Below are 68,191 nucleotides of genomic sequence, written 5' to 3' on the forward strand. Positions count from 1 at the left end.
GATTCACTATGTATATGCATCTATATTTACACTCTACCTCTGTCCTCTGAGAGGGCCTAGCATTAGCAACACCATAGAAGCAATGAGCACTTCTAGTACCTAGATCTTGGTTTCCTAAATGCCATTCTCCGCTAAAAGGAGAAACAAAAAATGGCTGACCCCAGGGCCATGACTGGGAAAGTACAAGATAAGCCTGAAACATTTCAATGTGCTCTAAAGGAAAGATGTACTCAAAAAAATGATGGAGATACGTCAAAAGGACACAGGAACCAACTGGAGGAGACTCCCATAGCCAAATCTAGAACAATTTGAGCATTAAAATAAATAGAGTTCTGTTCAACAAATGGTGCTGGGCAAACTAGATATCTACATGCAAAAGAATGGATTTGGACTCTTACATCACATCATATACAAAAATTAACTCAAAATAGACCAAACATCTAAATATAAAGGCCTTCTTAGAAGAAAGCTTCATGACATTGAGTTTGGTGATGATTTCTTGGATATGGTACCAAAAGCACAGGCAACAAAAGAAAGAATTGGTAAGTTGGCTATATCAAAATTAAAACCTTCTGGGGGGATCCCTGGGTGGCACAGCGGTTTGGCGCCTGCCTTTGGCCCAGGGCGCGATCCTGGAGACCCGGGATCGAATCCCACATCAGTGCATCGGTGCATGGAGCCTGCTTCTCCCTCTGCCTGTGTCTCTGCCTCTCTCTCTCTCTCTCTCTCTCTGTGACTATCATAAATAAATTTTAAAAAATTATAAATAAATAAATAAATAAATAAAACCTTCTGGGGATGGGATGCCTGGGTTGCTCAGTGGTTGGGCGTCTGCCTTCAGCTCAGGGCGTGATCCTAGAGTCTCAGGATCGAGGGCAACATCAGGCTCCCTGCATGGAGCCTGCTTCTCTCTCTACCTATGTTTCTGCCTCCCTGTGTGTGTATCTCTCATAAATAAATAAATAAAATCTTTAAAAAAACCCAAAAACCTCTGAGGTGCCTGGGTGGCACAGTCAGCTGAGCATTCAATTCTTGGTTTTGGCTCAGGTCGTGATCTCAGGATTGTGGAATCAAGCCCTACCTCAGGCTCTGTGCTTGGGATTCTCTCTTTCCCTCTTCCTCTGCCCCTCCCTCTTGTGCTCTCTCTCTCTCTAAAATAAATAAATACAATCTTTTAAAAACTTAAAAATTTCTGTGCATGAAAGGATACAATCAACAGAGAGAAAAGGCAACCCATGGAATGGAAGACAATATTTACAAAATATATATCTGATAAGAAGCTAATGTGCAGAATATATAAAGAACTTCTGCAACTCGACAACAACAAAAAACAAACAACTCCATTTTAAAATGAGCAAAGGACATTTCTCCAAAGAATATATATAAATGGAGCCAATAACCACATGAAAAGATGCTAAACATCACTCATTATTAGGGAAATACCAGTCAAAACCATAGTGAGATACCACCTCACACCCATTAGAATGGCTACTATGAGTAACAAAAAACAAGTGTTGGAGAGGATACCTTTGTTGGAACCCCTGTGAATGGAATGTAGGAATGTAAAATGGTACAGCCACTGTGTAAAACAGTATGGTAGTTCCTCAGAAAGTGAAATATGGAATTACTATAGGATCCAGCAATTCCATTTCTGGATATATACCCAAAAGAATTGAAAGGAAGGACTCAAAGGGGAGCCTGGGCGACTCAGATGGTTGAGCATCTACTTTCGGTTCAATAATCTTAGAGCCCTGGGATCGAGCCCCACTTCAGGCTCCCAGCCCAGTGGGGAGTCTGCTTCTCCCTCCACCTCTCCCTCTGCCTCTCCCTCTGCTTGTGCTCTCTCTGTCTCTCTGTCTCTCTCAAATGAATAAATTAAAAAATCCTTTTAAAAAAATAGGGATTCAGGGATCCCTGGGTGGCGCAGCGGTTTGGCGCCTGCCTTTAGCCCAGGGCGCGATCCTGGAGACTGGGATCGAATCCCACGTCGGGCTCCCGGTGCGTGGAGCCTGCTTCTCCCTCTGCCTGTGTCTCTGACTCTCTCTCTCTCTCTGTGACTATCATAAAAACAAACAAACAAACAAAAAAAAATAAAAATAAAAATAAAAAAATAAAAAAATAGGGATTCAGAGGTATTTGTATACCCATGTTCATAGTAGCATTATTCACAATAGCCAAAAAGTGGAAGCAACCCAAGCGTTTATGGATGGACGAATGAGTAAACAAAATGTGACATATACATACAATGGAATATTATTCAGTCTTTAAAAGGAAGGAAATTCTGACACATGCCTGAACCTGGAGAACATTAGGCTAAGTGAAATAAGCCAGTCACGAAAGGGCAAATACTATATGATCTCATTTATATGAAGTACTTAAAAGAGTTAAATTTTTAGAAACATAAAGTAGAATGGCAGTTGCCAGGGGCTGGAGGAGGAAATCCTGGTATTTAATGCATAGAGAGTTTAAGTTTGGGAGGATGAAAAATGTTCTGCAGATGAATGGTAGCGTCGGTTGTACAAGAATGTAAATATACTTAATATTACCAAACTGTACACTTAAAAATGGCTAAGACGGTAAACTCTATTGGGGCACCTGGCTGTCTCAGTCAGTGGAGCATGTGACTCTTGATCTCGGGGTTGTGGGTTCAAGCCCCACGTTGGGTGAGGGGTTACTTAAAATGTTTTTAAAACGTTAAAAGAGGGGATCCCTGGGTGGCTCAGCATTTGAGCACCTGCCTTCGGCCCAGGGCATGATCCTGGAGTCCCCGGATCAAGTCCCACATCGGGCTCCCTGCATTGAGCCTGCTTCTCCCTCTGCCTGTGTCTCTCTCTGCCTCTCTCTCTCTCTCTCTGTGTCTCTCATGAATAAATAAATAAAATCTTAAAAAAATAAATAAAACGTTAAAAGATAGTAAACTTTATGTGTGTTATATCACAATTTTAAAAACTATGCTCGGTGAGAGAAACAAGACACAAAAGATGATGTATCATATGATTTCATTTATATGAAATGTCCAGAATAAGCAAATCTATAGAGACATGAAGAGGTCAATGACATTGTCTAGGGCTGCCAAGGGCAGATGAGGAGTGACTGCTAATGGGCACAAGGTTTCTTTTTGGGGTGATTGAAATGTCCTAAAAATAGATTGTGGTGATCTTTACACCAGTCTATAAATCTATCTACCATTGCATTGTACAACTAACACAGGTGAGTTTTATAGTACTTAAATTATATCTCAATTAAGCTACTTTCATAAAGATAGGAACTGACGTTAATCTTTAAATTAAAAGAACTCATGAGTCTCATACTTTTTTTTAAGATTTTATTTATTTATTCCTGAGAGCCACAGAGAGAGGCAGAGACATAGGCAGAGGGAGAAGCAGGCTCCCTGCAAGGAGCCCAATATGGGACTCAATCCCAGTATGTCGAGATCACACCCTGAGCCGAAGGCATCCCATGAGTCCCATACTAATACAAATAAACAAATTAATAAATAAAGACATGGGAAGGAAGGGAAAACTCTTCCTTACCATAAAATCCCAGCTATACATGTAAAAGAAAACCATCACTTGGCCACCATCATAGTAGTAATTGCTTTGGGTAAGAATTACCAATGGATGCTACATTATTTTTTTAATATTTTATTTATTTATTCATGAGAGACACACACAGAGAGAGAGAGAGAGAGAGCAGAGACACAGGCAGAGGGAGGAGCAGGCTCCATGCAGGGAACCTGACGTGGGACTCAATCCCGGGTCTCCAGGATCAGGCCCTGGGCTGAAGGCGGCACTAAACCACTGAGCCACTCAGGCTGCCCCTGGATGCTAAATTATTAAGTAGAAATTTGAGGAACAGTAGGAGAGTTACATAATCTCAAAGTATGTCCTTACAAGGTACTCATTTATTTTTTAAATATTCTTTCTTTCTTATTTTTAAAATTCGCATAGCATATTATTAGTTTCAGAGGTAGAGTTCAGTGATTCATCAGTTGCATATAACACTGAGTGCTCCTCACATCACGTGCCTTCCTTAATGCCTGTCACCCAGTTACCCCATCCCCCCCACGCCCTCCCCTCCAGCAACCTTCAGTTTGTTTCCTATAATTAAGAGTCTCTTATGGTTTATCTCCCTCTCTGATTTCATCTTGTTTTATTTTTTTCCTGCCTTTGCCTATGCTCCTCTATTTTGTTTCTTAAATTTCACATATGAGTGAAATCATATAATTGCCTTTCTCTGATTGACTTATTTCACTTACCATAATACCCTCTAGTTCCATCAATGTCATTGTAAATGGCAAGATTTCTTTTTTGATGGTTGAATAATATTCCATTACACACACACACACACACACACACACACATCTTCTTTATCCATTCATTTGTTGATGAACATCTGGACTCTTTCCATAGTTTGGTTATTATAGACATTGCTGTGATAAATATTGGGGTGCAGGTGCCCCTTTCAATTACTACATTTGTATCTTTGGAATAAATATCTAGTAGTGCAATTGATAGGTCATGGGATAGCTCTATTTTAAACTTTTTGAGGAACCTCCATATTGTTTTCCAGAGTGGCTATACCAGCTTGCATTCCCACCAACAGGGTAAGGTTTCTCTGCATCCTCACCAACATCTGTTGTTTTCTGACTTGTTAATTTTAGCTGTTCTGAGAGGTGTGAGGTGGTATCTCATTGTGGTTTTTTAAAAAGATTTTATTTACTTATTTGACAGAGAGAGAGAGAACAAGCAGGGGGAACAGGAGAAGCAGGCTCCCTGCTGAGCAAGGAGCCTATATGGGGCTCGAGCCCAGGGCCAAAGGCAGACACTTAACCAACTGAACCACCCAAGCATCCCTCTTTGAGGTTTTGATTTGTATTTCCCTGATGCCAAGTGATGTTGAGCATTTTTTCATGTATCTGTTGGCCATTTGGGGTCTTTTTGGTTTTTTTAAGATTTTATTTATTCATGAGAGACACAGAGAGAGAGGCAGAGACATAGGCAGAGGGAGAAGCAGGCTCTCTACAAGGAGCCCAATGTGGGACTCTATCAAAGGACCCTTGGATCACAACCTGAGCCAAAGCAGATCCTCAACCACTGAGTCACCCAGGTGTGCCCTGTTGGCCATTTCTAAGTCTTCTTTGGAGAAATGTCTGTTCATATCTTCTGCCCATTTCTTGATTGGATTATTTGTTCTTTGGATGTTGAGTTTGTTAAGTTCTTTATAGATTTTGGATACTAGTCCTTTATCTGATAAGACATTTGCAAATATCTTCTCCCATTCTGTCTGTCGTCTTTTTTTTTTTTTTTTTTTTACTATTTCCTTTGCTGTGCAGAAGCTTTTTATCTTGATGAAGTCCCAGGAGTTCACTTTTGCCTTTGTTTCTCTTGCCTTTGGAGACATGTCTAACTGGAAGTTGCTGTGGCTGAGGTCACAGAGGTTGCTGCCTCTGTTCTCCTCTAGGATTTTGATAGATTCCTGTCTCACATTTAGGTCTATACAAGATACTCATTTAATTACAAAGGGAAAAAAAAAACAAAGGGGAAATAGTACCTTTACAATTGAGAAACCTGGAAGACACCACCTTAATCAAATGATCAAAGCTAACAACAATTTTGCAATTAACCAATACTTTGAGCTTTCAGATATGCTGAGAAGAACGCAGTCACTGCTGTGGAATTCCTGCCAAAAATGCATAATCCAAATCAAATTCTGAGGAAACATCAGATAAACCCAAATTGAAGGACATTCTTCCAAACTGCCCTGTGCTCTTCACAAACATTAAGATCATGCAAGTTAAGAGAAGACCAAGACATTGTTCCAGATTGAAAGAGATTAAAAAGACCTGATAACAGAATGTATCTTGTGACCTAGGATTTCCTTTAACTATAAAAGGACATGAGTGAAATAGGTGAAGGGGAGTAAGAGGTACAAACTTCCAGTTATAAAATAAATAAGTTACAGGAATGAAAGGTACAGCATAGGGAATAGAGTCAATAGTATTGTAATAACATTGCATGGTGACAGATGATAACTACACTTATAGAATAGTCAGATCACTGTGTGTACACCTGAAATTAACCATAACATTGTATATCAACTATGCTTTTTTGTAAAGGACATTATTGACACATTCACTAGGATGGCTATAATCGAAAAGTCAAATAACAGTGACTGCTGGTAAAGATGCGGATAAATTGGAACATTCATACTTTGCTGGTAGGAACGGAAGAAAATGAACTTGTTCTTAGGAAATTCATATTAAAGTATTCAGTTGAAAGTGTTTCATACCCTCAACTACTCCCAAATAGTTCAGAAAAAAATACAGATAGATATAGGGGCACCTGGGTAGCTCAGTTGGTTAAGCATCTGCCTTCAGCTCAGATCATGATCTCAGGGTCTTGGGATGGAGTCCCACATCAGGCTCACTGCTCAGCACGGAGTCTGCTTCTCCCTCTCCCTCTGTGCTCTCCCTCTCTTGCTCTCTAGTAAATAAATAAATCTTAGATAGATAGATAGATAGATAGATATAGATGATAGATATATAGAAGCAGAGACAGAAAGAAACAGAGATAAATGTGTTATTATTATGAGACTTGGTATTTTTTCCCATCTAATAAGTGAAAAATGGGATCTCATTGTCTTAATTTGCATCTCTTTAATTATGGGGAGACCATTTAAAATGCCCCAGAATCCATAATCTGGAATGACCACAAAGGCTAAAAGATTTAACAGATATGCCCACCCTCTATAAAGCTCTAGTGATAAAAATATGAAACACCACATCTAGTAGAGGTGAAATGGTATCTGTCGTTTTAATTTTGCATTTCACTGACAACTAAAGAGATCAGGTTATCTTTTCATATATTATACATTTTGGTCACTTCAAGTGTCCTCTGCTGTGCATTACCTATTTGTGTCCACTATCCATTTTTCTAGCGTGTTGTTTGACTTTTTCTTATTGATTTGTAGGTATCCTTTAGATGTCCTAGAGTCTATATGCTAGTTCTTTGTCACACACATCAAAAGACTAGATGGAAACAATCAAGTCTGTGAAGCTCAGGGTCACCTGTAGTGAGGATCTTCCAGTTTAAATGCTAGGTCTTACAACTAACGGAAATATTTCTGGCCTATGCTGTGGGTCATTCTTGACTCTACTCGAGTATGTTTGAAAACTAAGGAAGAAGGGCATCTGGGTGGCTCAGTGGTTGAGCCTCTGCCTTTGGCTCAGGTTGTGATTCCCCCGTCCTGCCGTAGAGTCCCACATCAGGTTCCCTGTAGAGAGCCTGTTTCTCCCTCTGCCTAAGTCTTTTTCTCTCTGTGTGTCTCTCATAAATCAATCAATCAATCTTACAAAAAACTGAGGAAGAAATTACAATGATAATTCAAAAATGCATGGTCTGTATTAAGGGAGAAGAATTAGTGTTTGTGCATCTGGACTATAATTATTCATCATATATATATATATATATGTTCTTGCTGTGTTAAACATTTTTCACTTGTAATACATGAATATTAATTTTATGAGTTAAATGTCTATTTAACTTTATGTTAACATCTTTTAAAGAGATAAAGCATCCATTTCTCTTCAACTGCTACTGGTATTTCCAAGCAAAGAAGTGATAATCCCCCTCTTCTGTTTAACAGAAAGGCACACTGAAGCCCAGGGAGTGGCTTGCCCAGCTTCATACTGGCAGGTATTAATCTGATTAGATCCTGTTTTCCTTAGCTCCTCAGGTCACGGTGGGGTCCAGCTTGACATGGGCTTCCTTCTCTCTTGCTACTCATGCTAAACATGCAGTATGTGCCCAATAAATGCCCCTTTGTAATAATAAACCTTTATCAGCCTAGGGACAGAGGGGAGTGTCCAGGCACTGCAGGGTAAGGAAGGTAGACAGCAGGTGTTGCATAAATCCTCAGTGTTGGTGCAGATAGAACCCAGGAGAAATCATTGTTGGGGGCACTGGAAGTGCCTTTTAAACATGCTCTCGGGATCCCTGGGTGGCTCAGCGGTTTGGCGCCTGCCTTTGGCCCAGGGCGCGATCCTGGAGACCCGGAATCGAATCCCACATCGGGCTCCCGGTGCATGGAGCCTGCTTCTCCCTCTGCCTGTGTCTCTGCCTCTCTCTCTCTCACTGTGTGCCTATCATAAATAAATAAAAAAAAATTAAAAAAAATAAACATGCCCTCTCCCGATCTATACCCTGTACTAGCCTCCCAGTTCACAGGAAACACTCTTTGCTGGGGTCACCCTCAGGCCAGGAGTGAGTCCAGTAGGGAGTAATGCAAGCATATCAGTTCTCAACGACAAGCCAAGTGCTCACGAGGAATCCCTAGGGGAAGCCCAGGCACCTAATTCCCACTCCTAGGTGACACAGTAATTATGCTTCTGGCCCGTCTCTGGGGGGTGGGCAGCCTTGGAGATTCCTTTAATTCCCTCACCGGATGGGGAAGGAGAGATCTCGATTTATTTTCCCATCTGTGAAACCAAGCGGGGGGGGGGGGGGGGGGGGTGACAAAAGTGGCCAGAAGACCTGCGCGGGTGGGCAGTTTGGCCGGGAGTGGGCTTTCCTTCTCTCTCCCCATCTTTCCCATCTCAGCTTCCACGGATTATGAATTTGACGATTTGAAAGTTTCTTCCCGGACGGCCAGGAGACCTCGCGGCGCGAACCCTCAAGGGGCTGCGACAGCCCCAAGAGGCCGGATAGGTGCCGGCGCAAACGTTCCGCGCGCCGACGTCCTCCCGCGCCCGGCTGCTCTCAACCTCCCGCTCCTCCTTCCCTCTATCCTCTGGCTCCCCTCCTCCTCCGTCCCCGCCCCTCTCCTGCCCTCTCATTGGCCGAGCTGGCCGGCCGGGCCTCCCCGGGATTTAAAGGGCCCGCTCTCCGCGCCGCCCAGGGAGCCGCAGCTGGTCCCGGCCTTGCGGCCTGCGGGGGAGGCTGCCCGGAGGAGGCGGCGACGGTGGCGGCGGCAGTGCGTCCCCGGCCCCCAGGACCGCGGCTTCCTTCCTGCCAGGTAAGTCGCCGGCAGTGCGCGTGCGGCTGCCCCGCTCCCATCCCGAGCCGGCCTCCCCGCGCGGGTCTGCAGCGCGTGTCCTGGGGCCCCCTCTCCATCACCTTTCCCACTGCTCCAATTGCTTCATCCCCTACTGCCAACTTCACCTTCCTGCAGCTCCCGGGCCTGGGCAGAGCTTTGTTGGCGCCCGCAAGAGGCCAGGTGGGGGTGAGATGGGGCGCTCAGGGGATACAGGACACCCCCCACATCTGTAGAAGAAGAGATGCACACGGCCCCCGAGTGTCACAGGATCTCCCTCTTTGCCTTCCACACAGAGTGACTCTACCTTGGAAACCACGGAGCGCCCCCCCCCATTTGATATGTGGGCCTAGAATGTACACCATTCAATTACATCGGACCCGGACTGTTCACAGCATACAAGAGACACAGGTCCTTCCTTCACCACCACAGGTCATGGGCTGTGTGTGTGCACCCAGGACACCCATCCATACACACAGTTCGTGGCTCAGTCTGATGTACCTGACATTCACACCCTCCTTCAGTCCCCTAGTACCGTATCTCCACAGGGACAGCCCCAAACTGAAAGATGAGTGTTCAAGTCCATCCTTTGAGCTGGTTCTGCCCCATGGACTTCCTGGCTCCCTCTGTGTCCCCACTTTGACAGGTCTATCCATCTGTCCATCCATCCGTGGGGGTCCGCAATGGCCACCTTCAGCCGCCAGGAATTCTTCCAGCAACTGCTACAGGGCTGTCTCCTGCCTACTGCCCAGCAGGGCCTTGACCAGATCTGGCTGCTCCTTGCCATCTGCCTCGCATGCCGCCTCCTCTGGAGGCTTGGTAAGTGCTTGCCACACTGTATGCCCCCACACCAGGCCATATCATACGTACCACATTCATCCATCCTAAGCCAACATTTTATCCTGCTGCATCTTGCCATGCCAAGCCAGACTCCAACATATCTAGCCCACCACATCCCAGCAGCCCCAGTGCCATTCCACTATACCACATTCTACTATGCCCAGCCACCCCATGCCCCACACCACATCAAGATACAGCCTGCCATGGCAAGCCACATCTTTCAGTATGCCTGGGTTCTGAGATTCTAGAAAGCTGAGGTTCTTGGATCTTGGGATCCTAAAATGTCTACATCCCAAGGTTACAAGATTTGGGGATGCTAATGTCCCAGGGCTATGGAATCCCAAAGTACCATGTTACAGGGCTTGGGCATTCTGACAAATTGAAATCCACACATTCTAGGCTTCCAAAAAGCTGGCATTATGGATTTCCAGAAGCAGGGCATAATGAGATTTCTGGATTGTAGGACTCTGGAATGTTTCCACAATCGTGGCAAGCCTATATCCAAATGACAAGATTCCAAGTTCCAAAGGTTCCCATAGGAGGCTGAGAATTTTGGAAATCTGGGATTCAAAGGTTCTCTACTTTCTTTTCTTTTCTCTTTTTTAAAGTTAATTTTTTTTGTCATCTGTACACGCAATATGGAGTTCGAACTCATGACCCGAGATCACGAGTTGCATGCTCCACCCACAGAGCCAGCTAGGCACCCCCCTCCCTATTTTCTTTTATTTTAAGTGGATGGTTTTTTTCCCCCCAGGTTCATCATTTTGAAATATTTCAAAGTTACTGAAAAGTTAAGCTGAATCATGTTACGAGCACCCATATATGCACTACCAGATTCTCCAACTGTCAACATCATGACATGTTAGCTCTATCTTTCTATCTACCTATCATCTTCCTGAATCGTGTGAAGAATGTGTTGACACTTCACCCCAAATCTTTCAGTGTGTGCCCCCAAAGAACAAGGACATCCCCCCCCAACAAGCACACCCTCAACCATCACCCCTCAAGAAATTTACTCTGGGTCCAGGAATAATTATCTAACATAAGTAGATATTCAGATTTCCCCCACGGTTCCCAAAATGTCCTTTATAGACCTTTCTTCTTAAACCCGGGCCCTGCCACCCCTCCGGCTCCCCAAGCCCCACTTCGGGCCCCCTGCAGTCTCACCACATTCCAGCCTCTAGGCCTTTGTCCATGTTGTGCCCTCTGCAGAGATGCCCTTGCTCCCTACCAGCCCACCCAACTTCCCTTTCTTGTTCTCTCTCTCTCTCTCTCTCTCTCTCTGTCACCGGAAGGGTTGCCGTCCTACCTGAAGCATGCGAGCACCGTGGCAGGTGGATTCTTTAGCCTCTACCACTTCTTCCAGCTGCACATGGTTTGGGTCGTGCTGCTCAGCCTCCTGTGCTACCTCGTGCTGTTCCTCTGCCGACATTCCTCCCATCGAGGCGTCTTCCTCTCCGTCACCATCCTCATCTACCTGCTCATGGGGTATGGGTGTGAGTCGTCATCCCCGCGCCCTCAGCAAAAGGGCCAGCGGGACCCCAGGCTACAGCTGGCGAGGCTGTCCAGGACAGGGAGGGCATAGGGTATTCCTGGAGGTGGAGGGGGGCAGGAGTCTGGGAGACTTGTTCTTTCTGGAGGCTGCGCGGGACAGGCTGGGCTTGGGCTCCCCCTGGAGGAGGGAGTCCTGGAGAATTATTCCTCCAGGAGATTGTGCAGGAAAGGTTAGGGAGGGGGATAGAACCATCTCCGCACCTTGGTTTCCCTGCTCCGTGGTCCTGAGACCATGGGAGTCATGAAGCCAAGACCACCTTTTTTTTTTTCCTTAGTGAGATGCACATGGTGGATACCGTGACATGGCACAAGATGAGAGGTAGGCAGCCCTGGCCCTCTCACCTGCCCCAGTCCTCCTGTCCTGCTCCACAGCTCCTAATGCCCCAACCCTGTCTTTCCTTCCCCACTTTTCTCCCACATCTGCCCACCCTGGTGGATGTGCAGGCCTCCGATTCCCCTTATATCCATGTCTCTCTCTCCCATGCCTTCCCCCTCCCGTCTGTCTGTCCTTTCTCCTGGCACTTGAGTAAAGGCATCTGCTTGTCCCGGGCCCACCTGCTCACCTGCCTGTCTGACACTGGGCCCACCCATCCACCCTTGTACTCCTCTTTTCCTCCCTGCTCTCCCCTGGTGCGCCCCACCCCCCCCCCACGCGGACCTGCTCTTCGCCTGTCCACTTGACTGTGGGCCCCACACATAGGGGCCCAGATGATCGTGGCCATGAAGGCGGTGTCTCTGGGCTTCGACCTGGACCGGGGCGAGGTGGGTGCGGTGCCCTCGCCCATGGAGTTCATGGGCTACCTCTACTTCGTGGGCACCATCGTCTTTGGGCCCTGGATATCCTTCCACAGCTACCTGCAGGCTGTCCAAGGCCGCCCACTGGTGAGGTCCTGGGTGGACAGGTGGGCAGGGACTGCGGGAGCCACCACGGGGCAGTGTTCATGGAGCCTTGATCCCCACAGAGCCGCCGCTGGCTGCAGAAGGTGGCCCGGAGCCTGGCGCTGGCCCTGCTGTGCCTTGTGCTGTCCACCTGTGTGGGCCCCTACCTCTTCCCATACTTCATCCCCCTCGACGGTGACCGCCTCCTTCGCAAGTGAGCACAGCCTTCAAGGCCTTTACCCAACGGTGCGGGGGTTGGGTAGGGACCTGGGGTCACCCCAGCTCTGAGCCGGTCTCTTAATTCTTCTATCTGTCTTCTGTTACTACAGCAAGAAACGCAAAGCCAGGTAAATGAGGGCAGGTGCTAAGGGCAAGTGGGGCTGACTGGGGGCTGGGGGCGCAGTCTGTGGCCGGTTTGTTCTGGGAGTCCGAGACTGTCTGACCTTCTATCCCGTGACTAGACAGAAACCGTTTGACCAAGATCGGCTCTGTGACTGTGTGACTGACTCTCCAACACAAAACTGAGTCTGGCTATCCACCCATTCCATTGTTGGGGGGGAAGTCACGTGACTACCGTGGGGAGGGACGAGTATGTATCGGTGGGTGATGCCGACCTGACTGTGACTCTGGCAAGGGGTGTCTATGGGTTGTTTGCCTGTCAGCCACTCACTCTCTTGTGGGACTGGTATTCTGGCTGTCCAGCTGTGCCACTGTCAGTGATGGGATGTGTACCTGTCACTGGATCAGATAAAGTGGGGTCATCTGAGACTGCCTGGGAATGGGTCCGAACTATAGTCTGTTGTGTGCCTATCTATGATGAATTCCGCCTGTGAGTCCGCCTTCTCTGGCTGCCTGGTGTTGTCTAGCTGAGGGGCCATGACTAAATGGGTGTCTGTGCCTGTCAGTGGGACTGACCATCCACCTCTAGCATGACTAGGATTTCATCCAAGCTGTTTGAGTTCATGACCCAGTGCCCCACTTGCTGGCCACTGATCATGTCTGATGCTGAATGAGGCTCCCAAAGGGTGGAATGGCTTGCCCAGTGTCACCCAGCTCCACAGCCAGGCATTACTCCCAGGCCTGATTCCAGAACTTACACATTTTCCTGGATGCTGGCTGTTTTTCATCATGTCTGATTGTGCAACTGAGAGGATGACTGTCTCGAGGGTAGCAGGGTACTTGGTTTGGTGGTATCTGTGCCTAAATAAAGGACTCTGGTGTGTCTTATGGTCACTGAATCCGACTGGAGAGCTATGAGGCTGGGAGTCTGATGGTGTTTGTGTCTGGCCACGAGGCTGTGTCAGTGTGTAGCACGTTGAGTTCAGGCCTCTGACAGTGTGGCTGCTGGGTCTGGATGTCTGGCCACGTGAGGCTATAGGACCATGTCATTTTTTTAAAAAGGATTTTATTTATTTATTTGAGAGAGAGAGAGAGAGGCAGTGCACGTGCACAAGAAGGATGAGGGTAGAGGGAGAAGGAGAAGCAGTCTCCCTGCTGAGCAGGGAGCCCCGCTGATGTGGGCACTCGATCCCAAGACCCCTGGGATTGTGACCTGAATCGAAGGCAGATGCTTAACCGACTGAGCCAACCCAGGTGCCCCAGGACTGTGTCACATTGCAAGGCAGCTCACACATCTGTTTGAGGCATGTGAAACTAACAGACGGTGTATGTATGCATGTGACTATCATAGTACACCTCTTTTGCTGCCATGTTTGTCTTGTCTTGTCTTGTCTTGTCTACAAACAACTCCGGCAGGCCTCCAGGTCCTCTCTGACTCTCTTTCCTTTCTCCTCTGCTGCCTTTCTGACCCCCGGGGGCCCTAGGGGCACCATGGTAAGGTGAGTCTGCAGAGTGGGGCTGGGGATGCTGACATGAGGTGGGTGTCATGCTGTGGCCTAGAAATGATCCCTCTCTCCCCTACTACTTTCTCCCCAGGTGGCTGCGAGCCTACGAGAGTGCTGTCTCCTTCCACTTCAGCAACTATTTTGTGGGCTTTCTGTCCGAGGCCACGGCCACGTTGGCAGGGGCTGGCTTCACCGAGGAGAAGGATCACCTGGAATGGTGGGGAGGGCTGGGGGGCCCCCTCTCCCACAGGGTGCTGCCTAGAGGAGCTTCAGGGAGGGGGGAGGGAGTCCCAGGGGAGGGAACAGCCAAGACAAAAGTATGGAGGTTCAATGGATGGGTGAGACCCCGAATGAATTTGCATGTCTCTTTTGCCTACAGGGACCTGACGGTATCCAAGCCACTGAACGTGGAGCTGCCCCGGTCCATGGTGGAAGTTGTCACAAGCTGGAACCTACCCATGTCTTATTGGCTAAATAACTGTGAGTCCCCAAGCCATCATTCCAAGAGAGTTGGGAGTCTTCAATCCAGGCCCTTTCCCGTTCATATAACAAACATTTACTGAGAACCTATTGTGTACTAGGCACTGGAGATACTGCAGTGACCAGAAAAAAACAAAAACAAAAACCGAAGTGCCTGCCTCTGGGGAACTGGCATTTTTGTAGGGAGAGCAGACAGTAAGAGAAAAGAAAATACAAAGTTCAAGTGGTGTCAGGTGCTATGGTTAAAAAAAGAAATGAAGCCGATAAAGATGATCTGGGAGTGTTGGCAGGAGTCCAGGGCAGGGGGAGTGTTGCAATTTTAAATAAATTAACCAGAGAAAGTCCCAGAGAGGAGGTGACATTTGAACAAAGACCTGAACAAGATGAAATATTAAGCAGTGCCAATGTGTGGGGGAGGAGTGTAACAGATGGTGGGAACAGCCAGTACAAAGGCCCTGAGGCAGCACACCTGGCACATTTGAGGAATAGGGAGGAGACCAGTGCAGTGGGAGCAGAGTGAGCAAGGGGATCAGTGGCAGGAGGTGAGGTCAGAGAGCTGACAAGGTCCTGTTCCTATAAGGCTTCACTGGCCATGGGGAGGATTTTGGCTTTTTCTCTGAGAAATGGAGCCATAGCAGGGATCTAAGCACAGGAAGACTAAGGCCTGGCTTGGGTTGTAACAGGACTTTCTGGCTGCTATGAGAGCAGATGGGAAGCAGACAAGGGTGGTGGAAGCAGTGAGGAGGCCCCTGCAGTAGTCCAAGCAAGCAATGGCAGTGGTGGCAGTGGATGTGGAGAAGAGAGGTCAGATTCTGGATAAATTCTGAAGGTGGAACTGACAGGCTTTGCCGAGAGTTTGCTTGTGGGGATGGAGGGAGGGCAGCGCAAGGGTGATTCTAGATTTTGTCCCTGAGGAACTGTAAGAGTAGAGTTGACATTGGCTGAACTTGAGGACACTATAGGAGGAGCAGGTTGGGTGGGAAGATCAGGAGGTAAGTTTTGGACATGTGTAGTTTGAGGCCATTATAAAGATTTTTGTTCTGGGGGGCTCCAACAGGTTGTGGGTTCCTTGCTTTGCCCTATAGCCCCCCAGGAAGGGCAGAGGGGATGCCAAGAGACTCTTGACCTGCATCTCCCCCTTCCAGATGTTTTCAAGAATGCTCTACGCCTGGGGACCTTCTCAGCCGTGCTGGTCACCTACGCAGCCAGTGCCCTCCTGCACGTGAGCTGGGCAGAGCGGGACGTGGGGTTGGGAGAGCTGGACAGGGTTGGCAGGGCCTCCTCCTTATTCACCTCCTTGCCCCCTGGGCCTTCCAGGGCTTCAGCTTCCATTTGGCTGCGGTGCTGCTGTCCCTGGCATTTATCACTTATGTGGAACATGGTGAGTGCAGAACGCAACCCAGCAGATGGGATGGAAGGTAGGGGCAGGGCTAGAACCACTATCGCCTGAGGCTAACCTGACCACCCCCTTACCTCCTGGCCCCTGCCCTAGTCCTCCGGAAGCGCCTGGCTCGGATCCTCAGTGCCTGCGTCTTGTCGAAACGATGCCCACCGAACTGTTCGCACCAGCATCGCTTGGTGAGGGTTCAGCCCGGTCAACCTTATGCCCAATACTCCCCCTCAAAAATGTTACTTTGGGGTGCCCAGCTTCCTCTTCTGGTGCCTGAGCCATCCCCGGAACCTCACTTCTATTCACTGGCACCCATTTCTTTCACATTTATCAAGCACCTGCTGTATACACACCTGGCATTTGTTCCCCACCCCACCCCCCGTGAACATTTATTGAGCACCTGCTGGCATCAGGCACTGCTCTAGGCCTCAGAGACACAGTGGTAAACAAAACAGTTTGTCCCTATGGGACAAACATTTTAACAGATGAGACCGTACATGTGTAAAGAGTCAGTAAAGTATAATAGTTTTTTTGGATTGTGATTAATGCCAAGGAGAAAAGACATAAGGGAAAGGGCAGGAAGTATGGAGGGGGGTGAGTGGTTTCAATTTTGAATAGGGAGATTGACTTTTGAGTTCTTTAACTGAAGGAGATGGGGAAGAGAAGCGTTCCAGGCAAGGAGAGAACAAGCGGTGTAAACGCTCTGAGATGGGAGAGAGCCTGGAATATTTGTCGAACAAGGAGACCAGCATGGCTTTAACAGCCAAGCAAGAAGGGGAGAGTGGTGGGTTCTCTGGGTCATGGTGGGGATTTGTTCTTTTCATTGTCTGCAATGAGAAATCCTGGGCCACCTCAGATAATCTCTCCCACCCAGCAACTGATGTTTATCACCATAAACCCCCAATGCAAGCCACTCCATTCTTCCTCCTCTGCCTGAACATTCACATCTCCCTACCCCAGATGCAGATGCCCTCACGCTAATAGTACCCTCATCCTTGAATACCTCTTGAGCACCCATGGGAAGATCCAAACCATTTTTCCTACCACAGGGGGTGCCCTGTGCCCTGGATGTCCTGATTCCTGGGACCCACTGTGCCTTGTGCATTTACCTGGGCTCCCCTGCCCAGGTGGGGCTGGGGTACAGTGAGCAGATCCAGCTGCCAAGCATATCCATCTGTCCCCCACAGGGCCTGGGGGTACGAGTCTTAAACCTGCTCTTTGGGGCCCTGGCCATCTTCCACCTGGCCTACCTGGGCTCCCTGTTTGATGTCGATGTGGATGACACCACAGAGGAGCAGGTGAGGTGGGACCCTGGGCTGGAGGTTACTTAGGGATGTGCTTCCTGCTCATGGGAACCATGAGAACAAAGGTGAAGAGGCCGAGGCATTGAGGATCTCGTGTCACGTGTCTAGCTTGTGAAGCTAGTGTTCCTTGGTCCTTCTTTCCCATGGCCCTTCTGGTTGATTTGTCCTGTTAGGGCTTTTATTAGAGTGAAATGTGCAAACTATGGTTTTTATTTTTACTTATAAAATTTATGTTATAGAGATGGAGTGAAAAATCCAGGTTTTAACTTTTCAAAATATTTTATTTATTTGAGAGAGAGAGAGAGAGAGAACATGAGTAGGGGGAGGGGCAGTGGGTGAGGGAGAAGCCGGCTCCCTGCCAAGCAAGGAACCCGACTCCACTCTGGGCTCCACTTGGGGCTCCATCCCAGGACCCCAGAATCATGACCTGAGGTGAAGGCAGCCTCTTAACCGATTGAGCCACCCAAAGGGCCCCAGGTTTTACTTTAAAAAAAAATTAATTCTTTCACCATATATTTATTTAGGTAGAATTCACAAAGTTTCTTTCTCCTTTAATTAAAGAAGTATTTTTACTCAGGTCAAGTGTGCAAACTCTGGATTCTGCTTTAAAAATGTACATTAAAATCTATATACTATTTTTATTCATGTGGAGTATGCATATTCTAGATTTTCCTCCTTTCTAAAGGAAAGACAATTTTAAAAATACTGTTTCTTCCTCTGGCTCCTGCAGGATCCAGGTTTTGCTTCTCTTTTAGTTGAATTTTTTATTTTTAATTGAAAATAAAACTTTTATTTCATAGTTTGTCATTAAAAACAATTTTTAATCTTCACTCAGGTTGAGTGTGCAAAATCTGGGTTTTATTTTTATTAAGACATTTAAAAATAGTTAATGCACATATCACAAAGTTCAAAAACAAAACAGTATCCAAGATTTTCAGGGAAAAGTCTTGCTCCTACTGTCTACTTCCTGCCCTCTTACAGGTAACTACTTTTATTCATCTTATTAAAATATCCTTTTAAAGTGTAAGCTCAATAAACAAATATAAATATATATTTTAATTCCCTTCCCCACCCCAGTTTTTATCCTAAGGTGACTCATGAATGGTACTGTTCTGCATGTCACTTTTTTCACATAATAATTCTTGAAAATCTTCCACATAAGTATGTGGCATGTCCTCATTCATTTGTTTCCATTGCGAGGATATGACAACATCACACAGTGTAGTTTGTCCCTTGTCACTGAACACCCAGATGATTTCCAGCCCTTTCCTATTGCAAGTGGTGCTGCAGCAAGTAACAATACCCTTGTACCCATTGTGGATTCACACAGGTGCAGTCAAAACTATAGGATCTATCCTTGATAGTTACAATGGAGAAGTTACCTTTTTGCCTCCCTCCAGCAATGTGTGACCATACCTGTCGCCCTACCGACAGAGTGCCTCTCAGATTTCCTGGATATGTTTGCCGGGTTGAGAGGAAGAAAATTAGGAATGAGGCTAAGTATCTTTTCATATGTTTAAGAGCCACTGGGGTTTTATACTCAGTGAAAATGGCATACTCCCCTCCTTTGCCAGTTTTTTTTATTCTTTTTGAAAAATCAATTCCTAGAAGCTCCTTCTGTATTAGGGAGAATACTGGTCAGAGAGTGGAATTGCCTTGTTTTGTTTTTAAAATAATTTTGAAAGAAAAAGAAAACATGAAAGAAAAAAAACCCCACCTAAATCTGCTTATCTTTCATACGTACCCAGTCTCTTCTCTGGAGCCTCACCTAGGGTGACCATGGAGTCACAGAACTGTCCTTGAGCAAAGGATGGGTTTTCCTGAGGCCTTTTTTTGTTCTTGCCAAGTGGGACTGTCACCTCTTTCTCTCCCACAGGGCTACGGCATGGCATACACTGTCCACAAGTGGTCAGAGCTCAGCTGGGCCAGTCACTGGGTCACTTTTGGATGTTGGATCTTCTATCGTCTCATAGGCTGAGGCACCCCTGTGGACCCACATAGCTTCCTCAAGATTCCTCCTCAGGGTGCCAGCCCTGATGGGAGATGAGGGAAGGCCCTATCTCTAAGTCTTGACCCCTCTCCATCCTTGATCCCCCTGACACCCCTACACACACACACACACACACACACACACAATTTCCATGCCTGTCGATCCCCACTACACCACAAGGCGGGAAGGGGGTGGTCCCTGCTGGGGCCTAGAGATGGAGGATGCTTGGGGAAGCAGAGAGGGGTAGATCCAGGGCCTCCCCGCCTTCCTTCTCCCTTTTTATATACAGTTTGTTATTGTCAAATAAAAGTAGGAAAGATACAAAAGGCTCTTTCTTCACTGCTCAGTGGGGAATAGGATCGACTGAGGAATGGGCACAGTATGGATAAAGGTTTAGAAATTGGAAATCATTAAGAGGGAGCAGGTTGTGATCACTTCCTGGTTAATTTGTTATTGCTCAGTTTTGGATGATGAGCCTGAGGACTGCACAGCTTGATTTCAGTGGAGCTAGGACAGACTAGATAATTGGATGGGGCGCTGGGAAGCTGATAGTTACTGGCTGAAAAACTGATTGGTTATTCTGACTAGGACGGGGAGGGAGAAAGCAAGACAGATGAAGAGTTCATGCTTATTGGTCCTTAGGACTGAAGCTTGTGGGTTCCTGTTTGTTAGGATAGGTCTGGGTTCTGATTGATTGCCCGGCCTGGGGTGCCTGCTGGCTTAAGAGTTAGGGAGTCGGGATTGCCTCTTCAGAGTTGGCAAAGGCAGACCGGGGGGTCTCAATGACAAATGGCCAGCAAGGCTGAGGAGCCTGGGTTTTGACAAGTTCTTCTGACTTTATAAGTCGGGAGAGGTGGAGATGGCCGCTGAGAAGCTCTGAGCGCCGAGGGAGAGGAGAGAGGCAGTGTACAAGATGTGCTCTGCCTGTCGTATTAAGTTTTTTTTTGCTGGTTCGGGCATTAGGATTGAAGACCGGTCCAGGAACTCATTGATTGCTCTGCCTAAAAAACGAGGGCAAAGGTGAGCGAACCCAAAGCAATGCTGACTCAACAGTAGATGAGGAGGATAAACACCCGGTTTCCGATAAGACTGACAATGGGATAGGGGAAATCAAAGCCACGACTCGCAGCAGACCCGGCTCAGCCCGAAAACGCCCACCAACCTCGGCGGGTCCCACCCTTCCTGCAGCTCCTGACTGGGCTTCAACCAACAGCGAAAATGGCACCACGCACGGGGGTGGGGCCGGCGGCACACAGGGAGCTCCTATTGGTTAGGAACGGCACTGGCCGCCTTCTCAGCCCCTCCATTGGCCAGCTCCGTAAGGTGAGGAACCTGTGAGGGGGTGAGTCGGGACGAGGGATTTTACGCAGCCAGCAAGCTAACTTAGATCCGGGAGTGTGTGAGAGAGGCTGCCGCGACCGCGCCGCCGGGTGAGTGTCCTCCGCTCAGCCTACCACTCCGTCCCCTAGCTCGCTACTGCTAAACAGCCGGCCCTCGGCGCCTGTGCGAGACCCTTCCCGCCGCCCCCCAAACGCGGGCGCGCCCCACACACTCCCACACTCCCAGTCTCCCACCGCCCACCGAACGCGCCTGCGTGAGACACCCCTCCACCCCCGCCAACCGCGCGGTTGCCCAGACGACAGAAGATCTGCCTTCTCATTGGACAGCTAGCCTAGAGGCTTCTAGTCCTAATTGGTGGTCTCTGTGTTTGACCCTCGTTTTCCTGTTTAGACCTATGCACGGGACCCCTGCCTTCCGCTTCCCTCTTCCTCGCAGGTTGGTGGCCTTACGGGCGATTTCAGGAAGGGTCTGGCTCTCCATACACTGAACTCGGGGGTTGTAATTCTGATTAGTTTTCTCTCTTCTGTCCTGCAGTTTCCAGGACTATGGGGAGGGGATAGATTTCTGTTGAAAGATGCTAAACCCTGACCCCTGCAGTGTAGCCCAGCCTGATCTCTGTGTCTCCCCCAGCCGACTGTGACCCCGGAGGGCGGGGACCACGCCAGGCTCCTTTGTCCCCTCTATCAGGGTATGACCAATGAGGGCAGGGACCAGGCCTGGTACCTTTATATTCTCCAGCAAACTATGACCCCCGAGGGCTAGAATGTGGCCTGGTTCCTGTGTCTTCCATATCACAGGACTCCTAGAGGACTGAAACAGCCTTATGGTGATGATTTTAAAACTGCATATAATTGGACTATTTTTAATACAGTGTATTCACTGATAATTTTAGTCCATTTACATTTATTGCGATAATAAACTATTTGGATTTGATTTTATGATCTCATTGTGTGCTTTCTATATTTGTTCAAGTTCTCTATTTTTTTTTTCTCCTTTCTGCTTATCCACACACAGCCATCAGCCTACAAAGACATGACCACCAATGCCAGCCCCTTGCACCCATATTGGCCTCGGCACTTGAGGCTGGACAACTTTGTGCCTAACGACTGCCCCACGTGGCATCTCCTGGCCGGCCTCTTCTCTGTCTCTGGGGTCTTGGTTGTGACCACATGGCTGTTGTCAGGTCGTGCTGCGGTCATCCCCCTGGGGACGTGGCGGCGATTGTCCCTGTGCTGGTTTGCAGTGTGTGGGTTCATTCACATGGTGATTGAGGGCTGGTTCAGCCTTTATCACGAAGATCTTCTTGGAGACCAAGCTTTCTTGTCCCAACTCTGTGAGTCCTGAGTTCTTTGATGTGCTGTGGGAGGGGTTTTTCTGGACAGGGATTGGCTTAGATATTCATCCACCCACCAACTCTAACATTAATTTATTTTACAAATTTATTTAACTTTTTTGTTGGATGTATATTCACATGGGTCAAAAAAACAAACCATTTAAAGAGATGTGCAGTGAAAATCTACCTTCTGTCCACCAAGTTTCTGTAGTTATTAATCAATGTTAATAATTGTGTATGTTTTCTTCCAGGGTTTATTTACACAAAAATTATACAGATAAGCCTCAGTTTGCTATTGTAAAAGAGGGATAACAGTAATACCCAAATATATGTAAGTCACTTAGAACAGTGTTGGCAGGGGTGTCTGGGTGGCACAGTTGGTTAAGTGTCTGACTCTTGGTTTCGGCTCAGGTCGAGATCTTGGGGTCACAGGAGATCAAGCCCTGCATCAGGCTCTGAGCTCAACACAGAGTCCGCTTGAGATTCCTGATGCACAACGTGCTTGCTCTCTTTCTCTCTCCTTCAAATAAATAAATAAATAAATAAATAAATCTTAAAAAGAAAGACTTTCAGAACAGTGTTGGCAGACAGTAGATGCAATAACTGTTTATCATCATCCTCATCATCGTTTTTCCCCCTGCTGTATAAACATATGGTAATATGGTATATACACTTCTGAATTTTGCTTTTTTAAAATGAGGTCATGCCTCATCAGCTCACAAAAGGCTTTCAAAGCATAGATGTTACAGAATTATTTGACTTGTCCAGTATTTATGAGTATTTCCCACCAGTCTTTTGCTATTGCAAATTTATTCCCTTTTGGCCTCATGAGTAAAACTGCCATTCTTATATAACACCTTGATCTAACACAAGTCTGTGTGGAGACCTGCTTTCATTTCTCTTGGGTAAATATGGAAGAGAATAATGGTAGATGTGTGTCTAACTTTATGAAAAACTGCCAAACTATTTTTAAAATTGGCGGCACCGTGTTATTCTCCCAACAACAGCATGTGGGAGTTCTAGTTCCTTCACATCCTTGCGGACACTTGGTATGGTCAGGTGTTTTCTCAGTTTTAGTCCTAGTGGATGCGAGTGATATCTCGTTATGGTTTCATTTTGCTTTTTCTTTTTTTTAAGATTTTTATTTATTTATTTGAGAGAGAGAGAGCAAGCATAAGCGGGGGAGGAGGAGAGGGAGAAACAGACTCCAGCTGAGCAGGGAGCCCAATGCAGGGCTTCATCCTGGGACCCTGGAATCATGACCTGAGCTGAAGGCAGACACTCAACCAACTGAGCCACCCAGGCTCCCCTTAATTTGCTTTTTCTTAATGACTAATCAAAGTTTTGAGCATGTTTCATGTTTATTGACCATTTGGGAATCCTTTTTTGTGAAGAACCCATTCTTGTCTCTTGCCTATTTTTATATTGGGTGGTCTTTTTATTAATTCTCTGCTCATTCTTTCATTCACTCATCTGTTCACCTTTGTGCTTGCTCACTCACTTGCTTGTGCGTGCTCTCTCTTATACTCACTGACTCACTCACTCATTGGCTACTTCACACACCCCATCACCTACACTTCCCTTCTTTTATTCCACATTTATTGAACACCAGACAATCATAGCATTACTTATTGTTCTGTGAGGTTTGTACACATTATCTTGAGTACATCTGTCCACCTTAGAATCCAGACAGCTACCCCATTTCACAGATGAGGACACTGAGGCATGGAGAGGTTATAAAGCCCACCTTACATGGGCCCTCAGCTCTCACAAGTCTGAGTTCCTTTTCTTACCTTTATTCCTCATGTATGTCTCTTATCTTTTTCAGGGAAAGAGTATGCCAAGGGAGACAGCCGATACATCCTGTAAGTGTTTGCCTCCATCAAGGAAGACCTGCACTGATTTAGGGTGGTTGTGAGTCAGGGAACACTAATGGGGTGCCCTGTGGGTAGAGCACAGTGATGCCAGTGTCCCCCAATCCTTTCTCCCACAGGAGTGACAACTTTACGATATGCATGGAGACCATCACAGCTTGCCTTTGGGGACCACTTAGCCTGTGGGTGGTGATTGCCTTTCTCCGCCAGCAGCCCCTGCGCTTCATCTTACAACTTGTGGTCTCTGTGGGTGAGGAGAGGGCCCACACTGGGTGCTGGAGGGCCTGATGAGGGAATCCACATATACAGGGGCATCCCTGCAGGGTACATCTCTCAATTGTGCCTATCTGGGGCTGAGTCAGGCTGAAAGATGTCCTCCTAAGGTTTTGGAAAGCCATGACCATCTCAGTCTGTGTTCTCAAGTGGGAAGGGTTCATTTCTCCTCCTTCATCACAGCATTCCCTGTGAAGGTTATATGAGGTGGCAGGGAGCCCCTGGATCCTCCAGGATTAGGATTCTGAGCTCAATCTGATAATCAGTCCTTTTGTGTTCTTAAATTGCTAGCTTTCTTTTAGTTCTGGAATCCTGAGCTGTCTTGAATTAAGGATTTGGGGTTTCCTTAAGTTCTGGAGATAGGACCTCTCCTGAGTTCAGAAATTTTTGGCTTCTGATTTCTGGAATTCTCACTTTTCTAATTCTTCAAATTTTCAGCTATGTGATTTCAGAATTCTTAGCTCTTGAAATTTGAGAATCCTGGGCTCTGAGACCTTAACAATGATGATGACTTAGAAAATGCCTTGGAATAGCTTTTCCTCCTCACTGGGTTTCTCCTTCCCCTTCTGCCTCCCACAGGTCAGATCTATGGGGATGTGCTCTATTTCCTAACAGAGCACCGGGACGGATTCCAGCATGGGGAGGTGGGCCACCCGCTCTACTTCTGGTTTTACTTTGTCTTCATGAACGGCTTGTGGCTGGTGCTACCTGGAATCCTCGTGCTAGATTCTGTAAAGCAGCTTGCTCATGCCCAGAGCGTGCTGGATGCCAAAGGCACAAAAGCCAAGAGCAAGTAGAACTAATCAGTAGTAAGCTGGGCTTGAACATTGGCTGATGAGGAACCCTCCACCAGGAAGAAGAATCCAGTCCATACTCCCACAGGTCGGAGGAACAAAGCAAATTGATCTGTCAAACTCAAGCTAATGGGTAAGGACCAGAAGGACCAAAGGCAGGGGCAAGAAAGGAGTTGTGTGGAGCTACTGCCAGGAGCCACTGGGACAAAGGTGCAGAAGAACCTAGGAGGGCCATGATGGTGGCAGTTTTTAAAATCAGGAAATAAAAGATCTTGACCCTAACACTGACAAATTTGTAATTACTAACCCCAGAGATGCCCTATGACTGACCTCACAAGCCCTTCCCTCACTCATTTCACAGACCACCATTCTCTCAGCCATAGACCACCCCCATTACCATTACTTAGACCTCCAATCTATAACATCACAAACCCCCTATCACTGACCCCGTAGATTCCCGTGATGACCAATTAGATCCATGAGACACCCATTATCTCTTTTAAGAAGTGATGATCCACTTGGTGTTCTCTCCAGAACACACTTTCATTTTTTGCAATATGGGCAGGCTGAGAACTTTCCAAATCTAAGTTTTTCAATTTATTCAGCCTCTCGTGTCCTGATCAGGCACCCCACAGATACCCCATCAAGAACTCCACAGATCTTTCCTCACTCACCTCAGACTTCCCCATTACTCATTCCAAAACTCCACCATCACTCACCTCAGAGACCCCACAAAACTCACACAAGACTGATCACTCACTTCACATACCCCAGTCACATACCCTACAACCCCCTGACTCACCCCATAGACCCCCACATCATGTATCACACAGACCCTCCCACTCTTCCCACAAATCCCCCATCATTGACCTCATAGGCTGTCATTACCTAACCTATAGACCCCCATAACTCACCTTGCAGAATTTATTACCTCATACCCCACAGGTCCCCAATTATCCCATAGCTCTTCCATTGTTCCCATTGCTCACCTACATCCTGTCATCCCACTGACCTCCTATCATGTAGCCACAGATTCCCATCATTTACCCAATAGATAACTCTCTCTCTATAGACCCACCCCATCACTCTTCCCAAAGTCTGTCTCTGTCATTAACCTCATAGACCTTGAGTCATAAGACAAATGGGCACTTGAGGAATTTTGAGGAGATGACAAAGAATGAAAACACTGTAGATACCTGTAGACTGCCTGCAGTATAGCTTTTGAGAAATGCTTCACTGTTCAAGCCAAAGCCAGGCACAGCCCATCTTCTGTCCATTACACTTACTCTCCATGCCACTTACTATCCCTTTGACCTTGAGCATGTTTCTCCCTGACCTTCAGTGCTCTCCTCTGTAAAATTCTTTTCTTTTATTTTTTTTAAGATCTTATTTATTCATTCATGAGAGACACAGAGACAGAGGGGCAGAGACACAGGCAGAGAGAGAAGCAGGCTCCATGCAGAGAGCCCGATGTGGGACTTGATCCTGTGCCCCAGGATCACACCCTGGGCGGAAGGCAGGCACTAAACTGCTGAACCACCCAGGCATCCCTCATCTGTAAAATTCTAATAATAGTACCTACCTCATTGGGTTTTTATGCAGATTCAATGAATTAATATATGTAGACTATCTGGCATACACTTTGTATTTGTTGAATGGAAGAATAAATAAATGAAAGAGAAAGTTTTCCCAGGACTATGAAAAGGACCTCTTTTTTTTATCTCCTTGCTTCCAGTAGTATCTTTCCATCCAAGGCTCTCTCCACAACCAAGACAGGCATCTGACCACATCATACCCCCATTTAAAACCTGTGCTCATAAAATAAAATAAATAAAATAAAATAAAATAAAATAAATAAAATAAAAATAAATAAAATAAAACCTGTGCTCTTGGGACGCCTGGGTGGCTCAGCGGTTGAGCATCTGCCTTCGGCTCAGGTTGTGATTCTGGGGTCTGGGATTAAGTCCCGTGTTGGGTTCCTTTCGGGGAGCCTGCTTCTCCCTCTGCCTGTGTCTCTGCCTCTCTGTGTATCTCTCACGAATAAATAAAATATTTTTTAAAAATAAACAAAACCTCTGCTCCAATGCCATCAGGATTGAACTCCAGAATCCAGACTACTGTTTTACTCATCCCACCCTATGATAATTTTAATGAGAAGCACATTCTCAAATTCCTTATTTCAGAAAATCCAGCAGAGCCATAAGAAGTAAAGATTTTTACTCAAGCGCATGGGTCAAAAGATATGTGCCAAAAACCTTTCTTTGGTTTTCAAAAAAAAAAAAAAACTCCATTATTTATACCTTCTAGGAAATTGACAACTATCTAATATTAAAACCAAGGAAACTATTTATTTAAGAAGATAGCAAAATAGGGATGGCTGGGTGGCTCAGCAGTTGAGCATCTGCCTTTGGCTCAGGGCGTGATCCTGGGGTCCTGGGATCGAATCCCACATCAGGCTCCCTGCATGGAGCCTGCTTCTCCCTCTGCCTGTGTCTCTGCCACTCTCTGTTCCTCTCATGAACAAAGTCTTTAGGAAAAAAAAAGAAGATACCAAAATAGGGGCGCCTGGGTGGTTCAGTGGGTTAAGTGTCTACCTTCAGCTCAGGTCCTAATCCCTGCGTCCTGGAATCAAGCCCCACATGGGGCTCCTTGCTCACTGGAGAGTCTGCTTCTCCCTCTCCCTCTGCCCCTCCACTCCCTTCGTTTTCTCTCTCTCTCTCTCTCTCTCAAATAAATAAATAAAATCTTTTTTTAAAAAGATACCACAATAGAATTGCAGACTTTTCTAAAAAGTTAAGAGTAGCATTCATACAACACTGCAACAATAACAAGTCCAGGCATCTTACAGGACTTCTTTGTTAGAAATTACACTGGTAAGGGCAGTCTGTATTTTGTCCAAACCAGATGGATGTGCAATGAAGTGAAAAGAATGCCTTCATGTATTTTGATTTGAGGAGTCTAAAATATGTTCATTCAGCAGATATTAGTGGACACACACTGTTTAATAACAGGACTGACTTCAACGTGTTGCGAGGATTAAATAAAATGAAGGCAAACTTAAAAAGCTAGGACCTCCAGAGAGTGTAAAAACAGCTTTTTTGGTAAGTTATTTATTGAAATATGCAGATAAAAACTGCATAAGTCACAAATGAACAGCTCCATGAATTTTCACATGGTGTAAACTATTTTAAAAAGATTCTGGAAAAAGGATTATTTTTCCATTCAGCCGACTTGAAGCGAGGCCTACAGGCGGTTTGAAATACATGACATCACCTGCTAAGCAGATGCGCGAGGCGAGTGGGGCGGGGCGTGGAGACTGACGTCACCGCACAGCAGCTTCTTTTCCCCGCCCACTTCTCTCGCCAGAATAGATTGTCTCTGTTACATGCGAGCGAATCCGGAAGTGAACTGCCCAAAAAACCGAACCGTAGGCGGGGGGAGGTGGGACCTCAGAAGGCGCCTGCGCACGGCTGAAAATGAGGCACAATGCTCAGGTTTTGGAGGCGGGACACTTGGCAACAGCATCTGAAGCGCATGCGTAGAGGCCATCTCCACCCTGTGCTTGGTGGGAGGGGCAGTGGGGGGGCAGGATCGCACGGCGGCCTCTGCGCCTGCGCCAGGGCGCAAGGTGGGGCCGCCGGCGCCGGGACTCCGGAGTGCGCACAGTGGTGGGGGGCAACGGTCAACCGTCGCCCTGAGGCGGCTGGCGGCGAGATGGCGTCGGCCTCTGGATCCTCGGACTTGGCCGGCTCTGGAGCGCCCCCACCTGGTGGGGGAGCCCAGGCGGCGGCGGCTGAGGAGGAGGAGCGAGAGGTGGTACGGGTCCGAGTCAAGGTGAGGCTGACAGCTGGTCGGCCTGCCTGCCTGGGGTGCCCAGGGGAGGGGAAGGCGGTGACTCTCCTAGGTTGGAAGGCGGGGCCCGAGATTTGGGGTGTTAACCTGAGGGGCGAGGCTTGAGGGCAGAGTGATGGTGATGGGGACGGGCGAGGGGGGAGGCTGGACCTGGAAATGTTGGGCAGGGCCTGAGAACGTAGGGATTGAAAATGGAGGGATAGGGGCCTAAGGAGATAGGTGGAGATAATGGGTAGAGAGGAGGGACCATAGGACTGGAGGAGGGGCCTTAGTAGTCGAGGCGCGAGGGGGGCTGTTGGTGTCTGAAAAGGAGGTGCTGAAGTGAATTAACATGTATGTTGAGACTGCACTTTTGTGCCAATTTACAATCTCACCCTGGATGAGCTTACTAATGCTTCTCGGGAAGACCGCTAAATAAGTGAGATGCTTTGGACAGTGGTGAATGTCGTGAGGAAGTAACTAAAAAGCTTCTGAACTAGGGAGTTACTTTGGCCACAGTTGTAGCGGGAAGTCCCTAGAGAGGTTCTGAAAGAGCAGAGACACCCCCCTTAAAAGGAATCGTCCATGTGCCTATAGGAGGATGAGTGGAAGCAGAGAGACCAGCAAGGGCAACGGCTGGGAAGTGGGGATGAGCTTGGCATGTTCCCTTAGGTTCCCATATTGCTGGAACAGGTAGGGAGTAAAACGAAGAGGTATAAGGGAGGCAGATTGTGAAGGGCCTTTGACATGTATTCTAAGTAATAAAGCTGTTGCCATAGCTGCAGGAAATGAAAACGGTGGCTAGGACTAGGGTGGTGGGACTGGTGTTGATGAAAAGAAAGTAGATTCTGGAAAGAAGTAAATGGATCACCTCAGGGTAATACAGGAGGCTCTAATGTAGAGGTTTGGGAATTCAGAAAAGAGATGATGCCTGAGCTGTGTCTAGCTGGTTGGAAGAAAGTGGGAAGGACTTTCCAGACAGGAGGATCCACACAAGCAAAGTCTTGAAGCCAGGATGTGTTCAAAATAACTTCCAAGCAGTTTGGTAGTACCAGATTGTGGAGTTCAAAAGAGCTGACTGAAGACAGGCTGGCCAGAGTCCTATAGGCTTACCTTCTGGGAACCCTGGGGTTGCCTTTGATGAGATTTAAGCAGGGTAGTATGTATTGTAGATAGATGAGCTAAATTGGTGCAGCATGGAGTATTGATTTAATGGGGGCCAGACTGGACATGGTGATCCTGACAGCCATCGTTGCAGGGGACAAAGAAGGATTGGGTGCTTAGACTATTGCAGTGGCCTCCTCCTCACTGGACTGCTGCTTTCTCCCTTGCCCCCCACAATCTGTTCTTCTAAGAGCAGTCAGAAGGATCCTGTTAAAAATCCTAAGTCAGATCACATCCCTCCTCTGCACAGAACCCTCCAAGTCTTCCCCCTTATTCAGAGCAACAACCAAAGCCCTCACCAAGGCCCGGAACCCCTGCCTCCATCTGACCCCCGCCCACCACTTGTCTGACCTTGCCTCCTATCCCTCCACTTCAGCCTGGTGATGCGTGGCCCCTGGTGGCCCACCCTGTGTCTTCTCTCCCCAGAAGTGTGACAGCTTCTTGCCACCGGAGTTCCGCTCTTTTGCCGTCGACCCCCAGATCACCTCACTCGATGTATTGCAGCACATCCTCATCCGAGCCTTTGATTTGAATGGGTGAGTTATGGGTTACTGGGGGACCGACCATGGGGCCACCCACCTCAACAGTGGTTGTTTGGCGTTTTTTTTGTTGTTGTTTGGTAGGGTTTTTTTGTTTGCATATCCTGGAATATTTGAGGAAATCTAGTCATAGGATAAATTCCTAACAGTCATATTACTGGGCTAAGGATGTATGCTTTTTAAAATTTTCAGAGTGTTTCCAAAATGCATCCTGGACAGGTTTTTGCCAATTTATAATCTCACCAGCAGCATATAAAATGCCTGTTTCCCTTGGAAACATTGCTTATTAGAAAACACTGGAAAATTTGCCGACCTGATAGATGAAAAGTGGTGTCTCTTGGGGACAGGTATGATGGTTATTTTGTTGTGGTTGTTATTTTGGAGAAGTACATGTACGTGGTAACAAATTCAAGGAGTACAAAAGTGATGTGTACTTAGGATGTTTCCATGGTTACAGTAGTTACCAACATACTTCATTGCATAGTTGCACAAGTGTATCTGAAGAACAAGTACTTAGTTGTTTTTTTATCTTTCTTCTTAAACATTTTTTTGTTGTCAAAGGTAACAGACAGATTGCTTTATTTTTTATGCAATAGGAAGGCTGTTTTCTTCCCACTTCTATCCCTTAACTACCCTGTTACCCTCCCTAGAAGGGACCAACATTTTAAGTTTTCAGTGTACCCTGTAGATACAAGCAGGTGTGTATCTGTTATCTGTGTTTGTATAACAAAGTGGAGATAAACTGTCTGACCTCAGACTTCCCACCATCCTTGGCACAGTACCCAATACATAGTAGGGAGTTGTTTGACTTCATCTCTGCCTTCCCTGGCTTTTTGTGGAAACTGGCCCTCAGGCCTCCAGGGCACAGGGGGCACTTGAGAGCTGCCACACCTCCTCTGTCCAGGAAGAAGAACTTTGGCATCAGCTACCTGGGTCGGGATCGGCTAGGGCAGGAAACTTACCTCTCACTCCTGTCTGACTGGGACCTCAGCACAGCCTTCGCCACAGCCTCCAAACCTTATCTGCAGCTTCGGGTGGATATTCGGCCCACCGAGGACAGTGAGTACCTGGCCCCCTGGGGCCACTGCTCTGGGACCCACCCTTTCCCCATAGGATGACTCCACTCCTTCCAATACACTCCCTCACAATGAGCTTGAGAAAAAGGTATCCTAAGTCCATATCCTGGCTTGGCCACTGGGCCTCAGTTGCCTCACCTGTAAAGTAGAAATCATGATATCTTAGGGCCATCATGAGGATTAAACAGGGAAACTCACGTAAAATGCCTGGAACAATGCATGGCAACAAGGAGAGTGCTCAAAAAATATTAGTTCTAGGTGGCCCAGTTGGTTGAGCATCCAACTCTTGGTTTCAGCTCAGGTCATGATCTCAGGGTCATGAGATGGAGCCTGTGTCAGGTTCTGCACTCACTGTGGAGTCTGCTTGAAATTCCCCCCCTTTCCCTCCCCCCTCTCTGAAATAAAATAAATAAAAGTATTTTTAAAATATTAGCTCCATGGGACGCCTGGATGGCTGAGTGATTGAACGTCTGCCTTCGGCTCAGGGCATGATCCTGGAGTTCTGGGATTGAGTCCCGCGTCGGGTTCCCTGCAAGGAGCCTGCTTCTCCCTCTGCCTATGTCTTTGCCTCTCTTTCTCTCTCTCTCTCTCTCATGAATAAATAAATAAATCTTTAAAAAATAAAAAATAAAAATAAAATATTAGCTTCAGGGGTGCCTGGGTGGCTCAGTTAAGCGTCTCCCTTTGGCTCAGATCATGATCCCAGGGCTCTGAGATCAAGCCCTGCATCTGGCTTCCTGTTCAGCAGAGTCTGCTTTTCCATCTCCCACTGCCCCTCCTCACTACTCCTGTATGCGTGCATGCGTGCACGCTCTCTCTCTCTCTCAAGTAAATAAAATCTTATATATATATATATATATATATATATATATATATATATTAGTTCTAACAATAAGTATCCTATTATGTTTCCTATTATAACATATAATCTAGTAATATAGGTAATAATTATATAATGCAGCATAACAATAGAGATGTAATATTGTATGTTTCCGTTATAATAACACATAATTAGGGACGCCTGGGTGGCTCAGCGGTTGGGCACCTGCCTTTGGTTCAGGTCGTTATTCTGAAATCCAGGATCGAGTCCTACATCGGGCTCCCTGCATGGAGCCTGCTTCTCCCTCTGCCTGTGTCTCTGCCTCTCTATCAGTCTGTGTATCTCATGAATAAATAAATAAATATTTAAAAATAATAATAACACATAATTATAACAATGCTGATTATGATAATGATGATTGTATTTATCCATTCATTCATCCTGCACTCATGTTCACCCATTCATTGTTCCTTTGATCTCTCAGCCACTTCCTCTCTTCTCATATTCGTTCCCTGACTCTTACATGTGTTGGTCCCTGGGAATGCACAGATAAATTAAGACATGGGCCCAAAAAATTTGATTATGAACCATATATTAGATGATAATATTGTATCAATGTTAAATGTCCTGGGTATGGTAATAGCATTATGGTTATTCAAGGAAAATGTCCTTGTTCTCAGGAAAAACACAGTTAAGCATTAAGGGGTAAAGTGTCATGATGTCTGCAAATAATTCAGCAAAAAATAATATGCATTGGAAAAAAAAATATATGTATTGGGGTGCCTGGGTGGTTCAGTCGGTTAAGGGGCTAACTCTTGATTTCAGTTCAGGTCATGATCTCACAGTCCTGGGATTGAGCCTCCTGTTTGGCTCTGCACTGGTATGGAGTCTACTCAAGCATTCTCTCTCCCTCTGCCCCTCCCCTCCGCGCATTCTCTCTCATTTCTCTCTCTGAAATAAGTAAATCTTTTTTTTTTTTAATAAATAAATCTTTAGGGGATCCCTGGGTGGCGCAGCGGTTTAGCGCCTGCCTTTGGCCCAGGGCGCGATCCTGGAGACCCGGGATCGAATCCCACGTCAGGCTCCCTGCATGGAGCATGCTTCTCCCTCTGCCTGTGTCTCTGCCTCTCTCTCTGTCTCTCTCTGTGACTATCATAAATAAATAAAATTTAAAAAATAAATAAATCTTTAAAAGAAAACCACTATGTAGAGGTGTCTGGGTGGCTTACCTGCCCCGCATCATCGGGCAGCCTGCTCATCAGGAAGTCTGATTCTCCGCCTCCCTGGCCCCTCCCCGCTGCTATTGCTCACATGCTCTCTCTCTATTGCTCTCTCTCAAATAAATAAAATCTTTTAAAAATTAAGATAAAAGAGGGACACCTGGGTGGCTCAGTGGTTGGATGTCTGCCTTTGGCTCAGGGCATGATCTTGGAGTCCCAGGATCAAGTCCTACATCGGGCTCCCTGCATTCTCCCTCTGCCTATGTCTCTGCCTTTCACTCTGTGTGTCTCTCATGAATAAATAAATAAAAATATTTTTAAAAAAGATAAAAGAATAATAAACAATATGTGTCTATATGGAGAAAACAAGAAGAAGCAAATGTGGCAAAAAATGAACAGTTAGGGGAGCTAGATGAAGGATGTATGGGTTTAACTTTATTGTAGATTTGAAATTTTTTAAAATAAAAACTTGGTGCCTCGATGGCTCAGTCAGTTAAGCATCTGTCTGACTTTGACTCAGTTTGTGATCTTGGGGTCCTGGCATCGAGCCCTGCCTTGGGCTCTGTGTTCAGCAAGGAGTCTGCTTTTCTCTCTCTCTCCCTCTGCACCTTCCCCCACTCGTGCTTGCTTGCTCTCTCTCTCTCTCTCTTTCAAGCAAATAAATAAACTATTGGGGCTCCTAGGTGGCTCAGTCAGTTGATTTTCCAACTCTTGGTTTTGCCTTGGGTAATGGTCTCATGGGTCACGGGATCGGGCCCCACATCCGTCTCCACGCTCAGCAGGGAGTCTGCTGGAAGATTTTTCTCCCACTGACCCTCCCTCCACTCTGTCTCTGTCTCTGTCTCTCTCTCTCTCTCTTTAAAATGAATAAATAAATCTTTTTTAAAAATAATAAATAGGGCAGCGCAGGTGGCTCAGCGGTTTAGCACCACCTTCAGCCCAGGGGCTGATCCTGGAGACCCGGGATCGAGTCCCATGTCAGGCTCCCTGTGTGGAGCCTGCTTCTCCCTTTGCCTGTGTCTCTACCTCTCTCTCTCTCTGTCTCTCTCATGAATGAATAAAATCTTTTAAAAAAATAAAAATAAAAAAATAATAAATAATAAATAAATCTTTAAAGGGACACCTGGGTGGCTCAGTGGTTGAGCATCTGCCTTCAGCTTAGGGCATGATCCCAGTCCAGAGATCAACTCCCACATTGGGCTCCCTGCAAGGATCCTGCTTCTCCCTCTGTCTTTGTCTCTGCATCTCTCTCTGTGTGTCTCGTGAATAAATAAATAAAATCTTTTTATTTATAAGATTTTATTTATTCATGAGAGACACACACAGAGAGAGAAAGGCAGAGAACACAGGCAGACAGAAAAGCAGGCTCCATTCCATGCAGGGAGCCTGCTATGGGACTGGATCCTGGGTCCCCAGGACCACACCCTGGGCTGAAGGCAGCGCTAAACTGCTGAGCCACCTGGGCTGCCCTAAAATCTTTAAAAATAATAATAAAATTAAATTAAAAAGTTGGAGAGTGAAAGTCATGGTTCCCAGCCTCAGGGAATTTACATGCCCATTTGGGATGAGAGGTAACATATAAATAGCTAACATGTGTTGAACACTCAGGACCATTCTACACACATAATATTTATTCATTAGATTGTCAAAACAATCCTACAGGGTAGGCATGATGGTCATCCCTACATTATAGATGAGGAAACAGGCTCAGAGAGGGGAACAGGACTTGTGCATGTCACACAGTCAGTGGAAGAGCAGGATTTGAACTCAAGTGGTGGCTGAACTAGTCCAGAGTCTTTGCTCTTAACCATTTGATTCTATGAAATTGTGGGCTTATTAAGATTAGCAGCCTAGAGAAAAAGAGAGAGAGGTGGAAAGAGAGGAAAAAACTGGAGTCAGAGAGAAAGATAGTGACAAAGATGGGCAGAGACAAACTGAAAAAGACAGGTAGCTGGAGACAGGAACTTCTGCCAGAGTAGCCCTGTGTGCTTGGATTACTCACTTAACTAATTCCCCAAGCTTTGGTTTCCTCACCTATAAAATAGACACAGTGACACTCCTTTGGTAAAGAAATCAAATCTGTACAGCTAATAACATGAAGAAAACCCCAACTGTATAAGAACTGAGAGGAATGCAAATAAAGCAGAGAGACAGACACTTATCAATTTGACAAAAAGACATTTAAATATTCTTTTTAGAGGATTGACTTTATTTTTTTTAAAGATTTTATTCATTTATTCATGAGAGGCAGAGACATAGGCAGAGGGAGAAGCAGGCTCCCTGCAGGCAGCCTGATGCAGGACTCGATTCCAGGACTCTGGGATCACAACGTGAGCCAAAGGCAGACGCTTAGACACTCAGCCACCCAGATGCCCCTGACTTTCTTTTTTTGAGATTTTTTTTTAATTTATTAGAGTACGAGCAGAGGGAAGGGGCAAAGGCAGAGGGAGAAGCAGGCTCCCCACTGAGCAGGGAGCCCCATATGGGGCTTGACCCCAGTACCCCGGGATCATGACCTGAGCCAAAGGCAGACACTTAACTGACTGAGCCACCCAGGCACCTTGAGAATCAACTTTCCAGTTATTGATGAGTCCATTCTTTTCCTACCATTGTCTCATCTACCAGATTCCTGCCTGCATTTGGGAAACAAACCTGTTTCTGAACTCCTGGTCGTCTTATATTGATCTCTTTGTTAAATCCAAACCAGTTCCATGTTGTTTTAATCACAAAGCTTTATGACATGTTTTAAAGTTTTCCTTTTTAAAAATGTTTCTTAAATATTCTTGTGCACTTACTGTTCTTCTCATTTAATAGAATTAGCTTATCAGTCCATTAAAATTCTAATGGGAATTTGATTGAAGTTGCATTTTTTTAAAGGAATTAATTTTTAGGGATGCCTGGGTGGCTCAGTGGTTAAGCATTTGCCTTTGGCTCAGGACATGATTCCGGATTGAGTCCCACATCGGGCTCCCTGCGAGGAGGGCTTCTCCCTCTGCCTATGTCTCTGCCTCTCTGTCTGTGCCTCTCATGAATGAATAAATAAAATCTTTTTAAAAAGAAAGAAATTAAAAATTAATTTTTAATTAATTAATTTTAATTCCCCAGTAAATACATTTTCCTTATGAAAAATGAAAACATTTCAAATAATGCTGAAGTCTCCTGGAACCACTGTGCCAAATCTTGATTACCCTACCCTTTTGCCCTACAGGAACCACTATGATTAGCTTGATGAGTAATATTGCAGCTCCTTACTCATACACATACACATGTTTATCTACATATAAACATAAATATATTCATATCATATTTGTATATAACCACAAATGGTATATGTTTAACATAAATGGTCTCAAACTATATAAGTATCCAATAGATAGGGCTGTTATTATAAATATTATTAATGATGTTCCTGTGATCATGTTCATGACTATGAAAGCACCAGGCATGTTGTGACACCTTGGATGGCCAGTCCTCTTTCTGGGAAGGAGTCAGTTTCTGTCACCTCTACAAACAGAAGATTACCAAGCCTAGATCTTCAACCAATTTGTGCTATTGTGATCCAAATCCTCTTTGTCATATTGTCATATGTACTGCCAATATTTTTTCCCAGCTTATCTTTTGTTTTATGGCTTTGCTTATAGTGTCTTTTTCTTTTGTCCTATTGAAAACTGAAATTTACATGCAGTCTTTTTTTAAGATTTTATTTATTTATTCATGAGAGACACAGAGAGAGAGGCAGAGACACAGGCAGAGGGAGAAGCAGGCTCCATGCAGGAAGCCTGATGTGGGACTTGATCTTGGGACTCCAGGATCAGGCCCTGGGCCGAAGGCAGGCTCTAAACTGCTGAGCCATCCAGCCGTCCCTGCATGCTAGTCTTATACATAATATCTATCTCTTCCTTTATGACTTCTGAGTATCTCCCCTTACTTTGGAACATCTTTCCATCCACAAGTTTATACAGATATTCTCCTATGTTTTCTTCTAATATGCTTATTATTTTATTTTTTTACATATAAATCTCTACTCTGTGAACATTGTGATAAGTACACCTAGTTGTTTTCAAAAAATTCCAGAAAAAGTTATGCCAGCATCATTTATTAAAGAACCACCTTGTTTACACTGATTTGGAATGACACTTTTATTATACACTGAGTTGCCATATGTACTTGGATTTACTTCTGGGCTCTCTATTACATTCCACCCATTGGCTCCGTTTGTCTATTTCTGTGCTGACATCATATTTTTATCACACTGGTTTTGTGGTTAATTTTAATAAGGCAAGCATTGCCATCCTCCCACTGTTCTTTTTCTTGGCTCTTCTTTTTCTTAACTATTCTTATTTTTTTAAGATTTATTTATTTATTCATTCAGAGAGAGCGAGAGAGGCAGAGACACAGGCAGAGGGAGAAGCAGGCTCCATGCAGGAAGCCCGATGTGGGACTCGATCCAGGGTCTCCAGGATCACACCCCGGGCTGCAGGCAGCGCTAAACCGCTGCACCACCAGCGCTGCCCTTAACTATTCTTAAATGTGAATTCTTCCATATGATCCTTAAAGTAATTTTTATCCAGTTCCAGGAAAAACCCAATTAGATTTCTGATTGGCATTACACAGAATTTATATATTAATTTAGGGTTTGGGAAGTTTGACAATTTTATAGGAAAATGTAGTATGTATAGCATATATCATGTAATACCACAAGTAGGGCCTGGGACAGCACTCCATAGTGAAACATTTGGATGATTCTTCAGGGAAATATGTACACATTCACACTTAGTAGGTTATATAAAGACTATATATAGTTCAGATCAGGCTTTGCCACTGGATGAGATTGTGCTTATAGAAATCCTTTGCCCATTCTATTAATGGCTTCTTTCTTTTCTTAAGCAATATAGAATGTCTCTCTTTTCCTGTAATACTTTTGCCCTTGAGCAGTGCTTTTTCTGACATTCACATGGCTGTGCTTGCCTCTGTTGGTGTTTGCCAAGAATACCTTGGGTTTCTTCAGTTTTCAACCATTCTTTGTCACATAATTTTAGGTATGTCTCTCACAAAAACCCCATACCAGGATTTATGCTTTTTTTACTCAATTGACAGTTAAACTGTTTTCCCTCCAGTCTCTCCCACCCTCCCAGGCCTTGAAATGGAAGCTTTGGAACACTTTTGTTTTTTTTATTTTTTTAAGTTTTTATTTATTTATTCATGGGAGACACACAGAGGGAGGCAGAGACATAGGCAGAGGGAGAAGCAAGCTCCCATGGGGAGCCCGAAGCAGGACTCAATCCCAGGACCCTGGGATCATGACCCGAGCCAAAGGCCGACTCTCAACCACTGAGCCACCCAGGCATCCCATGAAACACTTTTAATTCTTACTTTTACTCTGATCCCTAACCTTTAACTTCTGGGTTTGGTTTAGATAGTAATTTCTATATATACATATATACATACATACATATACATACGTGTGTGTGTGTGTGTGTGTGTATTTTTTGTAATGATTTCTTTTTCAATTCCAGGCTATCATTGTATTTTCTTTATAGTAGATCACTTATGTTTCAGTAATCCTAATGTAATGCTTAATACTTATAAACTCCCAATAACAGTACCTTTGTCATTTCATGTTTAACTACACATATTAAAAACTTGTAGCCTGTCGCCATTTACCTTCCCTTTTGCCTTCCCCCACTTGGAGCCTGCATTGTGATTCGGGAGTCATTGGCTTAAAGAACTTCTTGTTCTCCAATAAGGTGCAAGGGTTGGATGTACTCCAGTGACGAAAAACGTCTTTCTCTGGCCAAGATAGATATGTACTGTCTTGGCTGGGTGGGTGGAGCCCTTGCATCTCAAGGCTTTCTTCTCAGCGCTCCGTGGGTGCTGCAAACCACTGTCTTCTTGCTTTCAGAGTCGAGGAGCAGAACTACTTGCATCTTGCATCTCCTGGACTTGTCCTCTCCTCGTTTTCACTCAAATCATCAAGCTGTAGCTCTGCACCTTGAAGGGGTTCTTCTATTTGGTCTTTCAGACCATTAGTTTGACCTTCTTCATTTTATCTGTTAAGTGTTTTCATGTTTTGGGGGCGCTTGGGTGGCCCAGTCGGTTAAGTGTCTGCCTTCGGCTTAGGTCATGATCTCAGGGTCCTGGGGTCGAGCCCTGCGTCAAGCCCCCTACTCAGTGGGGAGCCTGGTTCTCCCTCTCCCCATTCCACACCCCTGCTCATGCTTGCTCTCTCTTTCTGTCAGATAAATAAATAAAACATTTTTTAAAAAGTGTTTTCATACTTTGGAAAGACCACTCTGGCAGCTGTTGGGAGGGAGTGGAGAGGAGCAAAGAGGCAGTCTCAAGTGAAAGATGTGGTGGCTCAGACAGGTGACAAGGTAGAGATGAGAGAAGAGGTAGAATTGAAGTATGTTCTGCATGCAGAAGCCACAGGGCTTAGTGACAGTTTGGCCCTGAGAGTTGAGAGAGTGGGAGGCAGTAAGGATGTCTCTCAGGTTTCGGGCTCAAGCAGATGAACAGATAGAGACACTGTTTACTCCCATGAGGAGCAGAGGAGGAGGCTGTGTCCAGAGTGGATCTTGGGCTCTCCTTTTGTTCTTGTTGTTTTGTTTTAAAGATTTTATTTTTATTTTTTTCATGAGAGAGAGAGAGAGGCAGAGACACAGGCAGAGGGTGAAGCATGATCCTGCAGGAAGCCTGATGCAGGATTCAATCCCAGGACCCTGGGATCACAACCTGAGCTGAAGACAGACGCTCAGCCACTAAGCCACCCAGGTGCCCTGGGCTCTCCTTTTGGACCCCTTGCATTTTCTGTGCTCTGTGAGACATCCAGAGAGAGGCAATAACATCCAAATATGGCCTAGGGTTTGCTTCTCCTTCAGCTCTGTGGGAGAAGGTATAGTGGACTCCATCGACAGGCTGCTTAGGAATAGCATTTGCCTGCAAATGACAATGGCTTAAATCAAAGTTGACTTGTTTCGTAGAGTTTGAAGTCCATTGGACAGGGGTACCTAGGTGGCTTAGTCAGTTAAGCACCTTCCTTTGGCTCAGGTCATGAAACAGAGTCCTAGGATGGAGCCCACCCAGTGGGCTGTCTGCTCAGTGGGGAGCCTGCTTCTCCCTGTCCCTCTGCCTGCCTCTCTGCCTGTTTCTGCGCTCTCTTTCTCTCTGTCAAATAAATCAAATCTTTAAAAAAAGAAACCTGTTGGACACTGCTGTGGTCAGATTAGCAGCTCTGTGGCACCAGGGCTGACATCTTTCCAGCGTCTCAAATTTCCCTTCACATGGCCACTGCTACTTCAGCCATCACATCACATTTGAGGTGGGAAGAAAAGATGCAAGGGCAAGGAAAGGAGAGGGACTGGTGTTTCAAGGGCCAGAACTGGGTAGAGCCAGTATAACACTATTTCCTCTGTGTATTATCTATGACATTCCTGTTCCACAAATACTTCTAAAGTCTGTCTAGGCTCTGGAACAAGGTTCATATTCAGCCCTACCATTTCCTGGCTGGAGAATTTTGGCCAGTTGTTAATCGTTCCAGCCTTTTTTGTCATCATCTACTAAATGAGAATGATCATGGTAATCTATAGCAATTGTGGGATGGAGACTAGTGTGAATATAAGATTAAGAGTTTGGGCTCTCAAGCTTTGGGTCTGGGCTTCAAATTTAGTTCTTTCACTCACTAGCTGTGAGGTCTTGGGCAACTATCTTATAAAGACTGTGCCTGTTTCATCATAGAAAGAATGGTGTTAATAATAGCCTAACTGGGGGTGCCTGGCTGGCTCAGTCAGTAGAGCCTGCAACTCTTGATCTTGGGGTCCTGGGATTGAGCCCCATGTTGGGTATAGCTGTTACTTAGAGATAAAAATCTTTTTAAAATATTTGAAACAATAATAATAATAGTGCCGAGTGCTTAGGTGGCTTAGTCGGTTAAGTGGCTGCCTCCAGCTCAGGTCATGATCTCAGGATCCTGTGATTGAGCCCTGCATCAGGCTACCTGCTGGGTGGGGAGTCTGCTTCTCCCTCTCCCTCTGCCCCTCCCCTCCCCCCTGCTCATGCATATTCTCTCTTTCTCTCTCTCTCTCTCTCTCACAAACAAATAAAACCTTTTTAAAAAAATAAAAGCGGGGATCCCTGGGTGGCGCAGCGGTTTGGCGCCTGCCTTTGGCCCAGGGCGCGATCCTGGAGACCCCGGATCGAATCCCACGTCGGGCTCCCAGTGCATGGAGCCTGCTTCTCCCTCTGCCTGTGTCTCTGCCTCTCTCTCTCTCTCTCTGTCTATCATAAATAAATAAAAAGAAAAAAGAAAAAGAAAAAAAAATAAAAAATGTTTTTAAAAAAAAATAAAAAAATAAATAAAAAATAAAAGCACCGGGATCCCTGGGTGGCGCAGCGGTTTGGCGCCTGCCTTTGGCCCAGGGCGCGATCCTGGAGACCCGGGATCGAATCCCACATCGGGCTCCCGGTGCCTGGAGCCTGCTTCTCCCTCTGCCTATGTCTCTGCCTCTCTGTGTGTGTGTGTGTGTGACTATCATAAATAAATAAAAATTAAAAAAAAATAACAGCACCTAACTCATGGGAAGGATATGAATATTAAATGAATCAATATTTGTAAAAAGGCTCAGAACACTTCTTGGCATAAAGTGGAGCCCTTTTCATAATGGTTGGCACATAGCAAGTGCCCCAAAACTATTAATTTATACCATTAAAATACTGCTTAGAGTCTGCTGAGCCATTCTGTGGGACAGTTAACCACCAAAGAATTATTATTCATGGTTTTATGTTTTTCCTGATTTAGATGACATGGGAAGAGAGGGTGGGAGTCATTCATTGCCCGATGGGTGGCCTGGCTTTGGTAGGAGAGGAACCCAGCCCTGACGTGTGGGACTCTAACGCCCATTCTTGTATTGCGTCATTCTGTGTACCTAGGCCCTCTCCTGGAAGACTGGGACATAATCAGCCCCAAGGATGTCATTGGTTCTGACGTGCTACTGGCTGAGAAAAGGTCATCGCTGACAACAGCTGCCTTGCCCTTCACGCAGTCTATCCTCTCTCAGGTGATTTCAGGGACCCCTGTGGCCAGCTGTAGGGGGAGGGCAGGCCTACCCAGCACCCCAGATTCTGACCAATCTAGGTGGTTGGCACCTTCCTCTAGCCTGCCCAGCTGATTGGTGGTGTTTCTCCCTCCTTCTGTCACAGGTGGGCCGCACCTTGTCTAAGGTCCAACAGGTGCTGAGCTGGTCATATGGAGAAGATGTCAAGCCCTTCAAGCCACCCCTGAGCGATGCTGAGTTTCACACATACCTGAACCATGAGGGCCAGCTCTCCCGCCCTGAGGAGTTGCGCCTGCGGATCTATCATGGTGGTGTTGAGCCCTCTCTACGAAAGGTGAGCCTCCTTGGTCACTCATTGGATCCATCACTCCTGCAGTCATGCATAGCTCATGAGATGCATGCGGTGGACCACACTGTCATGGGATGGCTTGGAGATGTTCCAGGGCAGCAAGCTCTCCTTCAGGAGGGGCTAGGAGGCCAAGGTGGGAAGGCAGACTTTTCTGAAGGAAGACAAAAGCCCCAAGGCAGCAGGGTGGGTGGTAGCAGATATACACTGAGATGTGGTGGCTCATTTGTAGAACCTCAGCCTTATCTCTTTTGCCCCTGGCCAGGTGGTATGGCGGTACCTATTGAACGTATACCCCGATGGGCTGACAGGCCGTGAGCGGATGGACTACATGAAACGCAAGAGTCGCGAGTATGAACAGCTCAAGAGTGAGTGGGCACAACGAGCAAGCCCTGAAGACTTGGAATTCATCCGCAGCACAGTCCTCAAGGATGTGCTGCGTACAGACCGGGCCCACCCCTACTATGCGGGGCCTGAGGATGGCCCACACCTGCGGGCACTGCACGACTTGCTTACCACCTATGCTGTTACCCACCCACAGGTGTCCTACTGTCAGGGCATGAGTGACCTTGCCTCACCCATCCTCGCTGTCATGGACCATGAAGGCCATGCCTTCGTCTGCTTCTGTGGCATCATGAAACGCCTGGCCGCAAACTTCCATCCTGACGGCCGCGCCATGGCCACCAAGTTTGCCCATCTCAAGTTGCTGCTGCGGCATGCCGATCCTGACTTTTACCAGTACTTACAGGAAGCTGGTGCCGACGACTTATTCTTCTGTTACCGCTGGCTGCTGCTTGAACTCAAGCGTGAGTTTGCCTTTGATGATGCCCTCCGCATGCTTGAGGTCACCTGGAGTTCGCTGCCCCCTGATCCTCCAGAACATGAGGTAGAGCTCGTCGGACCCCCCAGCCAAGTGGCAGACGCTGGCTTCAGTGGCCACAGGGGGCGGCCCGTACGACAGAGGCACATGCTGAGGCCTGCTGGTGGAGGAGGCAGTGCTTTTGAAGATGCTGTTGACCACTTGGTCACGACCAGCCAGGGGCCTGGTGGCGGGGGGCGTCTCCTGAGACAAGCCAGTCTGAATGACCTCCAGCAACTCAGGGATAACACAGGCTCCAAGAGGGACCCTCTGGTTCAGCTGCCCCCACCAGCTGCCCTCATCAGCTCCAAGTCCCTCTCCGAGCCTTTATTGAACTCCTCAGACCCACTATTCTCCTCCTCTTCCCGCCCTGACTCCCCATCCTCCTCATCTCCACCATCCACCCAGGAGGCCTCTCCCGCTGGTGATGTGGCTGCAGGATCCCCCTTGATGCCAGAGCTGGGCTCCCCACAAGAACCTGGGAAGTCCCTGCCACCCCCGCCCCCACTGGGCCTGCCCCCACCCCAGGAATTTGGCCGGGGGAACCCATTTATGCTCTTCCTCTGCCTTGCCATCCTGCTGGAGCACCGCGACCACATCATGCGCAATGGGCTAGATTACAATGAGCTGGCCATGCACTTTGACCGCCTTGTGCGAAAACACCACCTGGGGCGCGTCCTTCGCCGGGCCAAGGCTCTCTTTGCTGATTACCTGCAGTCAGAGGTGTGGGACTCAGAGGAGGGGGCTGAGGCCACAGCCCCATCTTGATCAGGCTCCTTCCAGCCCACCATCAGCCCCACCAGATCTCTGTTCTTTGCCATGAGAGCCTATACATGAGACCCCAGCTCCCTGCCTGCCAGCCCTAGACCCGTTGGGAGGGCAGGACCCTTTCTCCCCAGGTCTGAGAGTATGGGGCTCTGCTTTGGCACTGCCCCATGGAGGCCATGGCCTCCTTTCTCAATTTATGTTGTTTTGTTTTTAACAACTGTACTTTGCACACATGAAGGTCATTTGGTCTGTGTATTTCTCTGTGCTTTCTCTGGTTTTTGTTATAGATGGCATCCCCAGGAGCTCCTAACCTGATGGAGCTGAAACACTTCACTTGGTGGAGGGTGGCCCCTGCTTCCCCAGTGGCAGGAGAGTAGGTGCTAAGAATTGGTTCTAGGAAGTGAGCCCAGGTCGAGGGCTGCTTAAGGAAGGCCTAAGGCTGTTTTGTGGTACATCTGTCTGCCGGTAAAAGTCTAGATCATAGCGGTGAATGTACATTTTCAGGATAGGCCCCCAAATGAGGGATAAGAGAGGGAGTTCCTGAGTCCAAAAGGACAAGTCTCATTACACAGACTAGACAGTACAGGCTACTTATGTTGGGCCAGCCACTTCTCCCATTCCACATGTCACCATTTCTAGGATCCAGACCCTCCCCTGTGAGTCTTATGCACTAATTCTGGCAGTCCTGGGCGGGGGTCTGAGGCTTCTAATTCTTGTCACTTGTTGTGGGACCAGATTGAGAGACTGGATCTGCCCTGCCTAGGGCTCTAAGCCCTAAATTGGGTTTGCCGCTCATGATTGGCCTGTCTTAAACCATGTTAGCAACAGAAACCACCATAAGTGGTTTCTGTTCTCCAGCCCACTTATGTAGACACACAAACCAAGCACTGATAAAACGCAGGCCCTAAAATAAGTCACTTACTTATTTGGAAGATAATGGTCAAAAGAAGGCCCTTTTCCCACTTACCTTCTCAGAAGGTAGACTCTTTCGTGGGCCAGGTGCTGTCCTCCACAAAGGACATGGCAGATAATGGGTTAGGTAACTGGGTTCCTTCGGGTTATGGCCTGGCTATGCCAAATTCTGGCCAGAAGTTGCTGCTGCACTAGGCACAGAGATGAGAAGCATTGGGGCAGCCATCCTCTCATCCGTCTCCCCCAAGAATGCCATATGAAGCTGGAGATAACCCTTAAAACGTTCCCATCATGCCCCAGTACCAGAGGGGAAGCTGACCATTCCTCCAGTGAGAGCTCGCTTTATAAGAGCGGGACAAGGCCATTCTGTGTCTAGGGTACTCCCAAGACAACGGGTCTAACACGTGCAGATAAGACACACACATCCCGTCTAAGGGCCATACAAGATATGAGGGTATCTGGCCCTCTGAGGACCCAAAATGTCCCCCTCATCAGCCACCGGCTGACACCCTCTGGGTACATTCTGTGATTAACAAGCTCAGATATTTGAGGAGCCAAACAAGTCAATTCTGGGTATGTCAGCTTTGGACCTCAGTCCTTTCTGTGAATAGGAAGCTCGGATCCACTGAAGGGCAGAAACCTCTATTAGTCCCTGAGGATACTTGGGGTTTCTGGTTCCTGCCACAGTGGAAAACAGCACGAGTCACTGACTTGCCCAAAAGCAACCCTGGAGAAACTACAGAGGGAAATGTGAATTCCAGAAACTGCGGCACAGCTATGAAGACCTATGGCAAAAAGGAAGGCCTATGTTTTGAGTAGCAATGGCTGAAGGCAGCAAATACAGGATAGGTTTAAATTCTAGCTCTTACCTCTCCCCTGTGTTGTTTTGGGAAGGTTCTTGTCTGCCCCTCAATGCAGACATCATCCAAACCACTTGAAGTTGTTGGGGGAGGGGGCTGATAGTATCAGGGCATCAAGAACCCTGTTGAGGGGAGGAAATGAGCAGCCAGAGGCAATCATTTCCTCCACCCATCCCCCTCCAGACACCAGAGCTGGTGGTGACACCTAGGGAGATGGCCTCCTCTATGGTTTAAAGATGAAACCTCTATCAGAGGAATTGTCATGTGGTGTGCTAGCAGAGGGCGTGATAGCTCTACTCTTGTGCCTGGGGCTGCCCGCCCTCTGGCTCATCTCCCCACATGTCTTTTTACCCTTTGAACTCCGGGTGATTAAGCAGAGTCATATCTGGCCTTCAGCCTTCCCGCAATACATTGTATATGCCAGAACAGCTGCTCCCATCAGGGGAACATGAGCTCACCACCAAAACAACTAGACACTGGGGCCCCATAACTGCCTCCAGACCAAAAAAAAAAAAAAAAAAAGGTGGAAGTATTAGTAATCTATTGCTGTATAATAAATTACCCCCAAACTTAGCAGCTTAAAACAACAAACGTTGATTTTCTCTGTTTCTGAGTGTCAGGAATCCGGGAGCCACTTAGCTGGGTGGTTTTGACTCGGTCTCATCTGAGGTTTCAGTCAAGTTGTCAGGACCGAAGCTATGACTTAGATGAATGACCCACTTCCAACACGGCCCACTCATGAGGCCGTTGGGAGGAGGCTTCAGTTTTTCACCATCCGAGCCTCTCCACAGAGCTCCTTGCAACACGTGGTCCCAACAAGCAGGTGAGAAACCATGAGCAAGACAGAACTGGAGTATCTATTATCACTTAACCTCAGAAATGACATATCATCACTTCTGCTATATTTTCTTGGTCACACAGACCAACCCTAGTGCAGCATAGGAGGGAACTACACAGGATGTAAATACCAGCAGGCAGGGATTATTAAGGGCTATATTGAAGGCTGGCTACCATACTGCATGACATAAATATCCAAAGCAGAAGTATTGAGACGGGATCCCCAGGTGGCTCAGCGGTTTAGCACCTGCCTTCAACCCAGGGCGTGATCCTGGAGTCCCAGGATCGAGTCCTACATCAGGCTCCCTGCATGGAGCCTGCTTCTCCCTCTGCCTGTGTCTGCCTCTCTCTCTGTGTCTTTCATGAATAAATAAAATCTTAAAAAAAGAAGTATTGGGACAGGCATGAAGAATTTTAAGTAACTGCAATAAATAAGAGATAAAAGTAGAATATAAAACCAGAACAAGTGATGTAAAAGAACCCAAAGAAAATAGTAGGTGTGAGGATGATAGAAAAAAAGGAATAGAAAGTACTATAAATAGAGAACAGGAAATGGGATGTCAGAGATTTTACTATAATAGCAGTCACAAAAATATCTAAAACACAGACCTTCATTGGATTAAAAAAAAGGTCCAACAATACACACACACACATTGAGAAATATTGGAAATGAAGGATGAAGAGAGGATATATAGCACACTAATCAAAGTCCAAAGAAAGCTGGGATAGCCATCCCAATAGTTGTTAATAAAATTTAAGATCACAAAAGACAAGTTATATCTACCATAAACACATATACACCAAAGGAGCGCTGAACAATACATTTTTTTAAAGATTTTATCAGTGTGCCACAAGGGGGTGGGGCAGAGAGAGGGAGAAGCAGACTCCCTGCTGAGCACTGAGCCTGACGTGGGCTCAATCCCAGGACCCTGGGATCATGACTTGAGCCCAAGGCAGACACTTAACCAACAGCCACCCAGGCACCCCTGAACAATACATTTTTAAGCTTGATATGTGTGTGTGTGTTTATACACATATATACATATAAAATGAAGAAGGCTCCTTTTTTGCTTACATTTAACAATTACAAAAATAGACCACATTAGGGCACAAAGCCTCGATGAATTCAAAAGTATCACTATTAAGCATTATCTCTGACCATAATACAATAAATTTAGCAACAGCAAAAAAGCTAAAAAAACACCCCATTTTTGGAAACTAATATTACTAGGGACACCTGGGTGGCTCAGCAGTTAAGTGTCTGCCTTCAGCTCAGAGCGTGATCCTGGAGTCCCGGGATCGAGTTCCACATCAGGCTCCCTCCCTGCATGGAGCCTGCTTCTCTCTCTGCCTATGTCTCTGCCTCTCTCTCTCTCTGTGTCTCCCATGAATAAATAAATAAAATCTTGTAAAAAAAAAGGAAACTAACATTACTAAATAACCCTTAGATGAAAGAAGAAATCATAAAGGAACTTTAGAAATATTTATAACTAGGAGCACCTGGCTGGCTCATTTGGTAGAGCATGTGAGTCTTGATTTTGCAGTCAAGAGTTCAAGCCCCACGTTGGGCATAGAGCTTACTTAAAAATATATAGGGGATCCCTGGGTGGCTCAGAGGTTTAGTGCCTGCCTTCGGCCCAGGGCCTGATCCTGGAGTGCCAGGATCCAGTCCCGCATTGGGCTCCCGGCATGGGGCCTGCTTCTCCCTCTGCCTGTGTCTCTGCCTCTCTATCATGAATAAATAAATAAAATCATATATATATATTTTTTTCTCTGTTTCTGAGTGTCAGGAATTCGGGAGCCACTTAGCTGGGTGGTATATATATATATATACACACACACACACAGAGAGAGAGGGAGTGAGTCGCCTGGGTGGCTCAGTCAGTTAAGCATCTGAACAGATTTCTTTTTTTTTTTTTTTTTTTTTTAATTTTTATTTATTTATGATAGTCACAGAGAGAGAGAGAGAGGCAGAGACACAGGCAGAGGGAGAAGCAGACTCCATGCACCGGGAGCCCGATGTGGGATTCGATCCCGAGTCTCCAGGATCGCGCCCTGGGCCAAAGGCAGGCGCCAAACCGCTGCGCCACCCAGGGATCCCTCTGAACAGATTTCAACTCTGGTCATGATCTCAAGGTCCAGGATCTAGTCCCGCATTAGGCTCCATGCTCAGTGGGGACTCTCCTTGGAATTCTCTCTCTCCCTTTTCCTCTGCCCCTCCCCTCCCCACGCTTTCTCCCTCAAATAAATAAATAAATATCTTTTTTTAAGATTTTATTTATTCACTTATGAGACATACACAGAGAGAGAGAGAGAGAGGCAGAGGGAGAAGCAGGCTCCACGCAGGGAGACAGACATGGGACTTGTCTCCGGGATTACACCCTGGGCAGAAGGCGGCACTAAACCGCTGAGCTACCTGGGCTGCCCCAATAAAAATCTTTAAAAAATAAAATGCTAAAAAAATATTTACAACTAAATATAAAAACACTACATGCAACATTTGTAGGACACAGCCAAATCAGCTAATATAAGAAACCTATAGCCTTAAATACATTTATCAGGAAAAAAAGATTGAAAAGATACACTTTAAATCCAAAAACAGTGGTTAACTGTGGGAGGAAGAGAACAATAGTTGGGTGCAGGATTAAAAGAGAATAAAATGAGGAGCTTTTCATGGAACAATGAAGATGTGTCATGAACTGTAGAATATGATCAGAGCTCAGACACCTTGAAAGGCAAACGGGTACTTTTTTGCATGGGGGCTGATTATTTGAGGGCTACCTAAGACCATTATGTATATGCACAATGTGAAATCTATTCATGTCCATCCTGGGCATAGGAGGTCTGGATATGGCAAAAGCCAGACAAGTCCATTTTGTGGATGCATATCATTCTGTACTCTGAAAATTAACAAATCTAGTATCTATTTGGAGGGCTGACCCTCAGAAAAAGGCTAGACAGGTCCATTCTATGGATAAGAAATGTAGAGTTTTTGAGATCAGACTAACCCAGTCTTCCTTGACCGGAAACACAGACACCCTGAAAGCTGGACAAGACCAAATCGTGGGCAGTGAGTTCAGCCACTCCTTGCTCTGGATAAGTCCACATTGTGTGCTGTGAAAGTACTTTCTGTGGATCAAAGGCTCAGGAACTCTGAGTGACAACAAAAATTGTTCTATGGATCGGGATATACTCCGTCTAAAAATTGGAGCATCCTGTTTTTGTAGAAAGCACCTCAGGCAGTCTACTGGCAGGAAAATCAAGAGACACTTTAGGAGGCTGTAGATAAGGAGGAGGGCTGAAGTCAGAAATGAGAGGAATGACACCAGGAAAAAAGGATCCCCATGACAGGCGGCTAGGTGTTGAGCACGGAAAAACAAAAACAAAAACAAAAACAAAAACGTAGGGATCAGCATCAGACACGGAGAAAACGCAGAATCTGACATTATGGATTGTGAAGGGTTAGGATAACAGGGAAAGTGGGGAATAAAACATCGGGCCCTTGAGGGATATGAGAGGACCGGGAGGTGAAGGAGGTTACAGTAATTACGTCTGAGACCCATGGAAGACAACTGAGATGGTGAAGAAGACGTCAAAATCAATGGGGGATAGACGTCAAGGACAGCGAGGGTGATGTCAGGGACAGAAAGGGGTGTGAGAACGAAGTTTCATGTGCATAAGTGATGAAGACCATAGGGCCGGGCAGCCCGAATGGCTCAGCGGTTTGGCGCTGCCTTCAGCCCAGGGCATGATCCTGGAGACCCAGGATCGAGTCCCACGTTGGGCTCCCTGCATGGAGCCTGCTTCTCCCTCTGCCTGTGTCTCTCATGAATAAATAAATAAATCCTTAAAAATAAATACATAAAATCTTTTAAAAAACTGTACATAGCAGGCTACCATTTTTCTAAGGAAAGAAATATATGTTTATATACACTCATCATGGAAACAATGGAAGAATATACCTTTCAATTTTAATGAATGATTACCTACAGAAGGAAGGAAAAGAATGAAACGAAGGGAAAGAAGCTGAACTGCTTCAAATACACCTTGTTTTCTAGACTCGACTTTGGAACCAAGTATTTTATATAATCATAAAGCAAAACTGAATTTAAAAGTATTCCACAGGGATCCCTGGGTGGCGCTGCGGTTTAGTGCCTGCCTTTGGCCCAGGGCGCGATCCTGGAGACCCAGGATCGAATCCCACGTCGGGCTCCCGGTGCATGGAGCCTGCTTCTCCCTCTGCCTGTGTCTCTGCCTCTCTCTCTCTCTGTGTGACTATCATAAATAAATAAAAATTAAAAACAAAATAAATAAATAAAAGTATTCCACAATAATAGTATATCTCATCTGTATTTCTAAACCATTTCCAACCATGAAGTCTTGATTATCAATGATACCAACGTGATTACCTCAATTGGTTCAAACCTCTATAGACAGCAGTCTCAGAATAATATTAACAATATTACCATCAGATTTAAGATTAACAGGGCAGCCCAGGTGGCTCAGCGGTTTAGCACCAGCTTCAGCCCAGGGCGTGATCCTGGAGACCCGGGATCGAGTCCCACATCGGGCTCCCTGCATGGAGCCTGCTTCTCCCTCTGCCTGTGTTTCTGCCTCTTTCTCTATGTGTCTCTCATGAATAAATAAATAAAATCTTAAAAAAAAAATAAAGACCGTAGGACCAGTGAACGGATACAGACCCCAGAGTACGCTAATCGCACTAAACTCGCCTCCATTTCCGGAAGCGTGCTGAGCTTATAGGTCCGTTTGCAGTACCGTCCCTTCCTACCACGCCCTTGCGGGCTTCAGCCAATGAACATGAACGCTGGCACATGCGAGGGACGCTCCGTGACGTACACGCTGCGTAAGCTTTATCAAGCGACTTCCCGCGCTGTAATCTTCCCAGTCTCTCTGCTTCTCGGCGGTTGCTGTTGCATTGAGCTTTTTGTTTGATTTGCAGGTAAGCAGCACAGGTTTTGTGGGCCGGCTGCTCCTCGCTTCACTGATGTGCGCTGCGCCAGCCTGGAGCTAGGTGCGCGAGTGGGGAGAGCAGCGGCTCCTGACACGTACGCTTGGGCTTTTCTCAAGTGGGCGGGCCCCGTGCTCAGAGGTGAAACTTTTCGGTTGGTGGGAGGCTGGCGCGTTCTATCTAAGTGCGAGGAATGCTGGGAGGGACTGGCGACGTCGGTGGCGGCAGTGACAGCGCGACAGCCGAGTTGTGCGGGCGCCCTTCCCCCACCCCGCGCCCCCACGTGACCGCCGCCATCTTGTTCTGCGGGCGCGGAGAGAACGGGAGCGTGTACTGGACCTGTGCAGCGCCACAAAATGACGGGCGTGGTGGTTGGTGGAGGACGATACGGGCATGCGTGAAGGCCGCCCCCAAGTGGCTGTCTCCCTGATGGAGCACCGCCGAATCCAGCCTTTTCGGCTTTTGTTTCTGGTCTGTCTTTAGTCGCCTTTTCGTTTTCTGTGGTTTCTCTTTTTTCGTCCTTTTTTAATCTTTTTTCCTTTCTCATCTCCATGGTTTCTCCCACCCTTTTTCATACTCTCTCCGTAGTACTCGAGTTCACTGCCATGTCTTCTGAAGAAGGGAAGCTTTTCGTGGGAGGGCTGAACTTCAACACCGATGAGCAGGCTCTGGAAGACCACTTCAGAAGCTTCGGTCCTATCTCTGAGGGTGAGACATGGGCCAGATGAATGATGAGCGGAGTGTTTGTGAAAGTCCGGGGCCCTTGCGTTTCAAGAAAGATAAGGAGAGGGACACCTGGTTGGCTTACTTGGCTAATAAGCTTCTGCCTTCGGCTCAGGACTTGATCCCAGTAAAATACAAGAAAATCCCTTGTATTTTCTTTGTCAAAAGTTTTTTTAACCTGTATTTAAAAAAAAACATAACTAGAGAAATTAGGAACCTAGGCTTACACATACTCCTTTCTCTTTTTTTAGGCCTAAGGCATAGTCTTATGAGAACCCCATAACTTCCAATTGATGATTGGTAGGAGGGGTCCATCCTCTACCTGACACCTTTTGTTGCTTATGTTTCTTCTTACATGCATTCTCTTTTATCCCCAGTGGTTGTTGTCAAGGACCGGGAGACTCAGCGATCCCGGGGTTTTGGTTTCATCACCTTCACCGATCCAGAGCATGCCTCAGATGCCATGAGAGCCATGAATGGAGAGGTGAGGTCTCCTACCTGCATAGGGGCCCTGCCCCCATCTGCCACTTCCACCATTCTTTCTGTTTTTCCCTCTGTGTCTGCTAGGGGCAGCGCGGCCAACAAACCCCGCCGTGCCCACTCACAGGAGCGTGACTGCCTTCTGTTCTAGGGGGTGGAGGGCAGCGGCAGACAGAGCCGGGCTGCCTGGGAGGCGACGACTGGTCCTGCATGAGGCCGAGAAGCCACCTGTGGATGGTTGACCTGCCCTGGGCTTAGGTAGTAGAGTCTGCAGACCTGCGGGCCTGGCCCGGAGAGGACCTCGTGAGTCTTCTGGGATGGACTCTGAAGTCTCAAACCAAGAGAGGTGTCTATCTAGCCCCTAATAGTGGGGCAGCTTATAGGAGTGGGGAGGAGAACTCAGCCTGAGTTCAGTCAAGATGTAAGTAGTAGCAGGGGGAACACGGTGGATTCAGGTCATTTTGTGGGATTCTACGGCTCCTGATAAAAGCCATTCTGGTTAAAGGAGCTTGTTCTGGAACATGGCACCCAGAACCTGGTGCCCACCAAGAGTTTCTGGGCACTTTTGCCCACCTGCCCTACCCATTTTTCCTCACCACTGCCCTATTTGACCACCAACCCATCCTCCTTATGTCTCCCCACACCTAGTCTCTGGATGGTCGCCAGATCCGTGTGGATCACGCGGGCAAGTCGGCCAGGGGAACTAGAGGGGGTGCCTTTGGGGCCCATGGGCGTGGTCGCAGCTACTCTAGAGGTAAGTTTGAATATGGGGGAGAGCTGCTTAAGTGACCTACGTCTGGATGGCTACCTGACTTTTTCTTGATCTGCTGTAGGTGGTGGGGACCAGGGCTATGGGAGTGGCAGATATGACAGTCGACCTGGAGGATATGGATATGGATATGGATATGGATATGGAAGGTCCAGAGACTATGGTGGCAGGTGGGTAGCCAAGGGATTGGAGTACTCTGGTGGGGTTGCCTACATCTTAAGAGCTCAGCTGCCTGAGGGTTCATACATAACTTCATTTTGGTGTTACTAGTGTTTGCTTTTACAAATTATAGTGAAACTGTAAGTATGGTACTTAACATGTTTTTGAGTTCTACATGATGCACTAATTATGATGTAATATGATAGATGGTGTTAACACGTTTATCATGTCACGTTAGTTGTAAGTTTATATTGTTAATGTTTATTATGCTGTGTGCAAGTTACATGTCACATAATATGATTTCTGTACAGTATATGTTTGATTTGCATTCTAAATTGCATATGATGGTATATGTAAAACAGGATGTGTAAATATGTGTGGTTTTTAATACCAAGGTATGCATATGATACATTCTCATTAACTGCCATGTATGTTTTTTCTCAGAAGCCAGGGTGGTTATGACCGCTACTCAGGAGGAAATTACAGAGACAATTATGACAACTGAGATGAGGCATGTGCACCTAAAGTAGGTGAGGTTTATATGTTGCCACTGAGTGGACCTCTGTCCACCAGCCCTGTCATGTTTGACTCAACTTTTCCTCCTGCCTACACTTAATTCACCAGGTCCACATGACCCCTCCTTCGTTCTCCAGGTGCCTGTCAGGACTAGTCTGCTGTGGGGTGGGGGGGGCGGTATCTAAAAGTCTGTCTCCCTTGTAATCTCTTGCTGGGCATGGAGGAGATGAAGCGGCATTGCTGTCATCCAGCCTTCAGCAATCTTTATCAACCCAGGGAGGTGAGCATGTGTGCCTGTGCCTTCCCAACATTATAATTCTCCCCCTTCTTACCGTTCTCAGATACACAAGGAATAAAACTTCTGATCCAGGATCATCCTTCCAAATGGCTGTATTTATAAAGATTTTTGGAGCTGCACTGACACATCTGTTCTAGTACATCAAGTTCTATTTTTTAACTGAGCTCCAGAGGTAGTTTGTTACAGAGACCTTTTAGAGAAAGCTCCATGTGATTTCCAAAATTTTCTCCCATTTAAATACTAATCCTGGGACATTGCAGATGCTGGGTATTTTCCAGTTTTTCAGTTTGGGCTCTCAGGATTACTGATTGTGGCAAAAAAGTGTTTAGACTGCTTTAAAAACTGTGCATTTAGGGACATTTAAAAGCCTATCTGCAATGTTTATCAAGATTAGGAAGCAATTTCCAAATGCAAATACAAGAAATCATTGATATGATTAGAGGTGGGGTTTTTTTTTTATTATTATTCAAGGTTACCACCCTGAGTATACAGCAGTTTATTAAAAATATTTGTGAATGTATTTTTTAGTACTGGAAGAAAAAATATTCTGTTGTCTCATTTAGCATTTTAGGATGTTCTTCACGGAGCTGATTAAAAAGTTGAAACATGAAAAACTGATACGTGTTGTTTTCCTCGTTAACCCAGTTTTTCTTATTAAAGATTTGATTCATTTATTCATGAGAGAGACAGAAGCAAAGCAAAGACACAGGCAGAGGGAGAAGTAGGTTCCATGCAGGGAGCCTGATGTGGAACTCGATTCCGGGACCCCAGGGTCACGCCCTGGGCCAAAGGCAGGCGCTAGACCACTGAGCCACCCAGAGATCCCTTGAACCCAGTTTTCAAACTAAAAATGGAAGATCAGGAAGGGAGGGTTTTAGGAAAGAATTTAGTTGGAGGGGAGTGGGTAGGCAAAAGAGTAGAACTCTCCAGTTTAAAGTTGAGTTTGAGTACAAGTGTGGGGGTGGTGGGAGTTACAGAGGAAATATTCTTGTTGGAATTAGGTTTTCTGAGATGGCCTCTTGGTCTTTTTTTTTTTTTTTTTTTTTTTGGTCAGCTTGAGAATCAGACTGCTAGGATTTGAGTCTCCTTAGCTTCTCTGAGCATCAGTGGGTGTCCTCACAGGATTGTTCTGAGAATGTAAGCACCTGGTGGGAGTTAAACCATGTTATAAAAAGCATTTCCATTTTCTTTGAAATGTTGGGAGGTGGAAGAAATCTATTAAACTCAACCTTGTCTGAGGAACGTGGAAAAATCCTGATTTGAAAACCAGTTTCTAAGGGCTCAGACTGGACTCAGACTCCAGGACACAAATGCAGTGTCTGCTGCCTTCCAGCTATTTGACCTTGGGTAGGACACTTAACCTGTGGGCCTCAACCTCATGAGCATGTCACATTTCTTCATGAGGGTTAAGTACGTTTAATAGGCATGTACAGTCCTTGAGACAGCTCTTTGTCATAGGGATTCAGTCTTCGGTGGTATGAGTCTGGTGGTGAGGTGGTGGCAATGGTTTTGCACTTAGAGCTAATCTTAGTTCCTCAGTCCTACTGCCAGTCCCTTCAGTCCTGGTTTGAGTGGCTACATTGGGAGTCCTGTTGGCTTTTATCCCTTCCTTTGGAATTTCTAAATCAGTTGTGTCCATGGCTTCCACCTAGTTGATGCAAAGTCGGTACCACTTGATCACCAGTTCCAGGACATCGTTAACGCCTCATTTCCTCATTCATGGAGTGAATGAATTCAGTGTGTTCCCTCAAAAGTCCTATGGAAACCCTCCTTTCCCCAATATGATGGTCTTGGGTGATTTTCATTAGATAAGGTGATGAAGAGTGGGTAGTGCCCTCACAAGTCCCAAGAAGGCTTTCCTCTGTTCTCAGCCACATGAGGATACAAGAAATTGGTAGTTTGGAAAAGGGATCTCCCTAGAGCTCAGCCCTGCTGGCACCTTGATGGACTTCCAGGCTCCAGAACTGAGAAGTTGATAAGCTGCCCACTCTGGTATTTTTAGTTCCCTGAACTGAGATTATAGGTCTGTTGGAAGAGTTCCAGTATTGGAGGTCTGCCTCCCTGGCTCCAGTTAGTTGGAAAGGCCCCATAGACCCTTCTACCCAACCAGTCATGAATCTACTTTGGCAAGTGGATGGAGGCTAGGGAACTTCTCACACCTCTTGATTGGCTCACTGAACCAGGAAAATAGGCCTTGTGGCTGCCACCACTGGTTGATGTTGGGTACTTGGTATGAGGAAGCATTCTGAGCCTTTGGGGACCCAAGGCAGTGGGAGCTGGCAGGAAGAACGCCATTCCTGCCTTGCAGGTAGGCCACAGTGAGGGGGCATCTGCTGCCTGCCTGTCAGGAAGTGAAATGTCATCCTGGCTTTAGGCAAGATTGCATAATCAACTGTGAAATTCCTGCAACAAAGTGATTCCTAAGTGACATCAACAAAGACTACAGCCTCTTACACCTGTTCTGCTCTCCTGATGTAGAAAGTTTCTTGTAGGGACACCTGGGTGGCTCAGCAGTTGAGCATCTGACTGGCTCAGAGTGTGATCCTGGGATCCCCGGATCGAGTCCCACATCGGGCTCCCTGCATGGAGCCTGCTTCCCCCTCTGCCTGTGTCTCTGCCTCTCTCTGTCTCTCATGAATAAATGAATAAAAAAATCTTTAAAAAGTTTCCTGTAGGGGCGCCTGGCTGGCTCAGTTGGCAGAGTATGTGATCCTTGATTCTTAGGGTTGTGTGTTCAAGCCCCATGTAATCCAGCCCAGGAAGGCTCAGTCTCTTGCTGTTTATTTTCTCTAAGGAAAAGGGCTTAGAGGACTTCGGTTTTCTCAGTGTGATTGCTGATCAATAAAATTTCCAGATCTAGGACATTTTTAAAATTTATTTATTCATGAGAGACAGAGGGGGAAGCAGGCTCCCTGCGGGGAGCCTGACGTGGGACTAGATCCCAGGTCTCCAGGATCACACCCTGGACTGAAGGCAGGTGCTAAACCACTGAGCCACCCAGGCTGCCCCAGATACAGGACTTTTAAAACTCCCTTAAAATGCTTATTAGTTTTCTGCTTCCATTTGACCAGAATTTCATTAGTGTGCATGTTCCTCAAGAACCCACGGAGATCAGAAACTCCTGTGCAGAGGTTCCTTGAAAACCTCTGTCCCAAGGCCTGTGAAGACCCTTGGGGCAGCCTGGGTGGCTCAGCTGTTTAGCGCCACCTCTGGACCGGAGCGTGATTCTGGAGACCAGAGATCATGTCCCACATCAGGCTCCCTGCATGGAGCCTGCTTCTCCCTCTGCCTGTATCTCTGCCTCTCTCTCGGTCTCGGTCTTGGGATCTCATGAATAAATAAAATATTTTTTAAAAAAATAGACCAGGTCCTTGGTCTGCAAATACTTGTATTTTCAAGCCCTGTATCTTTCCTAGACCAAAAACTTTGATGCAAACCTTTTTTAGACCCCTTACCTCTGTCCATTTCAAGAATAAATCCAAGGCCCTGCCCTTCCCACCTCATGTGGGCTGCTTCACAGCCTAATTCCTCTGCCTCAGGTTCAACAAGTGTAAGATGTAAATAACAGTGCCCTCAAGATGGGCATCTTAGGACATGGCAAATTACTGATAGTGCACCCACACCCTTGTCCCATGCACTCCTGGATTTGGGGTTATATGAAACTTTCAAAAGGCTTTTCAAAATAAGTTGCTGTGAATATTTAAGGTATTGGGACACTTGGGTAGCTCAGCAGTTAGGCGCACCTGCCTTCAGCTCAGAGCATGATCCTGGAGTACCGGGGTCGAGTTCCACATCAGGCTCCCTACTTGCATCTGCCTCTGCCTATGTCTGCCTCTCTGTGTCTCATGAACAAATAAGATCTTTAAAAAAATATTTAAGGTATTGGAAGAAGGCATATTGGGTAATGATCAGTAGCCAGTGTTCTACCACTTTGCTTCTCAGGATGAAATCTGTCCTCCAGCTGCATTCTTCCACCTCCCCCACCTTTCCTCAGACTGAGATAGAGGCCATGATCATTTTTCTAATTCAGAGTGCACAAAGACCTGAGAAACTAGAAGTGGGTTTTTTTTTCAAATTTGATACGAGACCTGACACGGAGCTTTTCATAATTTTTTGCTTGTTTTTAAGTCATCTACACCTAATGGGCTCAAACTCAACCCCAAGATGGAGTCCTATGCTCTTCGAGCCAAACACCCCAAAGCTTTTCATAATCTCTTTTTTTCCTCTTAGTATGAATATGCATATAACATACTACAGAAAATGTTCGGTTATAGAGCGCTGCCCCGGAGCCTGTTGAGCAGTCTTAACAGTGAATGTACCAAGGAAGTTCAGCCTTATAAATTGTCCAAAACCGTCCATGGCATTCTGTATAAACATTCCTAGTACAACGTTGAGTCAAATTTTTGGACTCAATTTTAAGCCTAAGTGAAACTCTTCTTTGGAATTTTCCTTTGTTTTTTCTAGTTTTTAGTAATTATCTGGACACATGATTTGTGGTCTGGGTTTTAACCCTTATGATTGTAATCCATAGTAACAGGTATGTTTTTATTCATTGGAGTCCAGTCTACCCACTTGTCTCCATAAGGGAAGAAAGGCTTAATGAAAGAAATGTGCCAAGTGCCCTGGTGTTTCCCACTTCGTTGTGTCTTAACAGCTGGCCCAAACCACTCCAATGCTTGTGAAGCCCGCAGCTTAAAAAAAACAAACAAACAAAAAAAACGCTGTGTCTGTAATTTTTGAATCTCTGTGATAGATACGTGAAAGTTCATTATATCAACACTGCTGTAAGCTTGAAATTTTCCATAACAAAAACTCAGCTGTTATGGGTGTGGCTTGTTAGACCTCAGTGTTGGCACGGGAGGTTGGGTAGTTGTCAGCTCTTTTCTGCTGGCCTGGCCTGTTCCCTAAAGACTTCTCCGTAGTTACAGGTGTTTCAACTCAAAAGCCTCAAAAAATTCCATTCTATAAATACTAACCTCTCTTTGTTGGTGTCTGATGTTGTTTTCCAGATACTGGCCCTGAAACCCCATCCTGCTTCCCCTCTCCAGTCACGGATCTCAGGATCCTTCTGGCTTTTCCAGACAAAAGGGCTCTTCCTTTGCCCAGTACCGGAGGTCCTGCCTTCCAACCTCCATAGCCACAACCTCTTAAAACCTTTCTCTTGGCTTAGAAAAGAGAGATAATAAAGGTAGCCCATTATATGAGCTGAGACCTAGGAAGCAGCTAGATCAGTGGTAGTTACATGTGGTCAATAAATGTTGGCATTTTTTTTTTGGCATTTGTTTTTTTAAAGAAGAAAGACTCAGCACAAGTGGGGAGGGGGGCAGGAGGAAGGGGCAGAGGGAGAAGGAGAAGTAGACTCTTCACTGAGCAAGGAGCCAAATGCCTCCTGTCCCAGGACCCTGAGACCATGACTTGAGCCAAGGTCAGATGCTCAACGAACTAAGCCACCCAAGCGCCCAAAATTTAGCATTTGTTACATGTGACAGATAATTGTAGGGATACAGCAATGGATACAACATTTCTTTCCCTCAGGAATCACATCATGGTGGGATTTAAAGACAGTATAGTAATAAATCAGTGTGTAATGTAGTGTTAGGGAGTGGCGAGAATTAAAGCTGGGGATGTGGAGAGAGATGGGATTTGCTACTTCAAGGTAGTCAGGGAAGGCTACTTGGGAGGTGGCCTCTTAACAAAGACGAAGATAGCGGGGGAGAGCTAGCAAGGAAGACTTGATGCGGAAGAATGGTTCCGCCATAGCACTCCAACGGCCTTGCACGGCTCTACATAGGCCATGTAGACAGGCTGACCTAAGTATTGGCAGAACGCCCTGTGATCCTCAGAGCACAAGAGGCTTGTGAGGCCATTCCTCATTCCTTGTCTACCAAGGAGGCCATCATGAGGCGGTTTTGCATCACCAATGGATCTGGTCAGGTATGAGGCTTTCTGTCCCTTTCCTCCCCTGACTTATGGCTATAGAACTGCCTAGCATGGCATTAGTTCCTTGGCTACAGGGTGTCCTACCATCTGTGCTGCAGTGGTCTGGTCCTTTTTGTTTTGGTGTTACCCAGCATGTGGGACATGGGCTAGCATCTGTGGCTAGTCCTGCTTTTGCTGTCTATACGTAACCTCTCAATCAAATGAGGGCTTGTTTCCTTACTGGCCATATCTGTCAGTATAGCCTTGCCTTGATATCTGGGAGAGAATTATAGGCAGAAGGAAAAGCAAGCAAGTGCAAAGGCCCCGAGGTGGGAGCTTGTTTGGTGTGTGTGTGAGGAATGGCAAGAAGGTCAGTGTGGCAGGAGCAGGGTGAGCAAGGGTGCCAGTGGCAGGAGGCAAGGTTGGAGAAGTCACAGGGGCCTGGTCCTAGAAGGCCTCACTGGCCACAGGGAGGACTTTGGCCTTTTCTCTGAGAGATGGAGGCTGGACAGGGTTGTGAGCAGAGGAGTTCTGAGAGTTGACTTGGGTTGTGACAGGATCCTCTGGCTGCTATGAGAGCAGACAGGGAGGCCTGGGGGCAGAAGCTGTGAGAAGGCCACTGCAGGAGTTGAAGCCAGCAATGGTGGTGGTAGCAGTGGACAGGAACAGGAGAGGTTGCATTTTGGATAAATTCTGAAGGTGGAACTAACGGAATTTGCTGACAGGTCAAACGAGTTGTGGGATGAAAGTACTAATGAAGTTATGAATATACACTGGAGGAACTTACACAAGGTAATTTGGGAGTCAGTGTTAAACAATGTAGTGGTTAAGAGCAAGGATTCCCAGAGCCGCGTGGCCTTGGTGCAAACCCAGCCCCAGCACTTATTGACTGACTTTGGGCAGGTCACTTCAGCTCTTTCCCATTTCCCCATCTCTAACATGGCATAACAGTACCAATTTCACAGGGTTGCTGTGAGCATTAAAGGTTTTCTAGGTCTGTAAAGTGCTTAGGACAGTACCTGGCACAGAGCACTTATTAATATCACCATTGAATGAATAGAAGTATTTGCTGAGAGCGCACAGGAGAGAACATTCGAGCCCAAAAATAGTTTGTGCAGTTTTGAAGGATGTGTGAGAAAGCCAGCATGGCTGGAACCTAACCTGATTGAGTAAGAGCAACAAGGGGCAAAATTGGAGAGGAGGCCAGAGAGCTTCTCCTCACAGTAGCTGGGAGCCATTTTGGATTTCTGGGTGGACCTGCCAGTGCTAGAGGCCAAAGAGAAGTGGAATTGATTTGACATTTGATGCTGGCGATGTACAGAGAAGAGAGATGGAGCACTGTTGTCAACACTGCTGGCTGGATACCAGGAGTTGGTGGTTTCTGGCGTCTAGGATGATAAAATGAGTCTAGTCCAATTCCTTCTCTGAGTCCAAATGCTAGTTCTTAGGTCTTCTACTTCTGTGACCATAGGCGGTAAACCCCTCCAGGGCTCAGTTTCCTCATCTTCACAGCAGGGCTACGTGTGACACCTACCTCATTAGGGTGGTTTGTGACCATTCACAGAAGATGGATGTAGTGAGAGCTTGGTAAATTCAGGTTGTCACCGAAAGCAGGCGAGGCTGATCTCAGGAAAGGATTGGTGCCTTAACATTTGAAAAGCAGTGAGATACAGTCCAGTGTATTGGCAGAAAAAATTGGGAAGGATCAAGGACTGTGCCCATTTATCTAAATTGCTAGGGTCTGAGGTACCAAACCCAGGGTCCAGTCTTTCCCAGGCCCACAATCTGGCCCTAATTGTTCACCAAGCAAATGGAATTGAGATCTTAAGAGCAGAGCTACCCCAGTTCTAGTGCTGTAAAGGGATTTCTCCCTTTCTCTGACTCAGGCACTGATCAGCTTCACTGGCTTAGTCACACATTTAGTGTCCAGAGCTGTGTGTAGCTGGCTCCTTTTCATTCAGGTTCCGCCTTAAATTTGTTTCTCCCTCCTGCCTTCTCACAGCTCAGCAACACTAACCCAACTTCTGTTTTAATGATTGTAAGTACCAGTTTTTTACTGTTTATCTTTCCCATTACAATGGCAGCTCCATGAAAGCAGGAGCTGTTTGTCTCAATAACTACTATTTTCCCAGTGCCTGGCACCTAGTAGGGGCTTGACGAATGCTGGTTGAAAGGCTGGCTCTCTGTTTCAGTTTTCTGGGCGCTGCTCAAGTGGTCTGTGAGTCTTCTCCCAGCTGCAGGAATCTTGTTTCTGACTCAGACCATGGAGAATTATTACCATTAAGACTTTGGAGATTAGGAGAACTTTGGCTTCAGAGCCAAATATTTTCCCAACAGGAAACGGTAAAATTTAAGTTATGACCTCATGTCCGAATCCTCACTTGTCTCATTTAGGAAGAAACTTCAGGGATAAAATAAGTGAATAAGAACTCAGCATCTACAAATATGTGAATAAGAACTCCGGTTACACCTCAGCTCCACATCTCTCATTTTGCTCTTTGGTCTTGATTCTCAGCATACCCTTGTCACCCCAAGCCACTCAGGCTTTCCCTCAAATTACGCTGCTTTTTGTTCCTGAGGATGAGGACAACTTCAGGTTTTGTGTTAGCCTATCTTAGTAATGAAAAGTGGGCACAGCCAGTGTGTCCATTGCTTGCCTTTGCTTTTTTTAATTTTTTTTTTAATTTTTTATTTATGATAGTCACAGAGAGAGAGAGGCAGAGACACAGGCAGAGGGAGAAGCAGGCTCCATGCACCGGGAACCTGATGTGGGATTCGATCCCGGGTCTCCAGGATCACGCCCTGGGCCAAAGGCAGGCGCCAAACCGCTGCGCCACCCAGGGATCCCCCGCCTTTGCTTTTTTTAAAAAAAGATCTTATTTATTCATGAGACACACACAGAGGCAGAGACGTAGGTAGAGGGAGAAGCAGGTTCCCTGTGGGGAGCCCGATGAGGGACTCGATCCCAGAACCCTGGGATCACGCCCTGAGCCAAAGGCAGACACTCAACCACTGAGCCACGCAGGCATCCCTTGCCTTTGTATTTTTAAACTAGGTGGGGACCTACTGGGCAGGAGGTACATGAAGGGGAGAGGAGTCCAGAAAAGACATCGCCCCTGTTTCTACCACTGGAGTTGCTGTTTGACATGGTGTTATCTTCAAACAGTTCTGGCTTACTGTTTTTTCCGTTCCAATCTGTTCATTTGGCTAGGACCTTAACCATCAATCTGACAGTAAAATAGCCCCAGATCCTGTTTGAGTAGAATTTGTTGGGTTTTTTAAAAAGATTTTTTCTATTGGGCAGCCCAGGTGGCTCAGCGGTTTAGCGCCGCCTTCAGCCCAGGGTGTGGTCCTGGAGACCCGGGGTCGAGTCCCGAGTCAGGCTCCCTGCGTGGAGCCTGCTCCCTCTGCCTGTGTCTGTCTCTCACGAATAAATAAGATCTTTTTAAAAAATCAGCTTATTCCACGCTTTTATCTTTTTTTTAAAGATTTTATTTATTTATTCATGAAAGAGAGAGAGAGAGAGGCCCAACGTGGGACTCAATCATGGGTCTCCGGGATCACGCCCTGGGCTGAAGGCGGCGCTAAGCCGCTGAACCACCCGGGCTGCCCTATTCCACGCTTTTAAAAGAAAGTATTCCTAATTTTTAGTGAGTGATTCACATAGTCGCCCCTGTCTCTCTGGGCCTTGTACGTTATTCTTGTGTATACATAAAGTGCCATTAGGGACTGGAGTGAGTAGAATTTAAGGGGTGGAGCCTCCATCCTGTGCCGGAAGCTACTGTCCCTTAGAGCGCTTGCGTGGTTTTCCCACGCCCTGGGAAGGATTCCTATCCATTCGCTCTGCGCTTGGCAACTCTTCCTGACAGCAGGCGGCCATCTTGCCTGGAGCCTGAGAGAGGAAGACAGGCAGAAGGAAAGGGCGACACTGGTCTCAGGGCCGCCCCGGGGGCCTCAAGAGCCGGAGGCAGCCCCGGAGGTGGTCTCTGATCCCGGGCCCTGCTCTTGAACCGGAGAAGGGAAGGCGGGGGGCGGGGGGAAAGAAGATGGATGGGAAATGCCTAGAAAGATTGCTAGGCGGGAGGAGGGGCGTCGCTATGGTGACCGGGGGGTGGGGTGGGATGAGATCTGAATCGCTGTTGTCAGTCTTCCGGGAGCTGCCCGGGAAGGGCAGGGCTGGGGTGATGACCATGCTAACTGCTGGGTATTTCGCGACATCCGGGCGTCGAGGGACTCGGTGTCTACGGCAACGATCATCTGGCGGAAGGGGCGGAACTAAATCCCTTCACTTGAAACGCTGACATTCCAGGCCCTTATCCTGCAGGCTCCCGCGGGCGGACACGCCAGAAGAGGAGGTCGGGGAATGGCCGCGGTGTGGCAGCAGGTCTTAGCAGTAGACGCGAGGTGAGGAATGGGGTCGAAGCCCTTGGGAGCGGGTTACTGCGGTGCATGCGCAATGGCGTTAAGTGAGACTGGGCGGAGAACTTGCCTTATGCGGCTGCGTGAGCATACTGGAAGTGAGCATGCGCTGTAGCAGGGTGTGGTGGCTTACCCGCAGAGAAGGGCTGGCCAGATGGTCAGAAAGAGCATGCTTGGAAAATGCAGTCAGGTTTGGGCATGCGTAAAGAGGCTGTGCTGCCAGAGCCTTTGGGAAGGGGTGATGGAGCTCAGGCTGGTGACTTCCTATTCCCCACCATTGCCCCCACCCCATCCCGCAGACTTCTCTTAACCATCATCACTTCCCCAATCTGACCCCATCACCATCCCGTACTGACTTCCAGCATTGCCCCACACTAACCCCCATCACCATGTCACGCTGACTTATTGTTGTCAACACTGATTTAGTCACCCTATACCAACTCCAGCAAAGCTGCAGACGGCCTCCATTGTCCCCACAGTGACCTCATCCGCCATGCCCTTTATTACTGTAGACCCACCCTCATCACAGCGTCAGAGGGACCCCCATCATCACTGCTGATCACTTGCCATCCTGACCCCTCACAGCCACACCCCTCATTCTCTTTCCCTGTCCCCTGAGCTGATTGATTCCCTCTATCCTGTGCCTGCTGCCTGCCCTGCCTCCTGCCATCATAGGTACAACGCGTACCGCACGCCAACGTTTCCACAGTTTCGGACACAGTATATCCGTCGGCGCAGCCAGCTACTACGGGAGAATGCCAAGGCTGGGCACCCCCCAGCACTGCGGCGGCAGTACCTGAGGCTGCGTGGGCAGCTTTTGGGCCAGCGATACGGGCCCCTCTCCGAACCAGGCAGTGCCCGCGCCTATAGCAACAGCATCGTTCGCAGCAGCCGCACTACCCTAGACCGCATGGAGGTGAGCTCCTCCCCACATTGCCTGCCATGCACACCACCTGCCTCCATATGCATTCCCTTAGCAGACTTGTCAGGCACCTGCTGTGTGCAAGGTACTGATCCAGGCTCTTAGGATGATCAGAGGGTAAAAAGAGATAACACATGATAAGTCAATAAATGGACAACAAGCAAGATAAACGCATGTAAACAGGCAATAAACAAAATAGGTAAGTAGACATACGAAACCAGACAGACAAGTCAATAGTTAACATGGCTTATAGTGAGGATGGCTAAGATGGAAAAGTAAAGCTGACTTGGGGGATAAAGTGAGACTCAGATGGGGGACAGAGGGATGCTCTTTCTAATGGGGACGATCAAGAAAGGTCTCTTGGAGGAGGTGACAGTTGAGCTGAAACTTGAATGAAGCAAGAGACTCTGCTGAGTGGTTTTCTGGGGGAAAGTGTCCATTCTTTCTTCACAGAACATTTACTGATTATCCACTAAGTGGGGCAAGGGAACAAGCAGGGGAGCTAGTGCAGAGGCAACCGCAGTAGCCCAGGCCTTGGTGGCAGCTGCGGTGGGTAGGGTGAGAAGGGATCTGGTTCTGGGTATATTTCTAAGACTCCAGACTTCATAGATTCTTGAAGGCTGGTTTCAAGATGTGCCCATCCTGGCTCTCTGTTTGCAGGACTTTGAGGATGATCCTCGGGCCCTGGGGGCCCGTGGGCACCGCCGTTCTGTCAGCCGAGGCTCCTACCAACTACAGGCACAGATGAACCGTGCTGTCTACGAGGACAGGTATGCAGCGGGGGCAGCTGCAAGCTGGGGGTTTGTGAGGGGAAGAGGGACCATTGGGCAATAGCAGACTGAATGCTAGCACCTACCTCCTGTTATCCCCTGCTCTTGTTGGGGCCCAGGCCACCTGGCAGCGTGGTACCCACATCAGTAGCAGAAGCAAGTCGAGCCATGGCTGGGGACACATCGCTGAGCGAGAACTATGCCTTTGCAGGCATGTACCATGTTTTCGACCAGCACGTGGATGAGGCAGGTAAGCCAACAGGTAGCGGGTCCCATCACCACTCATTTGCCTAAACTGTGACCACTACTCAGCATATCTTTCTCTGGAACACAGAGTCTCTGGCCCACCTCTGAAGAAGTTACCATCCATAAACCTTTCCACAAACCTACAAGCCTTCTGCAAAGTAAAGTGGTCTGCAAAATCTCAAGCACTTTGTCTGTTTTAAAAGGGCTCAGTAACTTAAAAGAGGACTTTGCAGAAGGCCTCTGAGGTTATGAGTTGCTTGGAAGAGTTCAAAGCCTTTGGTGGAAACTTTTGGCAGAGGGCCTTCTAGCGTTCCAGCTCCCTTTCTCAGCCAAGCAAAGCCCTTTGCTGAAGCCATTGTGCTTGGTGCAGTGGGTCCCAGCCCCCAGCCCTGTGTCAGAACCTTTTATAAACGAAAGCACCTGGGGAGTGTGCCGAGTCCCACAAATAGCTTCTTGGCATTGCAGTCCCAAGGGTGCGCTTCGCCAATGATGACCGGCACCGCCTGGCCTGCTGCTCACTCGACGGCAGCATCTCTCTGTGCCAGCTGGTGCCTGCCCCGCCCACCGTTCTCCGTGTCCTGCGGGGCCATACCCGCGGTGTCTCCGACTTCGCCTGGTCCCTCTCCAATGACATCCTCGTGTCCACCTCGCTTGATGCTACCATGCGCATCTGGGCCTCTGAGGATGGCCGCTGCATCCGGGAGATTCCTGACCCAGACAGTGCCGAATTGCTCTGCTGCACCTTCCAGCCAGTCAACAACAACCTCACTGTGGTCAGGCTTCAGGGTGC

General features: G+C 47.0%; 5 protein-coding genes across 19 annotated transcripts in view; all 5 read left to right on the plus strand.

The window, feature by feature from the left end:
• The first annotated feature begins 8,861 nt into the window (after positions 1 to 8,861).
• Positions 8,862 to 19,640, plus strand: PORCN (porcupine O-acyltransferase). 5 transcript variants are annotated; one of them, XM_038587350.1, is made up of 16 exons: positions 8,864 to 9,015; positions 9,330 to 9,444; positions 9,680 to 9,852; positions 11,169 to 11,361; positions 11,703 to 11,746; positions 12,128 to 12,309; positions 12,390 to 12,520; positions 12,636 to 12,653; positions 14,130 to 14,144; positions 14,242 to 14,367; positions 14,530 to 14,630; positions 15,776 to 15,852; positions 15,948 to 16,011; positions 16,123 to 16,208; positions 17,208 to 17,318; positions 19,201 to 19,640. In XM_038587350.1, the coding sequence occupies exons 3-16, from the start codon at positions 9,717 to 9,719 to the stop codon at positions 19,300 to 19,302; spliced, it is 1,386 nt and encodes a 461-aa protein (XP_038443278.1). In that variant the 5' UTR covers positions 8,864 to 9,015; positions 9,330 to 9,444; positions 9,680 to 9,716; the 3' UTR covers positions 19,303 to 19,640. The 5 variants fall into 5 exon arrangements, with proteins under 5 accessions (XP_038443277.1, XP_038443281.1, XP_038443279.1 ...); XM_038587349.1 differs by lacking the exon at positions 9,330 to 9,444 and having other exon boundaries at positions 8,862 to 9,015; XM_038587353.1 differs by lacking the exons at positions 9,330 to 9,444; positions 17,208 to 17,318 and having other exon boundaries at positions 8,862 to 9,015.
• Positions 19,641 to 20,595: 955 nt separating this feature from the next.
• On the plus strand, positions 20,596 to 25,211 carry EBP (EBP cholestenol delta-isomerase). 2 transcript variants are annotated; one of them, XM_038587355.1, is made up of 6 exons: positions 20,634 to 20,744; positions 21,046 to 21,090; positions 21,670 to 21,988; positions 23,817 to 23,853; positions 23,982 to 24,112; positions 24,715 to 25,211. In XM_038587355.1, exons 3-6 carry the CDS (start codon positions 21,688 to 21,690, stop codon positions 24,930 to 24,932), a joined length of 687 nt encoding a protein of 228 aa, XP_038443283.1. In that variant the 5' UTR covers positions 20,634 to 20,744; positions 21,046 to 21,090; positions 21,670 to 21,687; the 3' UTR covers positions 24,933 to 25,211. The 2 variants fall into 2 exon arrangements, with proteins under 2 accessions (XP_038443282.1, XP_038443283.1); XM_038587354.1 differs by lacking the exon at positions 21,046 to 21,090 and having other exon boundaries at positions 20,596 to 20,744.
• Positions 25,212 to 28,518: 3,307 nt separating this feature from the next.
• Positions 28,519 to 44,857, plus strand: TBC1D25 (TBC1 domain family member 25). 2 transcript variants are annotated; one of them, XM_038587356.1, is made up of 6 exons: positions 28,519 to 28,763; positions 30,351 to 30,460; positions 31,317 to 31,522; positions 42,505 to 42,632; positions 42,775 to 42,963; positions 43,241 to 44,857. In XM_038587356.1, the coding sequence occupies exons 1-6, from the start codon at positions 28,644 to 28,646 to the stop codon at positions 44,600 to 44,602; spliced, it is 2,115 nt and encodes a 704-aa protein (XP_038443284.1). In that variant the 5' UTR covers positions 28,519 to 28,643; the 3' UTR covers positions 44,603 to 44,857. The 2 variants fall into 2 exon arrangements, with proteins under 2 accessions (XP_038443284.1, XP_038443285.1); XM_038587357.1 differs by having other exon boundaries at positions 28,520 to 28,763; positions 31,368 to 31,522.
• Positions 44,858 to 52,025: 7,168 nt separating this feature from the next.
• Positions 52,026 to 65,387, plus strand: RBM3 (RNA binding motif protein 3). Of its 6 annotated transcripts, none has more exons than XM_038587364.1 (7): positions 52,026 to 52,171; positions 52,769 to 52,888; positions 53,281 to 53,387; positions 54,032 to 54,137; positions 54,217 to 54,322; positions 54,756 to 54,841; positions 65,369 to 65,387. In XM_038587364.1, exons 2-6 carry the CDS (start codon positions 52,786 to 52,788, stop codon positions 54,814 to 54,816), a joined length of 483 nt encoding a protein of 160 aa, XP_038443292.1. In that variant the 5' UTR covers positions 52,026 to 52,171; positions 52,769 to 52,785; the 3' UTR covers positions 54,817 to 54,841; positions 65,369 to 65,387. The 6 variants fall into 6 exon arrangements, with proteins under 6 accessions (XP_038443292.1, XP_038443293.1, XP_038443295.1 ...); XM_038587365.1 differs by lacking the exon at positions 65,369 to 65,387 and adding an exon at positions 60,135 to 60,394; XM_038587367.1 differs by lacking the exon at positions 65,369 to 65,387 and adding an exon at positions 60,135 to 60,394 and having other exon boundaries at positions 54,759 to 54,841.
• The window catches only part of WDR13 (WD repeat domain 13), a 6,916-nt gene continuing 3,578 nt past the window's right edge, over positions 64,854 to 68,191 (plus strand). The window contains exons 1-6 of one of the 4 annotated variants that reach the window (XM_038587360.1): positions 64,854 to 65,023; positions 65,369 to 65,448; positions 66,173 to 66,379; positions 67,046 to 67,155; positions 67,275 to 67,405; positions 67,867 to 68,174. In XM_038587360.1, coding sequence (XP_038443288.1) covers positions 66,374 to 66,379; positions 67,046 to 67,155; positions 67,275 to 67,405; positions 67,867 to 68,174 — 555 coding nt within the window. In that variant the 5' untranslated portion in view covers positions 64,854 to 65,023; positions 65,369 to 65,448; positions 66,173 to 66,373. The other 3 variants (XM_038587358.1, XM_038587359.1, XR_005386267.1) reach the window with 3 other exon arrangements.

Source organism: Canis lupus, chromosome X (genome assembly GCF_011100685.1).
Source record: "Canis lupus familiaris isolate Mischka breed German Shepherd chromosome X, alternate assembly UU_Cfam_GSD_1.0, whole genome shotgun sequence".
NCBI classification, from domain to species: domain Eukaryota; kingdom Metazoa; phylum Chordata; class Mammalia; order Carnivora; family Canidae; genus Canis; species Canis lupus.

Bases quoted from the DNA above. Each gene is read 5' to 3' on its own strand.
- PORCN (XM_038587349.1), top strand. From the start codon at position 9,717: ATGGCCACCTTCAGCCGCCAGGAATTCTTCCAGCAACTGCTACAGGGC. The intron at 14,368-14,529 runs GTGGGGAGGGCT...TTTTGCCTACAG, and splicing joins GAGAAGGATCACCTGGAATG to GGACCTGACGGTATCCAAGC. The intron at 16,209-17,207 runs GTGAGGGTTCAG...TGTCCCCCACAG, and splicing joins GTTCGCACCAGCATCGCTTG to GGCCTGGGGGTACGAGTCTT.
- EBP (XM_038587354.1), top strand. From the start codon at position 21,688: ATGACCACCAATGCCAGCCCCTTGCACCCATATTGGCCTCGGCACTTG. The intron at 21,989-23,816 runs GTGAGTCCTGAG...TATCTTTTTCAG, and splicing joins AGCTTTCTTGTCCCAACTCT to GGAAAGAGTATGCCAAGGGA. The intron at 24,113-24,714 runs GTGAGGAGAGGG...TGCCTCCCACAG, and splicing joins ACAACTTGTGGTCTCTGTGG to GTCAGATCTATGGGGATGTG.
- TBC1D25 (XM_038587356.1), top strand. From the start codon at position 28,644: ATGGCGTCGGCCTCTGGATCCTCGGACTTGGCCGGCTCTGGAGCGCCC. The intron at 30,461-31,316 runs GTGAGTTATGGG...ACTGGCCCTCAG, and splicing joins CGAGCCTTTGATTTGAATGG to GCCTCCAGGGCACAGGGGGC. The intron at 42,633-42,774 runs GTGATTTCAGGG...CTTCTGTCACAG, and splicing joins CGCAGTCTATCCTCTCTCAG to GTGGGCCGCACCTTGTCTAA.
- RBM3 (XM_038587364.1), top strand. From the start codon at position 52,786: ATGTCTTCTGAAGAAGGGAAGCTTTTCGTGGGAGGGCTGAACTTCAAC. The intron at 53,388-54,031 runs GTGAGGTCTCCT...CCCCACACCTAG, and splicing joins TGAGAGCCATGAATGGAGAG to TCTCTGGATGGTCGCCAGAT. The intron at 54,138-54,216 runs GTAAGTTTGAAT...GATCTGCTGTAG, and splicing joins TGGTCGCAGCTACTCTAGAG to GTGGTGGGGACCAGGGCTAT.